The 72089-nt window shown below is 44.2% G+C and overlaps 1 long non-coding RNA gene across 1 annotated transcript; it reads right to left on the bottom strand.

Moving 5' to 3' along the window:
* Window positions 1-30475: 30475 nt before the first annotated feature.
* Window positions 30476-71849, bottom strand: LOC150006199 (uncharacterized). The gene is made up of 3 exons (XR_016511932.1): window positions 71744-71849; window positions 33115-33237; window positions 30476-32188 (listed from the first exon to the last, which is right to left on the bottom strand). It is a non-coding gene; the product is annotated as an uncharacterized LOC150006199 (long non-coding RNA).
* Between the last annotated feature and the right edge of the window lie 240 nt (window positions 71850-72089).

Here is a 72089-nt window from a genome sequence, read left to right as displayed (position 1 = left end):
ATCTGAATAGATTCAATGAAGGGATGTTCAAGGTTAATGCAAAATCTGATGCAGATTCATTGCTCTACTCGGTCATTTTGAATGCGACAGCCATACAGTACATGATGTGCTCACTCAATGTGTCTACACCTCCACTGACTAGTACAGTGAAGTTGTCATTGTTCATGAATGTGCATTCCAGTCCACTCTTCTTGGCTGCCAGGTTAGATCAATATTGCCCAAACTGTTCTCATTATATTAACAATGGCTGAACTTTTCCAGACAGACCTTGTATGTAGTGGTGTGTGTGTCTGTGTATATGTAATTAAAGGAATAAGGAATAGATAATGTCCTAATTTTTAAATATAAAGAAAATTGCTAAGCAAACTTGAGCAAATGGGAAAATAAAAAAAATATGTATAACAAAACATGAGGAGCAGAAGGCAGTATTATCATCTCAGATAAATCATTAAATATCCTGACTCTGGAGCCCCAAAACTAAAATGACACTAGGAACTCCATGTCAGGGACTGTCCCTGTCTCTCATTGCTGGGTCTACTTTATTTTCCCTATTTTCAGTAAGCCACTCTCTGTTTCCCAGCCTACCTGTATAGAAAGATATCCATGGCACAGCCAACAACCCAGGATATATCTCTTTAGATCCAGAGAGTGGCAAAACAGATTTAAAATCCTTTATCCCAGGTCCCAACATGAGGGGAGGATTCTGGTTGACCCAGCATGCACCAGATGCCAATCACCAGAGCAAACAAATGTGTCCCAGGGCAGGATCTTACAGAACTCCCTGTAAAGTGGACCGCCTTCCAGGAAAAGGATAGACAATCTACTAGGTGCCCAATACCCAAGGACAAACAAGCAAAAAAGTAACATTGATTGCAGGGAATGTAGAATTTGCAGCAAAAGAACACTAAAGGCAGGGGTGGAGGGTACGGTTCCTTATATTTGTAAATTGTAAAAACAAAATGAGAATATAAGAAGCATGAATCTGTATGCACTGAAGATAGTATCAAATATACAAAGACAAAAAGGTTAGAAAATAAGGAGAAATTGAACAAAATCATAGTCATAATAGAAGGTTTAATATGCCTCACCATTTCCGAGAGAGTAAGTAGATAGAAATTTAATAAGAACATAGAAGAGTTTAAAATTATTATTAAAATTTTACTTATTAGATCTATATCATACTGTGTTCCCTAAAAACAAAAAATACATATTCATTTCAAATGGCCAATAAATAGTTACAAATTTGATAATATCTTAGGCCACAAGGAAAACCTCATTAAAATTTCAAAAGCAAAAATAGTGCAGCACACAAACTCAAACCACAATTCAACAAAACTAGAAGTTAATAGCAAAAGGAAGAACAAAGAAACAAACAAAATGAAGGCACTCTGGAGAGACGGAAATCTTGTCTTAATAGCCCTAGAGTCAAAGAGAAAATCAAAACTACAATAATGATTGTTTAAGAAACAATGGGAAACTATAGCAAAGAGAAAACACAAAGCTCTAAAGAACAGAATACATATAGTTTTATATTTTTCTCATTAAACAGAAGAAAGAAATGAAATAGACCAAGTATTCAACTCGAAAGGCAAATAAAAGAACAAAAAAGTGCACCCATAAAAAGCTAGAGGAAGAATTTGAAGATAATGTTAGAAGACGATAAATGAATATAATAAAAACTATAGATCTGAGAAATCCAAGAGCTAGGTCTTTGAAAAGACTATAATTAGTATAATAATAGAGACCATTTATTGGGTATTTACCTAATGGTTGAGTGCCATGCTAAACACTTTTAACATCCACACATTCACCTGGCAATTACCACTATGAAGTAGGAAAGTGCAGATTTCCCCATTTCATAGATGAGAAAACTGAGGCCTTGGGAGTTAAGAGTTTTGTCCCAGATCTGTTCATCCCCAGAACTTGTACTCCTAGGCATCAGGCAACTGCCTCTAGCAGGACAAGTCAAGGAGTAAAGAAGTGGCCAGACACACAACACAGTGGAGAAAGGCATGCAGCCACTCAGAGGGGAATGAAAAAGTAGGAGAAAATGGTGCACACAACAAGATGACTAGGATAACCATTTTTTCTCTTTACTCTCTTTAAAATGATTGACAAGCTTATTTATTGCACATATTTGGGATCATACACTTCATCCAGTTCAGCCTTTTTCTCTTTTTTTTGTAGAAATAATTTCAGACTTAAAGAAAGCTTGTGATGACAGTACAAAAGTCTTTTTCCCTAAACCATTTGAGAATAATTTGCTGATAGGATGTTCCTTTACCCCCCAGTACTTGACTTTGTATTTCTTTAAAATTAGGACATCTTCCCACATAATCACAATACAATCATCAAAATCAGAACAACAATACTGATATTTTATTACCATTCAATCCACGGACCTCATTCAAGTTTTGTCAACTGTCTCAACAATATCAAGCAAGCGGACCCAATCCAGGATCATGTGCTACATGTAGTTGTCATTCATCTTTAGTCTCCTTCAATTTGGAACAATACTTCAATCTTTTCTTGACACTCTTGACCTTGATACTTTTGAGAATATAGACCAGCTATTTTGTTGAATGTTCCTCAGTTGGGTTTGTCTCATGTCTTCTCATCATGAGATACAAGTTATGCATTTTGAACAAGAACATCACATACTGTGTCTCCTCCTTAAGTACTATCAGAGATCACATGATTTCGATTTGATCTTGATCACTGAATTAAGGGAATGTCTTCCTTTTTCATCAGTAAGTACTGTGTGGGGAAGTACTTTGAGACTATGTAACTATCCAATTTGCCATCCACCATGATAACATCCACTGATATTCCTTGGTTGAATTGCTTTTTACTATAATGATTGTCAAATGATGATTTTCTAATTCGATCATCCCTTCTACATCAGTGACATTCTACTCTTAAAGAAAGGTTTTTCTCTCCTCTCCATTTACTTATTTATTTATATCAGTGTGGACTCCTGATTATATTCACTGGTAAAAATCTGTTACTATTTTCTTGTGTTTTGTCAAGTTACCCCAGATTTGGCTAGTGGAAGTTTCTTCAGTCTGGTTGCTATGTCCTTCTAACCTGTACCTGTCGTTCTCTGAGTACATCTTTACTTCCTGGCACAACAGGATATTCCAGGCTCAGCTTGTACATTTTCTGCCCCAGTTCTGAATCTACCACTTTATTTAAAAAAAAAAAAAAAAAAAAAACCTGGTTCTTTTTGGTAGAGAAAGGTACTTTAAAACGAAGATCTGGGCACTAGGTGTGTTCATTGCTATAAGAGTTGAAAAATCCATATCTATCTATCTATCTATTGTAGGCAGCCCTGTGAGTGCCCCCAATGATCTTCACTCCCTGGTATTCAAATCTTTATGTAATCCTCTCCCGTCAAGTGTGAACTGGACCTAGTGCCTCACTTCTAACAAACAGAATGTGGCAAAAGTGATGCTAAGTCATGTTCAAGAGCAGGTTTACAAAAAAGCCATGACTTCCATTTTTGAGCATTCTCTCTAGCTCTCTCACTCACTCACTCTGCGGTAAGGCAGCTGCCATGCTCTGAACTACCCAATGGAGAAGCCCACATGGCAAGGAATTGAGGGTGTCTCCAGCCAAAAGCCAGTGAAGAAGTAAATCCTGCAAAAAACCACATGAGTGAGCTTGGAAGCAGGTCTTTCTCTGATAGACCCTTGAGATGAATCTATAGTTTCATCTGACAGTTTGATGGCAGCCTTGTGAGACCTTGGGGCGGAGGCACTCAGCTAAGTTACTCTGGGATTCCTGATATACAGAAATTATGAGATAATAAATATGTCTTACTTTTTAAGCCACTAAGACTTGGGGTAATTTATTGTACGGCAATAGAAAACTAAATACACTTACAAGTACGTACATTTATTTCTATATTTATTTTTAAAATTGAAAACCATGAGTTCACATGCATACCTCTAAATCCAATTCAACTCCACAAAGTTAATTCTATTTTTCTTCCTTTCAATAATTGTAACTCCTTTCTCAGACAGCGAGAACCTGGCTCTTATTATTCTTACTATACTCATTTATTGGGTCTCCTCTCCCTCATTTATAACTGGCTTCCTCTCACTGTCACCACCACCCCACACAGTCTTCCTCCTCACCCTGCTCAGATGCTGACACCCCAACTTAGAGCCATGGACACACCACCACCCTGTATGGACCCCTACTGTCCAGACTCACCAAATGGCTTCCGGAAGATTATTCAAGAAGGGAGGAAGGGAAAGAGGTTAGGAGGCTGGAAAGAAGGCAATAGAGAATACCAAAATTGATCCCCCAAAAAGATAGAAAAAGAATAGAGAAATAAGCTAAAAAATAAGATGACAACATTAGAGACTTCTCCTCCAAAGGTGTAAGAGAAGTATTTCAGACTCTCAGGGGGATCATTCCTATGCTATGTAAACTATTCCAAGACCAGAGAAAAGATTAGGTAGTATCTCAAGTCATTTTACAAATCCAGCAAAACTCTGTTATCAAAACCTGACTAAAGAAACAAAAACTTCATATAAATAACAAGAAACTGAATTTAGCAATACATTTCAAATGTAATGCATGACCAAATCAATTTAATTTCAGGAATGCAGGAGTGGGTCAACATTAGGAAACCTCTTCTCTTTAAATTAATAAATAAAAGGAGATATGGAGATATTAGTGGATATCAAATGGATTTTTAAAAATTCAGACTATAAGTCAGGAGTCTTTTGGTTTCAAGTAACAGAATCCAAGTCATGTTTAGACACATAGGGATATCTCATGGATGTCAATAAACCAGAACTAAAAAAGAAGAAGAAGAAGAAGAAGAAGAAGAAGAAGAAGAAGAAGAATATTAGAAAGGAAAAAGTAAACCTGTTTTTCATATCTGCTCATTGAGAATAAATACTCTAAAATCAATAGTTTTCCCATAAATTAACAATAACCAGCTTGAAAATCAATGGGGAAGAATTCCACTTACAGTATCAACAAAGATCTATAAAGTACCTAAAAGATTAAGGCTAGAGGTGGGCATTTATTGGATAAATGTAGAATATTTTAACATGAGGACATAAAATAAAGACTGGAGTAAGAGGAGAGGCATGCACTGTTCCTGGGTAAGAAGATGCATATTGTAATAATGTTCATCTGCCTTAAATATCTAAGAATTCAATGCAATACCAATGAAACATTAAAAAAATTTTAACAATACAATTCTAAAATTGAGCTGGAGGACTTAATGGAACCCAGGAAAAACTTGAGCTGTTGCCTCCCAGATCCTAAAAATTTAATCTCTATCGAATGTTGATTTCATACTTAGCACTGAGTTGTGTTTCACATGCATTATGGATTCTATGTACTGCTCCCCAGAATGCCTCTCCAAAAACATTGAAGTGTAATTCAGTGCACCTTAGAGATGTTTTAAAAAGTTTTCCATTATCACAGAAGCACTAAATATCAGGAGTCTATATTTGAACCCAGGACTCATCACTTCACAGCTTAAAATTTAACTACTGTGCTAAATAAATATATTACAAGGCTAGAGAAATGAAAAACTAGCACTGAGAGAGGACTCAACTGAACAAGTTAATGAAAAAAAATATGTATACCTATCTTGTTCCTGACATAGAATAGAATTACAGGTTTGTTTTTTTCTTACACTTTATTTCTTCCATGATTTATTGTGATGAACAGTGTATGGGAGAATTTGTTTATTTTATTATTTTTTTAAAGAAAGAGTTATTGACTCTATTTATGAAGTTTACTATTTTTGTTGTTGTTGTTGTTGTAACTCATTGTTTTCTCTATTATTTTTCCCTCCTTATTTCTTTGGTGTGTTTTGTTCTTTTTTAAGTTTCTTGAGTTGGTTGCTTAATTTTTTATTTTATCTTTTTTATTTATTGTTTTTCCCCTGACAAGAAAATAAATGTAATTTTTAATGAATGTACATTTTTAAGAAGTTGAAACTGGTAAAATTTTATATTCACTTTTTTGACTGCTAAAGTTCACTCTCTGATGCATCTTCCAGCCTTCTCTGATACTGTCTTTCTGAGGCTTTTCTATGGTACACATCATCTGTACTGAACAAAAATTTTATTTAAATTTTTAAGAAACTGAGGAATTAAAAATACTCAGATTTGAGTAATTCAACCAGTAGTCTAGGTCAGTCACTAGATTTGAATCTCAATGTTAATGTTCAATTTGATGCCAAAATAAACAATTTAAAACATGAGTTAAATGAGGCTATGTTAATGGAGTTCTGGACTTCAATAGCAGGTAAGAGTCTTCAAAGACAGGATCATGTCATAGCATATCTCTTAGCAATGTTTTAATATTTTAAGACTTCCTTATCCCCTAAAATTTCTATTCTTTCTGAAGTCATCCTTAACTAAAACCTGGCCCCTCAAAGGCACTCTGATCTGTGGCTCTCTGCTGCACCCTGTCCCACACCCGGGACTCAGGGTGGGGAGCTGAGGTCAGTTTCCTTGTTCGCTGCTGCTGCTTTTCCAGGCTACTGATTTGCAGTGCCCCCCCCCAACCCCCTGTGTCATCTTCTCTGCACTGGCACTGCTCTCAATCACTCCCTTTCAATCACTGAAAACAGCATCTAGCCCACGCTCCTTGACCCTGCCCTGTGCCATCATCCCAGGCAACACCACCCTCCACAAGGATAAAGCGCTAGCACCCTTCCCCTCCCTGCCTTCTCCACACAACTTCTGCCACCCACTGGGGGTGTTCCTCTGAAATAACTCATTGTGCTCTGACCACTACCTCTACTATCTTTCTAGCCCTTCTGTCTTGGACCCTTATCAACTTCTTCCCCAGACCGTTGGACCTTGAGTACCCCCTTAGCCCCCTCTCCTCCCTTCCTGCCCAAACCACCTGAAATTCCCTCTGATCAATATCAATTCCTTGACATGCCTTCAAAATCCCAGATACAGATTAGTCCAACTTCCTTCTCCATGCCTTGCTGCTTTGCTTTGCACTGTGGAGCCAATGACATGTCTGACTGGGTCCAATGGGATGCCTGACAATCCTGTTTCTTCAGCCAGGACCCTGACCATTCTTCAGCCACCCCCAAATGGCCATGAACTCTTTCTCCCAGAGAAAAAAATCACCAGGAAAGAATTCTCCCAGCTAACTCCCAGGGGCTACTCCTACTGCCATGCTCTGATTCCATCCTCTTCCCCCTTCCCCAGGGCCAAGGTATCTCCAGTCTCTCTCCACCCTCTCTTTCTGGGTCAGATTTGCATATCTTCAAGTCTCTCCTGGTGGGGGAGAGGGGACTTACCTCCCATTTGCATAGTCTTCTGTGATAACAAACCCCCCTGGTTTCCCTGCTTGCCTCTCAATCACCCTTAAAATTTTGGGGTTTGACTCTGACTTTCAACACAGTCCATTTGTCAGTGACCTACAAACCCAAATCTATAACCTAGATCTGCCTGCTGAGCTTCAGATCTCTACAACCATCTCCACTTCAGCACATCCAAACGGAGCCCAGATCATCCCGCCTGTGTTCCCCCTGCCCCAGTCATCCTACCTAAGGCCTCCACTCTTCGTCTCCTGAGTCTGCTCAATCACCAAGCCCCATAAGGACTACCTCTTTGGTGTCTCTCAATTCCATCATTTCTTGGCATCCCTTCTGTCGCCACCAGAGACCAGGCCACCATCTCAAACCTGAGCAAGCACACAGCCCAAGTGTTCCTGCCCATCTCCTCTCCACAAGAAGCCATTCTCCACATGTGTTAATCCACTGCCACTTAATGCCCTTCAATCCTTCTGGATACATCCTCGGTTCTCCAGCTCTTTTTGGACCTACCCAGGCCCAAACTTTCCTAACCACTTCATCCCTCACTCACCTGTTTAAGTCCCTCACAAAGCAACTTGCACACCCACGCCCCCATGTCCACTCTTACCACTGGCATGAGGCACTTTCAACTTCATTAACAAACATTCCCCTCATCTGACTGACACCTGCTGAATGTTCAGGGCCTACCTGACATGGTAACTCCTGGAAGCCTTCCCTGAACCATCTAGTCCAATTGAAGTACCTCCCCCTAGACTCCCATGTCTCCCCCCATCCCTTTCTCCTCAGAGCACTGATCACACTTAATAGTAACTGTCTTCATGATCTGTCCCTGCTGTTAAGAGTTCTGGGGTGAGGGACTCTCTGCCCAGTTCATTATAACCTCTCATCAGTGTTCATTAAAAATTGATGAATGGTTGAACACAAGGAATAACTATCTTTAGAAATTGCTATGGTAACATTTTTTCTGTTTTTTTTTGTTTGTTTGTTTGTTTGTTTGTTTTTTTAATTAAAGTTGGTAATTCACAAATGATACAGTGTTTCTGGAGGGGCAAAGGCAGAAAGGGTCTAGGGGTTGGGGAAGTCTTCCCAGAAGACAAACTAGCCGGTCCAGACCTAGAGTTCAGCAAAGCAATGCCAGGCATTCTGTCCACAGTGCTGGGCCCTGGGGCCGATGACCCTTGCCCGTAAAGAGAGTGGTAATTAGCTAAGCCCGGCCAACCTACTCCCCCTGGGTGCGGACTGAAGAGTGCAGCGAGAGGACCGGCCAGTTAACTGAAATTTCCATGAATCCTCAGGATCCTACCTGCTTCTACCATGAGCAAGTCTGTTCCTTAGGCCTAAACAATGTCCCTGGCAGGCTAGAGAGGAGGCTGTCCTGAGTGGAGTCACTTGTCCTCCCCTCAACGGATAGGCAAGTTCTCAATGTTAGACACCGAAGTGCCTTTGTTGCCCCACTTACAGGAGAGCCCGAGCAGGTCTCAAGGGCCCAGTGAACAGACCCCCACTCGCGCTGCTGACATCAAAGCAGTTCAGTGCTCTGAGTGAATGAGCTGTCTGCATCTAGGAAGGAGTATCTCACAGCAGAATAGATCCTATGCCACCTCCTGCCATCCTGCAATGAAATGAGGCTGCTGCATCCCCACTTACGGAAGGTCTCCTGGCCCATGCGCACTTTGCTCATGATCTACGCCACCGCTGCACCTGCTGCAGAACCCGCCTCACCTGACCCGGGAAAACATGCCCAGCTGAGGTCGTGGAGAGGAGTACGGTGGAACCAGGAGCAATGCGATTGCCTCAGCTCCTGGACTGACATGCCGGGGCAACACCGCCCTGCCTGTCCTTGCCCAGCCTGGCAGCCAATCAATGCTTAATTTTTTAATTTAATAATGAGGCACTTCTTGCCCAAAATGAACTTTGTATATTCTCATTGCTTTGAAAAACGCTTATGGGGACATTCCTCAGAATTTTATTAAAGGTATAAAGTAATTTGTGGTGAAATGACATTTTTACATATTGAATCTTCCCAAGAGGAAGCAAGTCCCCATTTTTCAAGTCCTTTTTTACGTCTTTCAGTAATGTTTTATAGTTTTTAGTTTTGTTTTGTTTTTTATTTTATTTTTTAGGTATATTTTATTGATTACATTGTCACAATAGTTCCATTTTTTCCCCTTTGCTCCCCTCTACCCAGCACCCCCCTCCACTAGCAATCCCACCCCCACCCCCAGTCCATGACCATGGGTCACACATACAAGCTCTCCAGTTTCTCCCTTTCTTATATTTACTATTTTAAAATTAATTAATTAATTAATTAATTAATTTTTTATAACAACCCACCCCCCCAGACCTGAGACCCTTTATAATCTTATAGAGGACAATGGGCGATGGTCTCATGCTCTTATAGCTGCTTCAAGCTGGGCATGGTCGTCGTCCTACCTACCCTTGGGTCCAGAAATCCCTAATAAGAGTGGGGGTGTGGAGGGGAGGGTGGCCTTCCCACATGGGGAAGGATCGTGCAGACTCCAGGTCAGTTGACTGTCCCCAGACAATGGTGTGCTTGATTTAACAGGCTGGCATCCTTGTTGTATTCTGGGGGCAACAGATTTGGCAACAGGGTTAAAAGACATTATTCAATCTATAACCACTATATGACAAAAGGCAGGTATTAATTTTTCAATGTACCCCATTAGGGAAAAAAGAAGGGCTTCTTTGGAGGAAGGTGTGCCAGGCATGTCATACCTGTCCAAAACCCTTTTGCCCACTATACTTAGCTTGGGCTCATGGAAATATTTTCGGTTTCCCCCTCTCAGACCTCTGGGCCCTTTCTGTCCAAGCCATTAGGACAGAAAAGAGAAACCAGTTTTAAAATGAAGCCCACAGACCACCCCATACTTCACCAACCTAGCCACTTAGTTCAGCCAAACCATTGAGTCTCAGGAGGCAGCGATGCAGACAGGATTAAGTGAGGCCTATATGTACAATCACTCAGGTAATGAGATCCTAGGCTTATGTCCTTTGAAAACAGAAAACACATGTTAATTTATGCAACATAAGCCATAAACCAGTCTCTAAATCTGTAAGACTGTCTTATTGGAAAGACATCCAGTTGCAAGGCATTTGACATTCTTCTTGCCTGTAAATTAAGCATCTTTGATGATGCCATAGACCTAATTTAACTTGCAAATGAAAGGAAACTTTAAGTGAAAAGAAACTTTAAAGATGGTTAGCTGCACTACTTTGTAGTCTACCACTGAGCATTGTGATTTTCCTTGGATCGCAATTTTTTTCCTTAAGATTACCCTCCTTGTCATTAAAGGGACTGCATTAGGTCCATTCTTAATTTATCCTGTCCATTTGCATAAACACAACAAGAGCAGCAAATGATCACTTTGATCTTTAAGTCTGCTTTGCTGGAACTTACACAAGGAACATTTAGGGTGACCTTCAGTCTGCCCTTCAGGGCACAGAAGCTGAGCCACATACCTGCCATTCCACCTTGCCTGTAAACATCTGTCTTTTCCAAGTCCTTCAGGTTTTCCATTGTGCCTTAAGGTCGCTTCTAGCCATCTTTCAGGAAAGCAACCTTCATTCCTTCCCTGGAAAGATTGCCATGTACCACACATCCAACGTGGGTATCAGACCTTTTTTTCTCATGGACTTTTATTACCTTCTAAGGTCAACCTTAGTTCCTCAGGGCTTTTTGGTAACAACCAGAGCCCAAGTATGTCTCCTTTAGGCATGACATTCCAGTCAAACTCATGGTCAACAAAACCTCTATTAACAATTGGTTTTATTAGTTTCATGCAAAGAACCTTATGTCATTACTACTTCTTCAGGATGCCAAATTCTGGAGGGATCAGGTAGGGAGAAAAATATACAGGGTGAAAGAAAATCCTGTTCTTCTAATATTCACTGGAATTGCATTTCCATTTTTTATATTTTTTTCTTTTCTTTTTCACCCCACCAAAAAAAATTATTTTGTTTGTTTTTCTATTACATTGTCCCACTTTTTTTTTCTATTGCTTCCCTGCACCCTGCCCACCCTTTCTCCCACAGTCAGTCCCCACCCAGTTGTCCATGGGTCATTTATACATGTTCTTTAACTAGATCCTTCCTCTTCTTTCCTTTCTCTCCCTCCCCCCTCCCCCCTTGTCACTGTTAGTCTACACCTTGTTTACATACCTCGTTCTATTTTGCTCATTTGTTTGTGTTGTTCATTAGTCTCCTGTAATAGGTGATAGCATAAGGTATTTTTCTTCTGTTGCCTGGCTTATTTCACTAAGCACAATTCTCTCTAGTTCCAACCATGTTGTTGCAAATGGTAGAAGTTCCTTCTTTCCTTCTGCTACACAGGACTCCATTGTATAAATGTACCACGGTTCTTTGATCTACTCATCGACAGATGGGCACTTAGGTTGTTTCCAGCACTTGGCTATTGTAAATAGTGCTGCTATGAACATAGGAGAGCATAGGTTCTTTTGAATTGGTGTTTCAGGATTCTTCAGATATAGTCCTAGCATCGGAATTGTTGGTTCAAAAGGCAATTCCAGGAGAAAAAAATTGAAACTATTGTAACAATATAATCAATAAAATATACTTAAAAAAAAAAAAAAGGCAATTCCATTTTTAGTTTTTTGAGGAAATTCCAAACTGTTTTCCTTAGTGGCTGCACCAGTCTGCATTCCCACTAACAGTGCGCCAGGGATCCCGTTTCTCCACATCCTCGCCAGCACTTGTTATTTGTTGATTTGTTGATGATGGCCATTCTGACTGGTGTGAGGTGGTATCTCATTGTGGTTTTTATTTGCATCTCTCTGATGGCTAGTGATGTTGAGCATTCTTTCATATGTCTGTGGACCCTCTGTATGTCCTCTTTGGAGAAGTGTTTGTTTAGGTCCTTTGCCCATTTTTTAATTGGGTTGTCTGTCTTCTTGGTGTTGAGTCAAATAAGTTCTTTGTATATTTTGGAGATCAATCCTTTGTCTGAGGTATCATTGGCAAATATGTTTTTCCATATGGTTGGGTAACTTTTCATCTTGCTGATGCTTTCTTTTGTTGAGCAGAAACTCTGTAGTTTGATGTAGTCCTGTTTGTTTATTCTTCCCTTTATTTTCCTTGCCTTAGGAGATATATCAGTGAAAATGTTGCTACGCGGGATATCTGAAATTTTCCTACCTATATTTTCTTCTAGAACTTTTATGGTGCCACGGCTTACATTTAAGTCTTTGATTTATCTTGAGTTTATTCTGGTATATGGTGTAAGTTGGTGGTCTAGTTTCATTTTTTTGCATGTCCCTGTCCAGTTCTCCCAACACCATTTGTTGAAGAGGCTCTTCTCACTTCATGTTATGTTCCTTCCCCTTTTGTCAAATATTAGTTGACCTTATAGACCTGGGTTTATTTCTGGGCTCTCTATTCTGTTCCATTGGTCTATATATCTGTTCTTATGCCAGTACCAGACTGTTTTGATTACGGTGGCCTTGTAGTATAGTTTGATATCAGGTATTGTGATTCCTCCTAATGTGTTCTTCGTCAAGATTGTTGTTGCTGTTTGGAGTCTTTTTTAGTTCCATATAAATTTTTGAAATATTTGTTCTAGGTCTGTGAAATATGTCATTGGTATTTTAATAGGGATTACATTGAATCTATAAATTGCTTTGGGTAGTATGGACATTTTAATGATGTTGGTTCTTCCCATTCATGAACATGGTATATATTTCCACTTATTTGTTTCTTCCTTAATTTCTTTCTTCAGTGTTATGTAGTTTTCTGAGTACAGGTCTTTTATCTCCTTGGTTAAGTTTATTCCTAGGTACTTTATTTTTCTTGTGTCTATGGTAAATGGGATTTTTCTTTTAGTTTCTATCTCTGATATTTTATTGTTGGTGTACAAAAATGCCTTCAATTTCTGAATATTGACTTTGTACCCTGCTATTTGCCTAAATTCACTTATTACATGGAGTAGTTTTCTCATGGCATCTATAGGGTTTTCTATGTACACTATCATGTCTTCTGCAAATAATGACAGTTTTACTCCTCTTTTCCAATTTGGATGCCTTTTATTTCTCTTCCTTGTCTGATTGCTGTGGCTAGAACTTCCAAGACTATGTTGAATAGGAGTGGAGAGAGTGGACATCCTGGTCTTGTTCCTGACCTCAGGGGGAATGCTTTCAGTTTTTGCCCATTGAGTATGATGTTGGCTTCAGGTTTCTCATATATGGCCTTTATTATTGAGGTATGCTCCCTCTATTCCCATTTTGCTGAGAGTTTTCATCATAAATGGGTGTTGTATTTTATCAAATGTTTTTTCAGCATCTATTGATATGATCATGTGGTTTTTTTTCTTTCACTTTGTTTATGTGGTGTATTACGTTTATTGATTTGTGAATGTTAAACCATCCTTGCATCCCTGGGATGAATCCCACTTGATTGTGGTGTATAATCTTTCTAATGTGTTGTTGGATCTGGTTTGCCAATATTTTGTTGAGGATTTTAGCATCTATGTTCATCAGCAATATTGGCCGGTAGTTTTATTTCTTTGTTGTTTCTTGACCTAGTTTTGGAATTAGCATAATACTGTCTTCATAGAATGAGTTTGGGAGTCTTCCCTCTTCTTAGGTTTTTGGGGATAGTCTGAGAAGGATAGGAGTTAGTTTTTTCCTAAATGTTTTGTTAAGTTCACCTGTGAAGTCATCCAGTCCAGGGCTTTTGTGTGCTGGAAGTTTTTTGATTACTGCTTCAATTTTGCTGGTTGGTATTGGTCTATTCAGGCTTTCTGCTTCTTCTTGATTCAGTTTTGGAAGATGATATGTTTCCAGAAATTTGTCCATTTCATCTGGGTTGTCACATTTCTTGTGCTACAGTTGTTCGTAATAATTTCTTACAATCCTTTGTTTTTCTGTGGTATCATTTGTGTTTTCTCCTCTTTCACTTCTGATTTTATTTATTTGGGTCCTCTCTCTTTTTTTCTTGATGAGCCTGGTTAAAGGCTTGTCAATTTTGTTTATATTTTCAAAAGAACCAGCTCTTACTTTTGTTGATCTTTGAATTGTTTGTTTGGTCTCTATGTCATTTAATTCTGCTCTGATCTTGATGAGTTCCTTCCTTCTGCTTGCTCTGGACTTTGCTTGTTGTTCTTCCTCTAGTTCTTGTAGCTGTAGGGTTAAATTTTTTATTTGAGATTCTTCTATCCCTTTTAGGTAGGCCTGTATTGCTATGAACTTTTCTCTCAGGACTGCTTTCGCTGTATCCCATAGGTTTTGGGTTGTTGTATGTTCATTATCATTTGTTTCCAGAAACTTTTTGATTTCTTCCTTGATGTCATTGTTAACCATTTTGTTATTAAATAGCATGTTATTCATTCTCCATGAGTTTGAATGTTTTTGAGTTTTTTCCTTGAAGTTGATTTCAATTTTAAGCCATTGTAATCTGAGAAGATGCTTGATATAGTTTCAATTTTCTTGAATTTGTTGAGGCTTGTTTTGTGTCCTACCATGTGGTCTATCTTTGAAAATGTTCCATGTGTACTTGAAAAGAATGTATATTTTGTTTCTTTGAGGTAAAAAGTTCTATATATATCAATTAAGTCCATTTGATCTAGAGTTTTGTTCAATGCCTCAATATCTTTAGTGTTTATTTGCTTTGAAGATTTGTCCATTGTTGACAGTGGGGTGTTAAAGTCCCCTACTATGAGTGTGTTGTTGTCTATATCCTTTCTGAAATCTTTCAAAATTGTCCTTACATATTTGGGTGCTCCTATGTTGGATGCATATATGTTTATAAGGGTTTTATCTTGTTGTATTTTTCCCTTAAGTATTATGTAATGTCTTTCTTTGTCTCTTTTTATGGCCTTTGCTGTGAAATCTGTTTTGTCTGATATTAGTATTGCTATCCTAGCTTTTTTTTTCATGTCCATTTGTTTGATATACTTTTTTCCATCCCTTCACTTTCAGTCTGTGTGAGTCTTTTGTTTTGAGGTGTTTCTTGTAGACAGCATATATGTGGGTCATATTTTTGTATCCATTCCCCTACCCTATGTCTTTTAATTGGAGCATTTAATCCATTTACATTTAAGGTTATTATTGACATGTGTTTTTCATTTCCCTTGTACCTGTGTTCCTCTACTTCTCTTTTTTTCTTCTTTTTCCTAAAGCATTCCCTTTAGCATCTCTTGCAATGCTGGTTTGGTGGAGATGTATTCTTTTAGTCTTCCTTTGTCTAAGAAACTCCTTATTTCACCTTCCATTTTGAATGAGAGCTTTGTTGGGTAGAGTAGTCTTGGTTGTAGGCCTTTGTTTTTCATTGCTTGAAATATTTTTTGCCATTCCCTTCTGGCTTTTAGTGTTCCTGTTGAGAAGTCAGTTGATAGCCTTATCAGAGATCCCTTTTATGTTATTTGCTGTTTTTCTCTTGCTGCTTTTAGGATTCTTGCTTTGTCTTTGAATGTTGCCATTTTAATTATGATGTGCCTTGGACTGGGCCTTTTGGGGTTCATCTTCATTGGGACCCTCTGTGCTTCCTGGATTTGTATGACTTTTTCTCTCACCAGGTTAGGAAAATTTTCTGTCATTACTTTTTCAATCAGGTTTTTTATCCCTTTTTCCTCCTCTTCTCCTTCTTGTATCCCTATGATTCTAATGTTGATTAGTCTCATGTTGTCCTGCAATTCTCTTAAACTCTCTTCATTATTTTTAAATTTTTTTCATTTTGTTGTATTGTCTGGGAATTTTTTTCTACATTGTCCTCTAACTCAGTGATCTGATCTTCTGCTTCATTCAGCCTACTTTTGATTGATTCTACTGTGTTCTTCAAATCAGAAATTGTATTCTTCATTTCTTCCTGGTTCTTATTAATAGTTTCTATGTTCTTTTTTATGCTGGTATAGTTCTCTGTAAGTTCCTTGTAGCTTCCCTGCAATTCTTTGTAGTTTCCTTGGAGTTGTTGGTAATTTCCCTGTAGTTTGTCATAGTTTTCTTCGAGGTTGTCAAGGACATTGAGCTACTTTATAACCATTTTTTTGAATTCCATGTCTGATAGTTGGCTTATGTCTATTCCATTTATCTCTCTTTCTGAGGATTCCTCTTTTCCTTTCATTGGAAGGTTGTTTCTGTGTCTCCCCATGTTGAATTCTTCTTGTTTGTTTTTGTTTATTAAATTTGTCTGCTTTGATTTCCCGCTTTCATGATATGAGATTTTTTATAGGAGACCTGGGGGATTCAGTGGTGCAGTCTCTTTGATCTTCTGAGCCTAATGCTCTTGTGTTGCCCTTTATGCAATTTGTTTATGCTGTCTGGTGTATTTCAGTTACTCTTTGGTGGGTCCTTTCTTCTGGCTAATTGACTGAGAGTCACTCTGTCCACCTTGTCTTGAGTTCTTTTGTAGAAGTGCTATTAAAACATAAGCACACAACCCAGGCAAGAAACCCACACCCTCAAAAATATCCCCCAACCACAATCCCACTATTGGCAGCAAACAAGCCAGTATTAATACAATTGAAGAGAGATTAAGACTCTTATATTGTAGGAGAAACAGATAGTAGTTGTTTTAAATGAAAGAAAGATGATTTTTGAGAGGGAATGTGATAGAATAATAATGTTAGCAAATATGGTCAAGGCTATGCAAGACAGCAAGTAATATTTACACTGTATGTTTAAAAAGTAAGGAAGAATGCAGAATGAAGTGAGAAAGTGGAAGTGTATATCATTAGGTTTATATAGCAGTTATATGCTATATGTCTAGTGTGAGAAGGGGGATAATCAAAACAGACAAACAAACATACAAACAAACAAAAATTAAAGCAGAAGGATATGAGGGATAGAAGGTAGGAAACAGATTAAAGAAAGAGTTTTTTTTTTATTTTAAATAGAGAGAAAGAAAGAGAGAGAGAGATAAAGCAAAGAAGGGAAAGGGAAGAAAAAAAGAAAGGAAGGGGAAGGAAAATAGACAGGGGGAAAAAGAAAAAAGAAGAAGAAATTTTAAAAAATAGAAAGAAAGAAAGAAAGGGAAAAGAAAGAGAGAAAGAAAGAAAAGAAGTGGAAGGGAAGAAAAAAGAAAGGGAGGCAAAGGAAAAGAGAGAGGGGAAAATGAAAGAAAAAGAAAGAAAGAAAGAAAGAAAGAAAGGAAGGAAGAAAGAAAAAGAAAGAAAGAAAGAAAGAAAGAAAGAAAGAAAGAAAGAAAGAAAGAAAGAAAGAAAGAAAGGAAGGAAGGAAGGAAGGAAGGAAGGAAGGAAGAAAGAAAGAAAGAAAGAAGAAGAAAGAAAGAAAGAAAGAAAGAAAGAAAGAAAGAAAGAAAGAAAGAAAGAAAGAAAGAAAGAAAGTAAGTTTTTACTCAATTCAACTTTTAGGTGCAGTGTCTTTTATTTTTCTAGATCTGTCCCTGGTCAAAATTCCATGGGTTTCAAGTCTTTTCTAGTTGGCTGGCTGTGGGGAGATCCAGCTTGATTCTGGGGTTGCTAGTCTCTTACTCGTGGGCCTGCCGCAGCTCTGCTGTGAGCCGCATTTAGTTGTCCCCTCCTGCGGCACCCTCAGCCCTCCTCAGGCTTCTCTAGTAACATTTTTCTGCTGTTGGGTCAGCGTGCACATGCCAGTAGTCTCTGATCTACCTCCAGTTGGGTCTCTATTCCCGGGCTACAGCATCTGCTTGTGTCCCAGCCTATATGCCTGCGCACACCACCTACCAGTCTGGATTCCCCACCGAGACCCACTGCCCCTTTGTTCAGTAGGGCCCTGGTGCGAGCGCTGAGAGAGCACAAAGCTTTCAGTCCCGAGTTGCAGACAAGGAGGTCCCCACCTAGACTCAGTTCATACAGTTTCTCCCAGTCTGGGTTGTTCACTGTCCTCCCACGCCTCTGGCCTTTTCAGCCATACTCTCTCCCTGACTCGCTTCAAGACTTCACTGGTCAGTGCACCCCCAGCAGGGGGAAGCCTCCAAGCAGCTCCTCACTAACAAGCCGGTCAGCAGCTGCCCCCCTCGGGTGCAGTACAGCAGACATGCCAGTCCCAGAGGCCCAGCAACTCAGCCTGGAGTGCGCAGCCAAACTTTCTGCCCTCCTTCCCGCTGCTCCCACACTCCCTTCCCTGTTCGCACTGTCTGAAATCCGCACTCATTCATTCCTCTCCATGTTCGCACCTGAAGTCCTTCCGTGGTGGGAGCTAGCAGATAACACTGCTACCTTCTCCGCCACCATCTTCCCCCTCATGTTTTATAGTTTTATTGCTATGGGTCCTGTACAGTTTTCAATAGTCATGCCAGGGAAATTTTTTTTTTTTTTTTGTCTTAACCAGCTATTGTTATTTTATAAGCTGTTGATTTTGGTAACTGAATTTATTCTGTCATTGATTATCTTATAACCTCTTTTCTGCAGCTTCCCTAGGCTTTTCAAGGTAAAAAAATTAAATATCGTCGGCAGCCGTCCGTCTCGAGAGACGATAGCGTAGCTTCCTGAGAGTCTATCTGCACCGCCGAGAATGGCTGTGCAGTCCGACTCGGGAGTGACAATCCCTGCCGCACTTGTTACAGGTGAAGGCAGATGGCTGTTGTTGCTGCTGTTGACGCTGCTTCCGCCTCGATCTTTTCTGGGCCGCCTCCTCGTTGCGCGCAGCCTCCGCACGTGACGTACCTTGCCTGACCGCGAGCCTCCAGGCTAGGCGGTCGTCTGCTTGAACTTCCCATGTGTTGAGATTGATGGAGCATTGTGTCATGTCCTTTTTGCAGATGTCTTTGAACCGCAGTTTTGGGCGCCCTGTCATCCTCTTGCCTTCTGCTAGCTCGCCGTAGAGGAGGTCTTTGGGGATACGGCCTGCATCCATTCTTTTGACATGGCCGAGCCACCTGAGGCGTCTCTCACTAAGAACTGCATGCAAACTGCTCATATTGGCTCGCTTCAGCACCTCGGTGTTGGGAACCTTATCCTGCCAGGTGACATGCAGGACGCGTCGCAGGCACCTCATGTGGAAGCTGTTGAGTTTCCTTTCGTGCCTTGCGTAGGTGGTCCACGTCTCGCTGCCATAGAGGAGAGTGCTGAGTACGCAGGCTTGGTAGATGCGCAGTCTGGTTTTCTCAGTGAGGCTGGAATTGTTCCACGCTCGCCGGTTCAGTCTGGCCATAACTGTGGCTGCCCTGGCGATTCTCCGGTTGACCTCCAAGTCGACTGACAGAGAGCTCGAGATGGTGGACCCGAGGTAAGTGAAGTCGTTGACAACCTCCAGGGTGTATCCATCGATGGTGATGCATGGGGGAGTCCCCGTGCCTTGAGCCATAACATTCGTCTTCGTCAGGCTGATGACTAGTCCGAACTCCTTGCATGCGTGGGAAAGGCAAGTGACTAGCTGCTGGAGTCCCTCTTCGGAGTGTGATGTCAAAGCTGCGTCGTCGGCGAAGAGCATCTCACGGATGAGCACCTCTTTGACTTTGGTCTTGGCTCGTAGACGGGCCAGGTTGTAGAGCTTGCCATCGGATCTGGTGTGAATGAAGACACCCTCGCTGCAGTCCTTAAAGGCGTATTGGAGGAGCATGGAGAAGAAGATTCCGAACAGCGTAGGCGCGAGGACGCAGCCCTGCTTTACTCCGCTGCTGACTGGGAAGGCCTCAGAGATTGCGCCGTTGTAGGACACAGTGCTGTGCATGTTGTCGTGAAAGGACATGACCACAGCAAGCAGATGTGGTGGACAGCCAATCTTCCGTAGCAAGCTGAAGAGTCCGCTTCGACTGACCAGATCAAACGCCTTCGTGAGGTCGATAAAGGCGAGGTAGAGTGGTTTATGCTGCTCGTGACACTTCTCCTGCAGCTGGCGTAGGGAGAAGATCATGTCCACTGTTGATCGGCCAGCTCTGAAGCCACACTGGGACTCTGGGTAGACGCGGGAAGCAAGGGTCTGCAGGCGGGCAAGAGCGACCCGGGCGAATACTTTGCCGACGACGCTGAGGAGAGAGATGCCCCGGTAGTTGTTGCAGTCGCTGCGGTCTCCTTTGTTCTTGTACATGGTGATAATGTTGGCGTCTCTCATATCCTGGGGGATGTAACCCTCCTTCCAGCAGCGACAGAGTAGATGGTGGAGCGGCTGTAGCAGGACTGGTTTCCCGCTCTTTAGGATTTCTGGAGGGATTCCGTCGCTTCCTGGTGCTTTCCCGCAAGCGAGGCGGTCGATGGCTTTGCCGAGCTCTGCCGCAGTAGGTGGGGTGTCTAGCTCCTCCATGACTGGTAGGTCTGGGATGGCGTTAAGAGCAGTGTCTGTTACGGTGTTCTTCATTGCGTACAGCTCGAGGTAGTGCTCGGTCCACCGCCGCATTTGCTGTTCCTGGTCAGTGATGACCTCACCTGTCTTGGACTTAAGGGGGGCGATCTTGGAGGGGATTGGGCCTGTTGCCTTCTTGATACCCTCATACATTCCTCGTGCGTTGCCTATATCGGCGGCTTCCTGAATGCTTCTGCACAGGTTTAGCCAATAGGTATTGGCACAGTGGCGGGCGGTCTTCTGGACTTTGTTCCTGGCAGCCCGTAGAGCTTGAAGTGTACTGGGAGTGGGCGTGACCTTGTAAGCCAGTAGGGCCTTCCTCTTAGCCTCGATCACAGGTTCCATTTCTTCCCAGTGAGCCTCGTACCAGTCAGCGTTCTTCCGCTCTTTCTTCCTGTAAGCAATAATGGCGGAGTTGTATATGGCGTCGCGGAGACGTGACCAATTGGATTCGATAATGTCGTCTGCCGCCATTCCCTCGCCGAGTGCATCTTCCATCTTGTTGATGAATTGCTGGGTCTTAACTGGGTTGCTGGCACAACTGGTGTTGATGCGTGGGCGACCCTTCATCTTGGAGTGGTGCAACCTCTTCGGCATTATGCGCACCTTGCTTACCACGAGGGCATGGTCCGTGTCGCAGTCTGCACTGTGGTAGCTGCGGGTGAGGAGGGTGCTGCCAATATCCGTTCTTCTGGTGATGACGAGGTCAAGCTGGTGCCAGTGGCGGGAGCGGGGGTGCCTCCATGACACCTGGTGGATCTCTTTGCACTTGAAGAATGTGTTTGTCACGCACAGGCCGTGGTGACACGAAAGCTCAAGCAGTCGCTGACCATTCTCATTGATCTTTCCTCTCCCAAAGTTTCCGAGGCAGGTGGGCCAGGCCATGTGGTCGGCTCCTACTCTTGCATTGAAGTCTCCAAGGAGATAGAGAGCGTTACTTCTGGGGATCTTGGATAACGCTTCGTCCCGTGCATGGTAGAACTGTTCTTTCTCTTCGATGGTGGCGCAGAGGGTTGGGGCGTACGCGCTAAGAATGCTGACTGGGCCGAAAGTTGTTGACAATCGGAGGGTAAGTAATCTCTCTGTGCCTCCTGTGGGTGGCTCTATGGAGTTAACAAGCGTGTTCTTCACAGCGAACCCAACACCGTGCTGTCTTGGTTGGTCCGGAGACTTCCCTTGCCAGTAGAAGGTGTAGTTGGTTTCTCTGATAGTTCCGTTGTCGGCCAACCGGGTCTCCTGTAGAGCCGCAATGTCGATGTTTAGTCGTGCCAGTTCCCTATCGATGACAGCGGTTTTCCTGGCACCATTGATCCACGGAAGGTCTGCAGTAAGTCCGGGGCACATGGTCCTGATGTTCCAGCTAGCGAGGCGAAGAGCCAGAGGCTTCTTTCTTGTTGTTTGCTTGGAATTAACTGGTGCGGGTGTTTTGTGGCCCACTTTTCGAGAGGCGCCTCTCTGATCCCCACGCACCCAGTGGGGCAGGCGAGCCATGGCGAGACGGCATCTAATTGGCTGGGGCTGCCCAGCTTGAGGCGGGCAGTAGCTGTCCTGTGAGGTGCGATGACCTCTCCCACCGTCAGAGGAGACCCCTGGCGCTTGTTTCCTTCGCCAATCGGATGAGCTTATAACCGGTATCTGTCTCCTCCCGTGTTGAGTCGACATCTTGCGATGACGCTGGAGTGTCCTCTCCAGTGAAGCTGAAGCTACAGAGCCTGGGCAGGGTGATATGGAGGGTCTGCTGTTGCCCATGCAGCAGACCCCCCCTCTCTTCGCAGCTGAAGGGTCCAAGGGAAAGACAAAGTCAATACAGCTTGGCTTCAGGTGCGCCGCAGGAGTTGCCGGTGTTGACTACAATGTCAAACCGCCTTAGGGACTCCGGCTCCAGATTTTCTGTCGGGGTTTACTCCCTTAGCCCTTCCCCTGAAGAGGTATGCCGCAAGGCAGCAGAGGTTTTTTGGAGTCAGAGTTTTCCTTCTCTGATTTTAGAGATGTCCTTCCTCTTTCCTCCTTTACAGGAGTAGAATAGCACACTGATGGAAAATCGCTGGTCTAGAGTCTAGAGAGGCTGTAGGTCTAGAACAGGGCTGGCTGTGGAACACAGGTCCCAGGAGTAGAGTAGTCAGTAAATAAACCTGAGAGCTCTTGGAATCCAGTCCATTTGGGTTTGATGGAGGCTTTATTACAAAGGCAGGATTGATTAAATCATTGGCCATTGATGACTGATTCAACCTCCAGGCCCTCTCCCCTTCTGGGAGGCACCATGTGTAGCAATTATGCAATTAGGGAAAATCGCAAAAGATCAAGCCAGGCACTTTCCGCCGTGACATTTATCCTGTACTTTTGCAAAGACTTAGTTCCAGGATGAGGCTGGGAGAGGGTAGGGGCTGGGAGGGTGGCGAAGGATGGGGAACTAAGAACAGAAGCGGGGTGGAAGACGGGCAGGGAGGGAAGAGGCAGAAGGGGGGGGTGGATGGGAAGGAGGGGGGAGGGGTGGAAAGGGCGAGAAACCGGGGCAGGAGGCTCGAGGGAGGGGGCACAGGGAATGGGGCACGTGGGGGAGCAGGGAGGGAAGGAACTAGGGCGCGAGCGGTGTAAGCGGAGATCTGCGACGTGGAGGGGATATAGGGGGGGGTGCCTGCAAGAGAGCACGCCTGAGGGTAGGGTGGGGGCACCAACGTGGCTGGGGAGAATACCTGAAGGAGAGGCGTCCGCACAGGTCGTGGGCTCTCGCCCGAGCCTGGAAGAGAGGACTGTCCTCTCTTCCAGTATACTGAATAATAATATATTAAGTATACAAACAGTATATCCAGACCAAACAAAACATAATTCTATTAGGTTACATGTGTGTGCAAAATGCATTTTAAAAATTCTAGAGGAATACACAAATAACTGGTAATAGAAGTCGACTCTGGGTGGGAGACTGGGTGTGATTGGGGTGGCTACAGGGAATTGAGTTTATTTGTAATGTTGCAATGTTATAAAACAAAACCATATCGATGTATCACTCCTGTAGTTAAAAATAACAGCAATAAAGTGGATTGTTACTGAGCAGTTACAATGCAGATCAGTAAATTAACACATCTGTAGAGGAACTCTATTATAGATAAGTATTTGCATTCAAAAAGGCAGCCCAACATAATCATAAGAGGATTCATTTCAGAGTCAAGCAGATTTTGTTTCAAATCCAGCCTGTGGAACCTCAGGCTAATTACATAAGTCTCATGTTTCATATCTACTCAATGAGAATATAAATATTGCCTTCATAGGATTATGGTGAAGCTTAAATATCCCTAATTTCATGGAGTTCACTGTCAGTTGCTGGGCGACCCTATGGTAGAACTATAAAGTAATCATTGGAGGAGAAATTATCCCATACATTTCTGGGCAAACAGCATCTGAGTTACAGACACATAAGCATCAGTGAACAGCTAATGCCATCTCAATCCCATCACCTTGCTAGTAAAGCCACCAAAAGGCACCAGGGAAGATGGAGGGGTTGCTCTGTGTAATCAGAGTTCACTTCCAGCAGGTAGCCACACTGGCAAATTAAAGTCTAGGGAAAACGGACTCAACTTTTTTTCACTAAGTTTTCCTTGGCATGAAAGCATTATAAAAATGTGTGAGATCTTAACTGTATCTTCACACCAGACTTCTGTGATGAAGGACTCCACCAGACTTTTGTGACGAAGGACTTCTTCATACTTTTAAAAATTATTGAGGACCCTCCAAAGTGAACTCTCAGTCACGCTCCCCAGGTTGAAGTCGTACAGCTTCGTCAGGATAAGTATAACCTGGAAGGAAGCTGGAGCTGTCAGAGAGCTGGAGCTGCCTATTCGCAGTTTTATTTCATGTTTCTTAGTTTCTTCTTTCAGTTTCTTAAATAATTGTATTAGCTAAAACTTCTAGAACAATGTCAACTAATAATGGTTATGATAGACACCTTTGTTCTGCTTCTGATTTTAATGTAAATGTTTCTAATATTTCATTTTTTAATTACAATTTTTATTTTGAGATCATTGTAGATTCACAGGCAGATGTAAGGCACAAAGAGACCTCATGTGTCTTTTACCCAGTTTCCCCCAAAGTTGTTTCTTGCAAAACTATAATCACAACCAGAATATTAACATTGATCCAATTTACCCATCTTATTTAGATTTTCCCAATTTTACTCATATTTGTATATACGTAGGTGTGTGAAATTCTATCATGTATAAGTTCTTATATCTACTGCCACAATACAGATATAAGACAGTAGTATCCGCTTGTCCATAGCTACACCTGTCTCCAACCCCTGCCCTTTACACCCCATCCCTGACACCTGGCAACCACTAATCTGTTCTCCATTCTTATAATTTTGTCATTTAAATAAAGTTATACAAGTAGAATCACATACTATGTAACCTTTTAAGATTGACTTTTTTCACCTTAATTTCACCATGATTTTCTGACAATTCACCCAAGTTGTTGTGTGTATCGATAGTTGGTTTCTTTTTATTGCTGAGTAGTATTAGACCATTCACCCATTCACCCATTAAAGAACATCTGAGTTGTTTCCAGTTTGGGGCTACTATGAGTAAAGAAGCTAATAATGTTAAATATCTTTTCATGTGTTTAGTTTATTTGCCATCTGTATATTCCATATGTAAAATTTCTGTTAATGTCTTTTCACCATTTTTCCAACTGGATTTTTGTTTGTTTGTTTTACTTAGAGTTTTAAGAGTTTTTTACATATTTGACAATGACTAGTTTCTAAATATGTGACTTGCAAATATTTTCTCCAAGCCTGTGGCTTGTCTTATCTCTTCTATAGAGGCCCTTGCTTTTCATTTTGATGAAGTCCAATTTATCTTTTTTTGCCTAGCCCCAAATCCCAAGATTTTCTTTTTTTCTAAAAGTTGTATAATTTTATGTTTTATATTTAAGTCCATAATAAAGCATTTGACAAAATCCAACTCCTACTCATGATGAAAACCCTCAGCATATTAGGAATAGAGGAGGATTACCCCAACTTGATAAAGAGCATCTATACAAAACCTACAGCTAACATCATACTTAATGGTGAAAACCTGAAGCTCTTTTCCTAGGATCAGCAGCAAGGCAAGAATGTCTGCCCTTACTGCTTTTGTTCAGTGTAGTATTAGAAGTCCTATTCCTGCCGTAAGGCAAGAAAAAGGAATAAAAGACATATAGTTTAGAAATAAACCTATCTTTATCTACAGATGATACAACTATCTGTACAGAAAATCGCGTGTAATCTACAAAAAACTATAATATGTAAGTTTATTAAGAATACAAGATACACAAGATAAAAGATCAACACAGAGAAACCAATTGCATGTCTATATGTTAACAAACATATACAAACTGAAATTAAAAACATTATACCATTTATAGTCACTCCAAAAAAAGAAAGAAAGAAAGGAAGAAAGAAAGAAATACTTATGTATACATTTACCACAACATGTACAGGGTTGGCATGCTAAAAATTACAAAATGCTGATGAAATAAACCAAAGAAAATCTAAATAAATATGAAGACATACTGTGTTTACAAATTAGATGACTCAGCATAATAAATATGTCAGTTCTATTCAAACTGATTTATAGATTTAATGCAATTCCTATCAAAATTCCAGCAAAAATTCTTGTAGACATAAACAAGCTTATTCTAAAATTTGTGAGGATGGCACAGGCCCTAGAATAGTTAAAACAATTTGAGAAAGAAGAATGAAGTGTGAGTACCATACATTCAGTTTCAAGCTAAACATCTTCATGTAATTCTTTTTATAGAAAGAATATGGATCACAGACTCTTATCCACAAAATGAAAAAATGTAAATATTTCTAGGTTTTCCTTTGATAATTAGTATTGCAGATGAGAAGTTTGAAGACATCCTACCTTGCAGATTATCTTTTTTCACACCTTGATTACTAGGTATTTTTCTTTCTTTTTTTATTCTTTTTTATTCTATTACAGTTGCCCCAATTTTCCCCCTTCTGCTCTCCTCTGCCCAGCCTACCCCCTGCAACCACAGTCAATCCCCACACCATTGTCCATGTCCATGGGTCATTCATACACATTCTTTGAGTAATCCCTCCTCTTCTTTCCACCATTATCCCTATCCCCTACACCCTCCTCTCTGGCAGTTGTTAGTCTGTTCCATGTTTCCATGTCTCTGATCCTGTTTTGTTCATTAGTTTATTTTGTTCACTAGATTCTTCTTATAAATGAGATCATATGATATTTGACTTTCACCAACTGAGTAATTTCACTTAGCACGATAGTCTCCAGTTTCATCCATGCTATTGCAAAGGTAGAAATTTCTTCTTCTTTCTTTCTGCTGTGTAGTATTCCATTGTGCAAATGTAACACAGTTTTTTAATCTATTCATTTACTGATAGGCATTTAGGCCGTTTCCAACACTTGGCTATTGTAACTAGTGCTGCTATGAACATAGGGGTGCATAAAGGGGGCAGGGACATACAATGGAGTATAAATATCTTCTTCAATTAGTGGTGTGGGGAGAACTGGAGTGGTACATGCAAAAAAAAAAAAATGACACTAGACCACCATACACCAGAATAAAGTCAAAATGAATAAAAGACTAAAATACAACTCATGACACCATAAAAGACCTCGTGGAAAACATAGGCAGTAAAATTTCAGATATCCCATGTAACAATATTTTTGCCAATATATCTCCTAGGGCAAGGGAAATAAAGGGAAAAAATAAACAAATGGGACTACATCAAATTAAAAACATCTTCATGCCTAAAGAAACCATCATCAAAATGAAAAGGGAACTGATTGTATGGGAGAACACATTTGCAAATGATACATCAGACAAGGGTTTGATCTACAAAATATATAAAGAACTCATATGACTTAACACCAGGAAGACAAACAATCCAATTTAAAAATGGGCAAAGGACCTATAAAGATATTTCTCCAAGGAGGACATACAGAGGGCCCATAGACATATGCAAAAATGCTCAACATCACTAGCCATCAGAAATGCAAATTAAAGCCACAATGAGTTATCACCTCACACCCATCAGAATGGCCATCATTAACAAACCAACAAACAAGTGTTGGCAAGGATGTGGAGAAAAGGGAACCCTAGTGCACTGTTGGTGGGAATGAAGACTGATGCAGTCACTGTGAGAAACAGTATGGAATTTCCTCAAAAAATTAAAAATGAATCTGCCTTTTGACCCAGCAATTCCATTGTTAGGAACATAGCTTAAGAAACCTGAAACACGAATTCAAAAGAACTTATGATTACTATGTATTTTTCTTGATAAAATATGATTATTTCCATCATATGTCTAGATGAACTCTCTTTTTATCACCTTGCCTAAAATACAGTAAAACACTTCTGGACACACACATGAATTCCCTTTTGTCTTCTAAGAAGAAAAAAAAATTTTGTTTTGACTGATCATTGTTTCTTCCAGTTATCCTGGTTTTCCTCCCATAGAAACACCTATTATTCTTTGTTCGTATCCTTTTTACAAGTCAGGAACCTGAATCCCAAGCAATGCAAACTAACTCTTGCTGTCTTAGTAGTGAAAAAATTCATTTAAGAAGACATTGGGAATCTTACAAAAATATCAAAAAGACTGAGACCCAGGCTCAGAAATGGGCAGCAGATCCCTGGCTGGTGTGGCTCAGTGGATTGAGTGCCAACCTGTGAACCAAAGGGTCACCAGTTTGATTCCCGGTCAGGGTACATGCCTGGGCTGTGGCTGGCCCCTGGTTGGGTGCATACAAGAGGCAACCAATTGATTTTTCTCACACACATCAATGTTTCTCCCTCCCTTGCCTTCTCTCTAAAAATAATTCTTTTAGGGACTCCTACGGGCCCACAAGGAGGTCCAGGAGTTTCCAGTCCCCAGTCCCCATTCTCCAGTCCCCATTCCCCGTTCCCCGTTTCCTTTCTCCCCATTCCCCTTGCTTCTACGAGCCCTTGAGTTGGTCCAGGAGCTGCCTCTCCCCTCCCTTCTTCCCCCCTTTTCCCTCAATAAACCCATTGCCTAATAATAATAATAATAATAATTTTTTAAAGATTTTTAAAATTAAAAAAAATAGGCAGCAGAGAAGGAGGCTCCACACCAGCCAGAATGAGAGCCAAGTTACCCCAGAGCACAAACCAGGGAGGACTCTGGGATGCTCATGCTGAACCCTTGGGGCTGCACACAGCATCTTCATTCTAGCACGGGCCCTGGACACTGCGGGGTTCTGAGGCTTCTGCTCTCCTGGACCCAGCGCTGCCATCCTCCAGGTGAATTCTCCTCAATTCCTTCATTTCTGTGCTGCTTCTTTTCAAAACCCCAGATACATGTGCCTGACTGGCTGATATAGGTCACATGCTGGTATGCTAGCAATCATCCTGAGAAAGCAGGATTCTGGCCTTTTCAGCATGCCCTATGTGTGAAGCAGTTCTGTCACGAAGACACCTAACATGGAGAATTCTGCAAGTTTAGAAAGGGAATTCCCCAAGGACCTTGTTTCTCCGTCCTTCATCTTCCCACCCATTAGTTTCACCTCTATATCCATTCATACTTCCTGGGAGAACTACTTCAGGTTTTGTTCCACATCATGGTTCCAATTCTCCATTGAGTCAGTTCTCCTCCTCACCTCCTTTGGTGTGGATATTAACCTTTTTGCAGTTTCTTTCTCATTCTTCCTTTGAAGCTACAATTCCTGGGTAGGGTGACTACAAATAAGGCTGTGAAGAATTCCTGCTGAACCTGTATGTACATGCATGCCCTCTCATCAAGAGTTGAAGACAATTTCCCTCCTCTTCACTCTGAGCTGGTCTTATGACTTGATTTAACCAAGAAATGCAGCAGGAGTGATATTATGGGACTTCCAGTCCTTAGTCTTAAGAAGGTTGACAGCTTTGTCACTTCGGGGATCCAGCCGTATAAAGAAACTCAAGCCACAGACGAGACAAAGGGGTCTCACAACTCTAGCCACCAGGTGCCAGATGTGTGAAGTAAAGCCATCTAGAACATTCTAGCTCCAGCTCAGTTCTCAACTGAATGCTACTACCTCATAGAGCAGACTCACATCACACAGAGCAGAAAATTTGCCCAACTTTCTCCCCACAGAATTTTGAGCAAATAAATGTGTGACTTAAGACACTAAGTCTTAAGGTAGTTCATTTTGTGGCACTAGGTAACTTGACACACTCCCCACATTTACCTAGTTCCTGTTTCATCTAACTTTATCATCTTTTTTTCTTTAAATCCTCACCCAAGGATATGCTTATTGACTTGAGAGAGAGAGAGAGAGAGAGAGAGAGAGAGAGAGAGAGAGAGAGAAACACTGATGTGAGAGAGAAACACCAATTGGCTGCCTCCTGTACCCACCTCCGTCAGGGAGGGGGATGTCGAACCTGCAACCTAGGTATATGCTCTGACCAGAATCAAACCACAACCTTCAGTGTATGGGTGATGTTCCAACCAACTGAGCCACCCAGCAAGGACCTCACTTTGTCATCTTTTCATTTCATTTCATTTTGGTCTTCTCTCTCCTTATGATTTTCTTCAGCTGGTTATAGAGGCCACCACATTTTGTAACTTAGTGAGGGCGCCAAACAATTTTCTAAAATTTAATTCTAGTTACTCTCTGCATTTGTGAGTCAACAAGATGAACTTACCTTTCTCATATTCTACAGTCATCTTTTTAAATAGATCAAGGCGAGTGTTTTCCCTTTTCTGTTAATTTTAAAAGTAAAAGAGATATATCAAAATTCTGTCATAGCAGCAAACAAAATATGTAGATTTTTCTTGGTCCCCCACCATTCATTTGGAATCCATTGCACCCGCTTCTCATATGTACTGTTACAGGGCATTAGAGGGTTCTATATTCTCTAGTAATCTCAGCCCAAATCCCAGGGTCTTGTTTCCAGGCTTTTTTTTTTTTTTTATTTGGTGCTACTGTGCTATGGTAAGATCTTGTTCCATTCCTCCTATGTGACTTCCTGAAACTTTGAACCTGTGATTCCCAGCAAGCCTTGCTACCAGGTTTGATAAGTCTCAGTCCCTGCCACAGGTATGGAGCTACACATGGGAGTAGTACACCTGCTTAAATGCAAACACCACCATTGAGGTCACCCTGTATTGCCCTGTTATTCTGCAGCAGTTTTCTAGTTTCCTAGCTGTAAAAAACAGCTTCCTAGTTTTTTAATTAGTTTGGTTGCAGAGTGTCTTTAGGCAACCAGAGGAGGAGAAAAGACATATTCTGCTTCATGTTAAGAGGAACACAAATGTGCCACTTATTTCTGGTTTTGTGGTACAGCTTTATCAGTATTGTGTTTAGTAAGAATTCCTCCTATAATCTCTTAATATGTTGTTTATCAGCCTTGGTTTTCAATGATGTTACATATTTTCATCTCTAAGTCATCATGGGTTTTTACAGGGAAACTCATGGAGGCCACATTAGGGACTGCAAACCCTGCCTCCATTAAAATCATTAGCAGTGAGTAATGAGTGTCTGATAGAGGTCCATATTCTATCTGCTGGAGGAACTGCATGAGTGGGAATAATTCTAGGAAGACATTGTGTGGGGGGCTTTTAATTCCATTTTCTCAAAAGAGGCAGGTGCACTGTGGAGAAAAGGATTGGAGGGAAAATGTCTTAGGTTAGGGAAAGAAGCATGTTTGATGAAAGAAGCTTTTTAGCTACAGTCAGGATATTAGATCAAGAAATTATGAATCATAGTAGTGTCAAATTTTAGGCTTTAAATATCTGTATCATGGTAGATATAGCTATAGATTGAAAGCTACATTGTAAGGTTGAGGTCAATATCAATAGTTACATTTGTTCCAATAAATTTCTAAACTATATCTAAGTGCAGAGAGAACAGAGATAAGGAGCCAGCTAACATAAGGCATTGAGTAAAAAATCCATACATTGAATCATGCAATACAGTCTCCTCATCCACTGCTCTGGTTTTCTGTTGCTGCATAATAATCATCCTAGAATTTGGTGCATAAGACAATGATCTTATTGCTTACAATTCTGTAGGTTATCTGCTCCCTACTAGATAAGCTTCCATATCATAGGATGTCAGTTGTGCGCTAAAATCATCTGAGAGTTCAAGTGGGCTAGAACATTAAAGACAGCTAACTCATGTGTCTGGTGCCTTGGTTGGTCACATTGAAAGCCTGGGCTCAGCATAGGTGCTGGGATGGCTGGGTCTCTCTCTCTACATATCATCTCAAGGCTGATTCCTCTCTACTTGGTCTCTCTCCATGTAGTCTCTTTGCATGGCCTCTCCAGAAAGGTTAGTTAGAATTCTTTTGGTATCTAAGTCTCTTAAATGGGCTAAAGTAGAAGCTTTCAAGCCTTCTTAAAGCTTAGCAATAGAACTCTCACAGCACCACTTCCTTCATATTCTACTGGTTGAAACAATTACAAAGCACCCCAGATTTAAAAGGAGAAAAAATAACTATCAAACCAAGGGAGTAAAGCAAGAAAAAGAAAGATATGGCATGGGATCAAAACAACATGGAATAAACAAACAGGGGCAAAGGAAATGCCAGAGTGTTAGTGAGGTAATGAAGTGTGCAGCAGCCACAGACAGAAATGATTCCAGCTGGATCAGCAGATCTCAGAGCAGAAGAAGACATGACCCTAGAGGGTAGAAAAAAAAAAACGGTTAATTATCTAGTAGGTTTGACCAATCAGAAAGTTGTATTGAGAGGTATTTTACAGAGCTATGGAAGGGTGCAAAATTACTTAGATGTTCAACAGAAATGAAATAAATAAAAAATGAGGCAATTATTAACTCTAGAAAAAACTAAAAGTTGTACAAGAATGAAGATGTAATCAGACTACACCATTGGTGTCAACAGGAAGCAAAATTTATATTCATCATAATAAAAACTTTGAAAATGATTTTAACTGAGAATTTAGATATAATGATATTAGGAGAATAGAGGATGTAAAAGAGAGTGTGTGAATTTATATTTTCACCTATTGAAATAGAAAGTCATTAATGTCTGAAGTTAATGGGTAAAGAGGAAGTAATACATTTCTGTTAGAACAATGGATAAAAATACCAAAAGAAACACTCAAAGTCTTCTAAATATTTTCTACTGGCAAGTAAGATGGGAGGGGGTTGATAGGTGCTATTTTGAGTGATCTGCTCCTTACCTCATACCCACTTTCCTGTGACAGAGTAGAAGTGGATTATAATTTCTTACAATCCATTTCCATGGTTACAAATCCCTTTCCTTATTAATTCTCCTCTCCCCAATTTCCCAAAACTCAAACACTGCCCAGACGACCTTACTCTTTACTTCATTTGCACTTGGGACTAAGTCTTTGAAATCAGCATGTTTGTTGTCTGCATATCCAAGAAGAAAATGCAAATGGAAATTATAAAAAACTGAAGATATAGGACCAATAAGGTCAGGGGAAAGGTTTTTAAGCCTAAAACTCAGAAAGCAGGTGGATAGTCACATTTGATTTTAAGTTTGGAAAAAATTGTTAGCCTAGCATGGATGGTCATGTTTACTAGTCCCCCCTCCTTTTCAAATTCAACCTTCAAGTCTTACCTTCTCCATGAAATCTTCCTACCCTCCCGACCTGAAGGGCCCTCTTCTTTTCAGGACAGTAGTACCTTCGGACTTGACAACAGCCAGCCCATCAGCTCTCTGGGTCCTCCTCTAGACAGTCAGCTTTGGAAGAGAAAGCATCATGTGACTATGCCTTCTCCATTTATTTAGATCACAGCCTTGAGCAGTGAGGGTATTTATAGGACCCCATCAGGGGTTGAATTTGTTGAATTGTTTGATTCAACTCTCAGCAAATGCCTGGAGACAGCTCACATGTCCTCTTCCCACCTGAACTGTCAGCTCCTGCAGAGGCTAGTGCCTAGCTCTTTGTATCTGTGCTTTTAGTAATAAATAAACAAATGTTTATTGAATGAATGAATGAATGATTGAATGAATGAATACAATGATTGCTTGTTTCATTGATAGTCCCTGCCCTCATTATGTGATGTGAGCACAACAAAGCTGGGTTAAAATTACAGCAAGGTAGTTGTTCTCAAGGCATGATCCTTGGGCCAGCAGCATTAGCATTACCTGAAAACTTGTCAGAAATGCAGGTTCTGAGGCCCCACCTGGAACCTCCTGAATTAGAAACATTGGAGTGGGGCCTAGCAATCTGTGTTTTGACAGCTTCTCCAAGTGATTCAGATGCAAGTTCAAGTTTGAGAAACATTGTACTAATGGTTCCTCTCATGCTCAAGGCTGGCTATACCTTGCCTTGCATTTGCACACACAGAGATATTTGTGAGTGAGGTAAAGTAACTGCTGCCAGAAGTAAGACTAGCTGAGGCTCGATCCGGATTTTGCTGATGGAGGCCCACACTGCCTAATTGCAGGACTTTAGGCAGATAATTTGCTTTTAAAAAATGTGATCTGATATTTTAAGTCCTGCTAAGAATCACCTCAGGTAGGAACTCTGGGCTTCAGCTCCAGTAAAAGGTATCCAGGTTACAAAAGAGGAGGGCTGCTGGGCCAGAGTAACCAATGGAAGACAAAGAATATCAGCATTGAAATGCAAGGCAGTGGGACAAGATGACTTCCAGGGGTCATTGATTACACCCCCGACCTAACCAACAAGCAGGGATCAGATTCCTGTTCAGAACTGCCCCCAGCTCTGAGCATCTCACCTCTCCTCCCCCACTACCCTTTCCTCAGTCCTCATCCTCCAGAGCAGAGCTGAAGCCAGCTCTGGGGACAGATTTATGGCTCACCACCATGAATAATGCAGCAGCCCAGCCCTCCAGGCAGAAGCTTCTGGGTAGCCCATAAATTACTGCAAGACACTGTGCCAGCCTGCTTAATCAGCTGTCCCCAGGGCACCTCAGCAGAGGAGGGCACCATGACCACATTCAGTATAACAAGGCCCCAGGCTAAAGCAGCCACCCCCCTCTGCTAGCCCCACATCATGGGCCCCATAGAGGAAAGAACCTTCCCAAAAGGGACAGCAGAAGGACATAGGGGAGAGAGGAAACCAAGGAAGCTCCGGCACATGTACATGCACAGGTACTTCTGCTCCAGGGCTCCAGGGCTCCAGGCCGCAGTGCAAGGTTATGCACATCATGCAGTCATTGCATAAGGGCAGGAGGGACACACCTGGGGCTGAAATCCAGCCCAGCCATTGCTCACTGAGCCTTACACTCTGGCTCTTTCAGAGGTGGTGTCTTTACTCACAGCTTTGGTGTTGGGCACACATCTGGGTTCCTACTAACTTCCTAGCCCCATGATTTCTGGTTCACAACACTGGCCCTGCCTCCTTCTAGAACCTGAGTATCCCCAGCAGTTTTCTTTACCCCTTGCCCATAGGCAGAGGCCCTACCCCACTTTTCCCAGATGCTATCTGCCCCACATTCCCCATCTCTGTGCTTTAGGAATTGAAAGCCTATAGCTGACATGTGCTGACACATTACTGTGATCTACAGATGAATGGAGCTATGACGTGACTTTCTGAGTCAGGGTCATTCCCAAGTTCCCCAGTGGACAGCTTAGGGCAGCCCCATATTTTGAGTAACCAGCAGAATAATTGAGTTTCCCCCAGTTTATTTGCATTCCAAACACTGTACATTTCCCACTAGGACACTCAGGCAAGCCTAAACCATAATCTAGTAGAAAGACCTTCTCAAATTAAGGATGATTCATGAATCTACTAATGATTCTTCTCCACTGGAAAGGAGACTATTGCTCACAATGAAAGGGTATGTTTGGGGAGGGGTATGCACAGGGGAGCAGAAATCTGAAAATAGGGTTAGGAATTTTAGAAATGTACAAAGTTCCTGAACCATGTCGCCTATCACATGGCCTGTTTGGTGTCTCCAGAAATCCCACACGGAAAATTGGACCAAAGCAGGGAGACACAGCTTCCCCAGGGAGGCGGGAAGGCTGGAAGTCTGCAAGCCGAACCTCCCTGGGAATGGCAGTGTCCCTGGACTTGAGGTTTAATGAATGAACCAGGTCGCCTGCTCTGGGAATAGCCTCTGAGGCCCTGCAGGTCATGGGGGCAGCCTACCCCGGCCACAGCAGCCCACTTCCTGCCTTTGCCGCTCTCCCTCCCACAACCACCACAGACTCCAAGCTTTACATGACTCAGCACCCAGAGCCAGCACCACTGAGTTCATCGGCAACCCTGGAAAGCTGCAGGCAACCAGAAGTCCCCAAGACCACCAACACCAATAGGTTCCACATGAAATAAGCCCCCGTCCTAGTGGAGAAAATGCAGCACCTGCCCGTTAGAGAGTAGTCACGCCTTGTTCTGTGGTCACGCCCTTGGCCACCGCAGCCAGGCACTCATGGCATAACCACAGTGGACTAGGACTCGATAGGGGAACTAGGTCTATGGCTCCTTCTCTAGCTACGAGTCAAACAGTTGTGTAGTAATTCAACATACAGCTGATGCCTACTGTGTACCAGGCCCTGGTAGTGCCTGGCATGCAAAGATAAATAATAAGGGATACCATTTGGAGTACATTGCTGGGTCCTAGGCACTCTTCTAAACACTATATCTGTCAGCCCTTTGTAAACCTGACATCAACCTTTCATATCATCCTTATTTTACTGGAAACTGAGTCACACAGAGGTTAAGTAGTTTGCACAAGACCACACAGCAAAGTGACAGAATAGATTTTAAACCCAGACCACCTGGTCTGGAGCTTTAATTCTGGGTAGCTGCCTACATTCGTCGGCAGCCGTCCGTCTCGAGAGACGATGGTGTAGCTTCTTAAGAGTCTATCTGCACCGCCGAGAATGGCTGTGCAGTCCAACTCGGGAGTGACACGGTATCTGTCTCCTCCCGTGTTAAATCGACATCTTGTGATGACGCTGGAGTGTCCTCTCCAGCATTATACCTCCACTAACAGGTCTCCTCTCTCAAGAGCTCACCATCTAGGAGACAGCCAGGCAAGAAACCAAATAATTAGAATACTGGGCCCCCTGGGCTAAAAATACTAACTCTGCAGGTCCCTGGTACCTGAACTGTTATCAAAGTAGGATTTTACCAGAGTAGTAGGATCACCCCCAGAAAGGGAAGAGTCAACAGAAAATCTCAGAGGATTAAGAGCTTGGCATTTCCGGGAAACAGCACGACACACTCCATGGCTGCAATTTATGAAAAGGTGAGCATGAGGCTGCGGGTTGGGGGCAGTCTGAGGCCAGAGTCTGAGGGGTCTTCCATGCCATACTGGGCATGTGGGTTGCATTTTGTGGTCAGTGGGGAGCCACCTGAGGGTTTCAAGCAGGATGGTAACATACCCCTTCATCCAGCCAGAGGCCCTGGCACAAGGGGTAGGGAAGCCATCTATGGCCTGCCTGTGGCTTAGGACCTAGTGGCTGGCTCCCCCAGGGCCTGGCCTGGCCTCTGCCTGCCCTGGGCCAGGGGCGTGGCCAGGGGAGCAGGCCGGCTGTCTCCAGATGATTAAGAAGCTGGCAGCAGCTCCTTGGTCCACAGAGGCTCCAGCCAGCAAAGCACAGTCTTCCCTCTTTTCCTTTTGGCACCAGGAAGGCCTATTGATGTTTATCAGCCCATGTTTATTATTCTTAACGCTGTTCAGGATGTTCCTCCCGGCTGGGGAGGGTGAGGCAAGCCAGCAGGGAGAGCTTGGGGCCGGGACCTTGGCTTCACTGCCACCCAGGGTGTGTGTCAGCTCAGCCAGCTCAGCCTCCTCATTGACAGATAAAGAAGTTGAGGCCAGAGATGAGGAGAGATTTGCCCAAGATCTCAATCAAATTTGATGCAGAGGATTTTTTGCAAAGAGAATTGAGAAGAGTTCAGCTTTCTGAGCCCCTACAGCCTTTGGATCAGGGCTTGGTGTTTTGTTAAACAAACATTTTTCATGTGCCCTGGAAGACTGAGTGGGCGTTATCCGGGGCATGACAGTTGAGATGGGGTTAGGAAGTTGGTAGGCAGGGTGCACTGAGCAGAGAAAAGAGCTTGGGCAGGGACCTGGTCTGTGCAGATGATTCCAGAGCTGGATGTGCCCAGAACACAGAGTGAGGGTGGGCAAAGGCAGAAAATGAAGCTGAAGACACCAGCAGTGCTGACTTCTCTCCAGGCCAGAGAGGTTCCGTGTCCTGGCACTGTAACCACGCTGCCTTTATTCCTCTAAATAACACTCAAGCTCATCCCTGCTGCTTCCAGTCCCACCACTAGAACTGCATCTCTCAGACTCCCATTCCCCCCACAAATGCAGCTGATCCCAACTGGGGTAGGGAAGATGGGGATGCAGTTCTCTCTAGAGAATAAGTATGATGGGCAGAGGCAGCAGCTTAGAATGAGAGCTGGCTCTTGAGGGCCACAGCTGAAGACTACTTGTAGGAAGGTAATGTCTCTGCAGAACTAAGGAAGGCAAGGCTGGGGGCTCCAGCCCAGGGTGTCAATCAGAATGGCCCCTCTAGGCTGAGTCTGACTGCCCCCGTCCACCTCCTTCCCACCTGAGAGCTCCAGGAGCAAGGTGCTCAGCCCAGCATTGTGCTACTCCAGCACTATGCTAATGAGGTCCCTTGAGGAGAGGGCATCCTCCAGCCTCTGTTGCTTCTCACTTCCCAGAACACCTCCACCTTGAACCTTCCCAGAGTTTATCCCCCTCCAGAGAGCCCTCCCCAAGTACCCCCCAACTCCAAGAACACTTACATGGTGAGAATGCTAGACTGAACCCCAGGGTTGCCTGTGTTTAGTCACACTTGTTTCTCTTGTTGGTGGCCTGTTGCTACATACATGCTGCCCGATCTCCACCAGGCCTGCTGAGATGGACAGGCCTGTAGTATCTCCATACCAGGCTCTTCCTGGCCCTTTCTGTGCCAACCAGAAGTGGGGAACAGAACCAGGGAGGTACTTAGATGGCCTTGAGGTTCTGGACCCAAATCTGTTGCCCTCAATGCTGAGGCTTTGTTGTCCCCCCAGTATACCCTAAGCATCAGGTGCTTAAAGGGAGGCAGAGGAGAAGCAGGCAGAAGTGGAAACTGTGTGGAAACCTCAGATTAGAGGGAGTTGAACCAACCCAGGGTTCTCTGGGCACAAGAAAGAGGACTATGGCAAGATGTGGCTGCTGAGGCAACTGTCCAGGGAAGATGGCTTATCAATGAGCCCTGTGGTTCCAGGATTGCCTCTCCTATAAGCACTGGGGACTGGGGACTAAGCCCTGGTCTCCCAGGGCCTCATCCATACAGTAAAGGCATCAGTTGGTCCAGAAGTTTTCTACAAGGTTTCCCAGGTCTGACAGTTTGGGTTGTTTCAATACTCATTCTCTATGATTGCAGTGCACACAGCAATACAACAGGGGAATGCATGTCTAGCTTCAATACTTCAAATTCAGTGCCATAGAAACCCACATTAATAAATACTCAGGGCCCTTATGAAGAGTATGAAATGTCTGGTGTAGCTGAGGTTAGAACAGTGAAGTCTCAGACCTAATAGCCAAGGTAGCAAAGATCAAATAGCCAACACACGTGTGGAGCTTCAGTTAGTCATCTGCGCTCAAGGCCAGTTGCTAGTTCAGGCCATCAGCTTTGGAGGCCAGAAGAAGGCAGGGAAAATAGGGCACAGTTCAGAGTGGGGAAGTAGACGCAGCATGCATTCCTGCATGTGCCAAGTGCTGTCAGAAAGGCAGGATTGATTCATCACTCCATTCATGTCCTCAACCATTCATCACTCACTCCTTGAGTTTTCTGGCTGCAGTTATATGCCAGGGTCTGTGCAGCTAGGGAGGATTAGGTGAATAAGACAGTCTCCACCCAGAGGAGTGCACAGCCAGGCTGGGGACATGGATGGATAGCAGCAATTAAGGGCCATCGTGCTTCAAGGGGCTTAGGGTGGTGTCTGCACGGGCTAGGGTGTCTCTGAGGAAGCAGCATGCAGAAGCAGGGACTGGCACTGGGCCGTGGTGAGTGAGCAGGTGTCAAGTATGTGAAGAAGAGTGAAGTCAGGTAGCCTCAGTGGTGCAGCATCACCAGAGACCTGCAATCCCAGCGGGCTAGAAGCCATGCTGAAGGGAATGGCCTTTAGCCAATGCAACTTGCTTAGGACAGTTCTATCAAGTGGGGGATGGCAGTGGCCTTAGCAGGCATAGGCAGGAAAAAAGAGATGTTAGAGAGGACTTATACAGGCCTTAGTCACTGGTACAGGGAGAAAGAAAGTGGGGTATCATACTAGACACCCAGTTTTCTGGTCTGGGCAACTAGTAGTGTTAAAAACACAGGAGTGTGTTTAGGGGAAGATGACAAGGTCAGCTTTCCCTGAATCACACACAGCTGTTTTCTTCAAGCATAAAAGGTTTCATCAACAGTCTGCAATGACTGATTGTTTCTCCCTGTGTGCATCTGTTACCCTCGGAATTCTTGGTTTTATATACCCAGAGTCAGAGACAGAGAGAAAGACCCAGAAAGAGCACAGGAGGTGCAAATCTTTCCTCCTCTTTCTTTTCACCCTGAACCTCACCTCTCGCAAGTGCAAGCTGGTCTGGGTCCTGCACAGCACCTGCATCTACTCTCCCACCTCACTCTGACAGCAGCCCTGGAAGCTTGTGAAATGGGGACCCCAGGAGGGGCTATAGCTTGCTAGAGGTCACACTTACAGGCAGTAAATGTCTGCTGATGTTCACAGCAAGGTGGTCACCAAGGCATGCTGGTCTGCCTTCCCTCTTGGTTGTCAGAAGCAACAGGAGGTGGAGGGGGGACCTGGGAGGGCCTGGGACATGGCCAGATCTCATCTGGGTCCATGGAACTGGGTGGCTGGGGAAGACCTCTAGTGGATGCATCAAGGATCTTTACCGCAGATGAAAGGTTCAGAATATGAAAAAAATGTCAGGTCTGAATTCCTGTGCAAGTGCCTCCTAACCTTCTCTAACATGGTGTGGTTTGAGTTTTCCGGAAATCAAGCCCCTCGACTAATGATTCCACTCTCTTTTCTAATAAATACATGGCCCTGGGCCCGACTCCCTTCTCTGCTTTGTCATAAGGGACCCGTTATTTATGACTTGGGGATGAGTCACAGGCCTTGGCAAGGAGCTCGCGGCTCTGGGCCCAGTGTATTTTTCCACTCAGTAGCAAGCGAAGGAGGACGCTCGTAAATTCTCCCGTCAAATTGACTGTGTAGGTATCTTTACAGTGATGCTCCTCCTGGCTCAGCCATAAATCTTCTCCCTGTTGCACGTTCCTGGTGGTCTTTGCTGCTTCTGGAGAGAGGGAGTGGGGGCCCATAAGGACTCTGGACTCAACCCCCACCCCAGCTCCTGGGCCATACAAACAACCCCATATCCCACTGAACTGCCACATATGCTATGGGGATTTCTCCAAAGCATCTTGGGACACAGTGAGTTGAGGAAGATGAAGGGGTCAGAACAGAGAGTCCCAAAGAAGGTGGAGAGTGAAAGAAATGGGCAACAGGATGTAGTAGCTTTGGGGATTCCCTGCAACCACAGAGCCCAGTCTACAGTCCTCAGCTGGGCATTTCTCTGCAATGGGGCTGACCCTCACCTATCCCAGGACTGCCCTGGACACCCTGCATTCACTCCCAGCACTGCTGCTTTGTTCCAGCTCTTCTCCCTCCCTCCAACCCCCCACTATCACCTTCTGCCCTACCCAAGCACTATGCAGTTAGTGACCAGACCATCTTGTGGATCACTTCTTACCTCCTATTCATTTGTCTTCTTGGTCCAAATAGATTTTGAGCTCCTGAGCAGGATGTCTCATGTCACTTTTCATCACTTACATGATGACCAGGCACCTGATTTGGGAGCCAGGCAGGCAAGGTGTCAAGGACTATAGGAAGAGCTGATATTTTTACCCTACTTGCAAGATAACAAGTTAGCCTGCCACTGTTTCATAGGTACCAGCAGAAGGAATAAGACTCCTGAATCAGAGACAAACGACAGTTTACTACTGACAGCAATAGCAGTAACCAGAGCATCAGCATTTGCTCCAGTTCCAGGAAGCCTGACTCCTACTCAGTAAGGCAAAAGGGGCCAGGGGATGCCTGCACATACCGTTGGCTGCATTGCAGGAGAGGACCTGTGAGCCTGGGGAGCCTGATCTTTTCTAACAGGCTGTAAGCATGCCTAAACTTTGACCCTGAGGAAGACATTCTCTTATCGGGCTAGGTTGTCCAAAGCTGCTCCTGATGGAGACATCTTCTCTGTTCTTAGACTGTTAATCATACAAACGATCTTGAAAGGGCAGTCAGGAACAAAGGGAGCCTGTGTCTGCATTGGCAAGGTGTGCAGAAACATGAGAGACCCATGTTCCAATGGGGGACCAATCAACTTTTTTATTCATCTTACAATAACTGTCTCTGCCATGGTTCAAAGCCTTGTCATAATGCACTGACCCAGTGATCCCAAACTCAGAATTGCACATCAGGGCCCTGGTGAGGTTAAGGGCAAGAGTAGTGTCCCCAACACCCCATCCAGCCAGGACCTCATTTATAAAAGCACATTGCAGCAGTGCCCTGCCATAGTCCTCAGCAGTCCCCTCTGCTGACTGCTGTGTACACCCTGCCTGTGCACAGGACAGGCCAAAGGTGCTGGAGGCTTAGTGCTCTGGAGGCAGTCCTCGACCAGAGAAATATGGAAGATGGTGGATGGACACCCCAGCCTCCTTCCCCTTGTTTGGGACAACTGTCTCCCAAGTTTCCAGTGAGATTGAGCCCCAGCTGCCTACACTGAGAGCTACTCAATAGCACTCTTTTATCTGCGTCCTCCCTCCATTTTTCATGTTGGCGCTCCCCTAGTTGTTTCTGCGGGTCACTACCTACTTGCACTCAAATGTTTGTCTCAGAACCATTTCTAGGGGATCCTACCTGAAGACCCTTAATTAACATCATAATATCCTATATTTGAAAAATAAAACATGTATTGTCCTCACAACACAAGGTAAATCTTACCACACTCAGCTTGACTCCTAGAGATATGCAAAAGATAGCAATGATTCCTTTCAAGACAGGGGTGGATTGGAGGGCAGGAAGAGGAAAGTGGGGTTAGAGAAACCAAGATTCCGTAATCCAGACCCTGTTCTGGTTCCTGCGAACACAGCAACTGAAACTCAGCCAATACAAAAGGGAGACGGGATAGGACCACTGGTCAAGGGGGCATTCATCCATAGTCTGTCCTTCTTGAGCTCTCTCCTTAAGATCCAGGTCTAACCCTTCTTAGCCCAGACTCTTCTTCCCTTAAAGGAACTTCAAGCATACACAGGCCTGAGTATCTGAGAATAGCTGTGAATAGAATCCCTGGGGCCCTGACTTTACAACAAAACTCAAAGCCTTAAGCTAAAGTGAGGAATATTCAAGAAGGGGATGGTAGTCGAGGAGCAGAGAGCATCAGAACTACTTGTAAAACTTGTCCAAAGCACACACCTAATGATTTGGAGACATCCCAAGAGTGGGCTGGATGTCTCCAGTTCAGCCATAACCCTGCATAATTTACATTCTTCCCAGGACCACTCTGCCTGTCTTTCTCACTAGCACATACACTGGAAATGCTCCTCTCTAACCCTTTCACAGGCAGGTGGAAGCAAATTAGGAAACTACTAATTAGCACTTACCATTATTGTTTGTTATAATTATTATTCCTTGAATTAGAATCACTCTTTATGCTTTTCAAGCTTTATCATGTTGATCATAGGTCATATAAACCTTGTCCTTTACCCCCATAAAATAATTAAGAAAATAATACATAATATTCTTCTTTTACAGATAATAAAACTTCAGCTTAAAAAGGGAAACTTGGGACTTCTGGCCAAGATGGAGGCTTAGACAGAAATGCTCGGTCTCCCTCTACAACTAGAAAGGAATACAACTACCTCAAAACAAAAGATAACCAGAAATTCCAGGAAATAAAACTACATGGAAGCCCAACGTATGAAGTTATAAACCAGCAGTGCTTGTCTGGACGGGTAGAAAGGGCAAAATTGGAACTGGAATGGAAAGGCCAGGCGGAGCTGTTTGTGGTAGCAGTGGGGAGAGCGGCAGGGGGAACAATCCCGGCTGCAGTTGAGTTCCAGCAGCTCCCGACCCCAAGGCTGGGAAAGGCAGCCCCCTCGTTGCCTCAGACGGAGAGGCCCAGAGGGCAGGGGGATGGATCCTGGTCTCCCAGTGGAGAATAATGGCAGGAATGCATCTTGGACCCCCACCCCACACAAAGCACCACAGCACAGCAAAAAAGGTTGCAGACCTCCGACGGTCGCCAGGTAGTGATGAGTACACAGGGCTCCGCCCCCTACAGCCTGCCCAGAGTAAGTAGGCAACGAGAGGGGAAAAAGAACTATAGGTATGAGGAATATACTGGCGGGAGGTCAGCAGGGAGGGGGAAGGGGGAGAGGGAAGGAGATGGTACAGGAATTAAGAAGCATAGTAGGAGGGAATGGAATAGACAGGGAGAGGTTGAGAAGAACTATATGTACAACTAATGGACATGGACTAAAAGGGGGGACAACTGGAGGGAGGGGGGCCACCGGGTGGAGGGGAGCAAAGGGAAAAGAAATTGGGACAACTGTAACAGCAAAATCAATAAAACATTTAAAAAATAAAAAATGAAAATAAAAAAAGGGAAACTTGACAGAAATGGTCTCATTTTACAGATGAAAAAACTAAGGCTCAGAGGGAATGTCCCACCCAAGGTCACACAGCAAATTAATGTCACAGAGAGTAAGAAGAGCATCTTGTTATATAATACTAGTAGTAATTCTACTAGCTGAGTTTACAATTTAGCTCACAATCTTTGTCAATTCTTGACAACCCTTCCAGGTAGGTGCCATTATTATCCCATTTAACATATGAGAACATCAAGGCTCAATGGGGTTAGTTCTCTGCTCCCAGGAAGGAGGCAATGTCTGTGAGTGATCCTGGCTAGATGGACATGGATACATGTGTAGTTAGGCTTCCTGGCCTGCCAGCTTCCTCTAAGCATGAGCTCAATCAGACCTGACAGCCAGATGTCTGGGCTGGTGACGTCAGGGCTTAGGGCAAGGGGCTGGGGGGCAGCCAAGCTCTGGTTGGTTGCCCCCACCCAGACAGCTCCCCATGTGCTGAGCCACATGGACACCAGAGAGAAAGAGTGTGCCTGTTCCTCCCTGCTGAGGACACCCAGCTGATGGGCCTGGGGCTGGTCTTTGTACAGCAAACACAGCCCAGTATTTATGGGTTCTGGCTAGAGGGGGCCCTTGGGAAGTGTTAGACTCTATCCCTGTAGCTCCATTCCAGTGCAGGCAGCCCCCCACCCAAGGCCCCGAGTGACTGCCCATCCCAAGGCTCCCAGCTGAGTAAAGAACGGTGCTTCCCTCTCTCCCATCAAAGCCCCCTCTGTTCAGCCCACAGCCCTTTGGCCATTCCCTTCTACAGCTCTGCTCAGTGATTTCCTCCCAAGGAGACACCTTACTTCCCTCCCAGGCCTGGCCGTGGCTCACAATGTACACCCAGGCTGACCTCACCACTTGGCTTCGGGAATGATTAGGCTTGAGGGCCAGGCAGTTTTGGGTCACTGGCAATGAAGTCTGCTGTAGCATCCCTTTCCCCAAGCCCTGACACTTGCCCTCAGCAGCAGCCCTTGAAGCCACCTCGGGATCCAGATGTTTGGTGTCCATCAGCCTGGCTAATGTCCAGGAACACCATGGTCGGCAGCATTAATGAACCATGTAGGCAGAGAGGCTTCTGCTGGGAAAGATGGGGGTCAGTTTACTTAACTCAATTACAAACAAAAACCATAATTAGCCTGGGCGAGAGAGGGAAGGAAAAAGGAATGAATCAAGCCCAGGCTGCAGAAACACCTGTGAAAAGGATGCCTCAGCCCAGGGGACAGTGGCTGCAATAAACAAACCAAGAGTGACCTTGGCTCACAGACTATTTATTTGCTGATTGTTGATGGGTATACACAGCCTAAAATGGGAAGAAAGCCATGGCCAGGCAGCAGCTCAACTGCCCTGTGTGGGAACATTTAGTTACTGAGTTAGCAAAGGTGGACCAGCCTGTTCTAGGGGTGGCCCTGAGTGGAGACCCTGCCATAATGGGGGAAATAATAGGTACTGTAGCTTCTACAGATACTGGGACAGATGGGGAAGGGGTCAAATTCACACTTAGATAACTACAGTGTTATGCAGAATCAGATGGGTGTACGTATTAAGTCTGGGCTCTTGGTTGCAACTTGAACCACATTAAGAAAAAAGATGGATATTATTCCCTCAAAGAATCCAGCCAAGTCATGGCAAGAGCAAGATCCAGCTGGGCTTTAGGAAACCTTCAAGCACCTCCAGGTCTATCTCTATCTCTGTCTCTGCCTCTGTCTCTGTCTGTATCTCTATCTCTATCTCTCTTACATCCCTGCCTCTCTCCATGTTACCTTCCTTCTCTTACTGAACAGAGGCTTCCTCCACACAAAGGAAATATGCCCTTCCACACCCTTGAAGTTTACATCATACTACCTCTACCTCATTTTCTTTTGCAATTTCTGTTTTAAAAGACATATCAGGGAATGACTCTGAGTAGCCTGGACTGGGTGAAGCAGTTGATCTTGAACCAATAATTAGAACCAGAAGGGTAAGGAACTATGACTGACCCAGCTTAGGCAATGGTGATCATAAAGGCAGGGCTGTCAAAGGCCAGGGCGGTTCTGTCTGTTCAGCCATGTGGGTGGTGGGGACATCAGAGAAGGGTGAAAACTGCGGATGGAAGGAAGAATGCTGGATGTTAATACCACAACTAGACACTGCACACTATTGACGGCAACAATGAAGAACTACTACGCAGCATGAGCAGCAGGGGTGCAGAGTGAAGAATAGGTGACTGAGTGGGGTGAATCAACAGAGCTGGATTGAAAAGGATGAGTAGGTGTTCAACAAGTAAAGAAGGGGAAAAGCACTCTAGGCTGACAGAAGCAAAGGACAAAAGATACTGAAGCCTAAGGGTATGCGGGTATGATAAGAAATGTGATTTCCAGTCCGGGAGCATCATCTTGTACACCAAAGTGTTGCAGGCTCAATTCCCAGTCAAGGAACATACCTAGGTTGCAGGTTCTATCCCCAGTTGGGGCGTGTATAAGAAGCAACTGATTGATGTCTCCCTCTCTCTCTCTTTCTCTCTCACTTCCTCTCGCTCTAAAATCAATAAACACATCGTCAGGTAAGCATTAAAAAAAATAAAGAAATGTGATTTCTGGGTGCTAGAGTGAGAGTTGAGCCTGAAAATCCTGATGGTTCCACCACAAAGGAATTTGATTGTCTTGGAAAAGGGCTTGGACTGTATTATACAGTCAATGGGGAGCCACTGAAGTTTTCTGAGTCAGGGTGACATGGACATTCATTCATTCAACCCACACTTCCTGGATGCTTGTTGCTTCCCAGGCCTCGTGCCTGGTGCTGAGGACAGGGAGAAAGAAAGTGCATGGACCTGCCCTCAGAGAGCTCCTGGGCAAGTGAGAGAGAGACATGCAGAAATGGGTTGTTACAGTTTTTGTTCTGGGACAGAGGCTGTGCCACAGAGGCCAGGGGCTGGAGTTAAATCGCAGCACCCACAAAAGGCATGGGAAAAAGTGAGAAGGGGCTTCCCAGAGGGGTAGACACTTAGTCTAAGTCCTGAAGGCTGAGCAGGTGTCTGCCACAAGGCTGGGCAGATGAAAAGAATACGATGGGTGGGAAACCCAGGCCAAGGAATAGGCTGTGCAGTTTTCAGAGCTCACAGGATCATTTGGAATGACACAGCAGGGGTGGGAAGAAGCAGAGCATGGCCGGAGGAGGAGCAACAGCAAGCTGGGGTGTGCGCTGTGGGCACTGGGAGCCATGGAAGGTATACAAGTAGAGGATGCACAGCTTAGAAAGAGTCTGGCTGTGCTGTAGACCTGACGAGCCAAGTGCCAGCAGGAGGCAAGGAAGAGCTAGCAGGCGGCTGCAAAGCCAGTAGAGAAGTAAAGAGACCTGAACTGAGGCAGGGGTGGAAAGGGAGGGGTGCTCTGAGAGTCGATTATACAGGGACTGGTGGGGAGAGCCTGGCAGAGAAGGGGTGGTGCCAACACAGGAGCAATGGCCCTGAGGGAAAGCAGGTTTGGAAAGAAAATAGTGAGTTAGGTTTGGGGGCATACTGATTTTGAGGTGCTAGAAAGACCTCCAAAAGGAATTACCCACTAGTGAGTTGGAAATGTGAGTGTTGCGTCAGGAGGTACTTCTGCGCTGAAGATACAGCCTTGGGAGCCCTTATTCCGGGGAGGTGGGATTAGAATCCATGGGTCGCTTTGAGTCTCTGTGGAGAACACGGAGAGAGACAGGTGAGTAGGCCTGAAAAGGACACATCACCATTTAAGTGGCAGATACAGGAAAACTGCCCATAAAAAATACAAACAGGACCCATCAAAGAAGTTAGCCCCCACTATCTGTTCTCTCCTCCTGACATGGCAGTGGGATTTCTGCCTGGCTAGAGATCACAGTCCCCAGCTAGTGTGGCCATTTGGTAGGTTCTGGCTGGTGGGACATGAGCTGAAATGATATTGCAGCTTCTGAGTCCTACCTCTAAAGGGCAGCTACCTGGCTTCTGTGTCCTCAGCACCCCTTCCCACTCACAGCAGGATCTGGAGTGGCTTGCAGGACCACAGAGTGGCAGTGGCACATGGAAGATGGTAGAAAAAAAACAGAAGAACCTGGGTCCTGACATCATCACGCTGCCACCCCACCAGCCTTTTCCTGGAGAGATAAGCAGGTTTTCATCTTGCATAAGTCACTGTGTTTTCAGGCCATTTGGCTCAGAGGGTAGCACAGAGGTAAAGGAGGAGGGTTATCAGCGTAATTGGCTACTGTGGAGGTCAAAGGAAAGAGGTCGGAGAAGGATTTGGTGAGGAGGCCATGGTGACTACAGTGAGCACAGACTCAGGGGGTGGGGGGCCTGAGTCTGAATGGAGCGGGTCAAGCTGTGAATGGCAAGCTGAGCAGGGAAGCAGGTGTAGACAAGAAGTTTAAGAAGGCTGGATGTGTAGGCAAGGATGAGAGGCTTGCAGTGCTGTAAGTGAGGAGCAGTGAGGGAAACTGTGCAAGGGAGCCCCATAGTTGCGAGAATGCTCTCGAGAAAAAATAAGCCCCAGGCTAGAGCATGGTGGCTGGGCTATGCAGGCTGGGCTATGCAGGCAGCAATGGATATGAGAGGCACTGCCAATGGGTAGGGACATCCTGGCAATAGGGCCCACAAAACACCCCCAAATCATGAAGGAGACCAAGAAAGAAAAAAGTTGCCAAGGTAATGTGGGGTGGAAGAATTAATGGCTGCTTAGGGCTGCCCAGGACAGAGATGTGGACAAGGGCTGAAGTAGCATGTTTCATGGTGGGTTTGGGAAAAAGAAAGGGAGGCCAAGTTCCCACAAAGTGCTATCATCAGGACGATTGGGCAGATCTACAGTCAGCCTAGAACTGCCTCTTGTAGGTCACAGCTTTCATGAGCCATCCATGTCCAATGTCTGAGCTGATGGCTGCTGGGCAGCAAGGCTAAGGGCTCAGGGGCAGATCAGGGCTGATGGACAAGGGAAAAAGGCAGAAGACGAAGATAGGTCAAGATTCAAAAGGAGGAGGAACCATCTTTTGGTCTTAGGCTTTCCATCCCTGAAACAGGAAGAGTGGGGACTGGAAAGGTCTGGGTCATGAGGAGGTGCCCAGTAGACGCCAGGGACATGCTGGGCCTGAGGCTCCCCTGGAGAGTAGCTGGGAGACAGAGGATCACAGGCTCTGGTTCTCACGTCGCCAGGGCTGAGGGAGCATAGCTGGAATGTGCCACAAGCCAACATCCCTCCCCCGGGGCAGCCAGTGGGGAATCTCCAGCCCTGAAGTCATCGCCACTGGAGAAGCCTGGACCCCGCTGTGGAAAAAGGGTCCCACAGGGGACCCTGGCGCCGGTCGGCAAAGATGAGTTCATAGCTACTTGCTGCTTCTTCCCCTCTTTTTCAAGCAGCTCAGATTTCTGGATGTTAGGAGCATCTGACAGACGGGAGCAGAGTACAAGAGGGGGCTGGGATACAGACCCAAGGTGAAATGTGGAGGGCAAGCAGTGTCCCTTCCACCATGCAGACCCAATGCTATGGCTGCAAAAATAGCTGTCCAGAAGGTTCCCTGACTGGGGAGTGGGCTACCCTGGTCACCTGACCATTGGATGGCTCACTGGAAAGACAAGAACAGACAAACTGCAGTTAATGAGAATGCCAAAGAGACAGAGACACCCCAGCCAGGTGGCACCTGGGAGACTGGATCAGACATCCCTAAAGCACTTTACCTAGATCCCCTGTGAGTTTATCAACTATAAAGACTGGATATCCTATCAGCACAGAGCACATCAGCCTGTCAGGGTTATTGCCATTGTCAGTCACAGACATCATAGGCCTCAAAGGTTGCAACACTCAGTTCTTAACCCTCTCTAGGTCATTGTCTACACTGTGGGAGCTTGAGGGACAGGGGATCCTACACGCAGGGGCAGCCAATCCCACAGCTGGACAGATCTCCCTGGCATCCAGAATTAGAGATCTTGTGTTGGTGTCATTTTACTGACAGGGAGAATTTTCCATTCAAAGACAATGAGCTACCAGTTATTGAATCCTTGATCCATGCAAGGCACGTTACCTGCTATGTACCCAACATACAGTAGAAACTCAATAAATAAGGCGATGTATGGATGGATGGATGGATGGATGGATGATGAATAGATGAACAGGAAACCAAAATGATCTAACTCCCTGACTAACTGCAGTGATTCTGCCTCCTAAGGGAATGAAATAGTGCTTCTTCTAAGTAGATACCTTAGTGTGAAATAAAGTGCCTTGAAGAGCTATGTAGTTTTGCAAAGCAGGTCTCAGAGAAGAGAGATGGGAAGCAAAGGGAAATAATTTGCTCAGCATAGGAAAACAAAAACTTGACAGTTTCAGAAGAGAACCTAAGCGTGCCTGGGAATTGGAGAAAGGGTTGGAGCTGGGCAGATGGTAGCAGGACTGGGCCTTCAGAGAAATATTGATACAACAAGTGAGAATGAGCAGCACAGGTGCTGGATAGAATACTCAGGACAGTTAGGGGAGGAGGTCCTTCTTTAAGCTACCTAGGCAGCACTTGCAGGGATCCAACCTCTAAAATACTATCCCCAGACCATAAGTAAAAGCTGCCACATATGTGGCCCCAGTACTCAGGGTTATGGAAGAGTGTGTGGGGGTGAAGTATCCATTAAACAAAACTAAGGACCAAAAAGTTTTTGAGAAAGGTATAGAGACATAGATTAACACAAGGCATAAAAATACATCTCTTTGCTAATGTGTTCCTGTTCACAGCTCCATGTGAGTTCGGGTGGTCGATATTTGTAGCCATCAGAAATCTAGAAATGGAGCAGCAGGCTGTGTCCTACATGGAGAGTGCTCTGTTAATCCTTGAAACAGGCTTCTCCTTTGTCCCTCTCCTTGTTTGTTCCCATCCTGCCGACCAGAATGTTGACACCCAGAGTGACTGGAAGCCATGTGTTGAGGATGGCAGAGTTACCATCAGTGGGTTTCCTGGTGTGAAGAGAGTTAATGTACAAGAGGGGGACAGAGCATGTAGCATTTCCCCAGCTTATTTAGCTGTGTAGCATTTTGTCTTTGGTTATATTGCAAAATATCTCAGCATGGCATTCAAAGGCCTCCATGCTCTGGCTTTAGCCGATCTTCCCATCCTTATCTTCTGCTGCTTCTCTTAGTGAATCTTGTGCTCCACATAAACTTTCCCAGAATCTGTTAGATTTCTGGGAAGCCAGAAATACCAAGGGAACTGAGGAGCAATGGCACACAGGTTTGTGGACTTTGCCATACTTGTCCTGCCTCTAGCTCCTGGTTTTTCCTCCCTCTAAATGGTCTTCCCCTCATCCCTGAGCACCTCCACATTGACCAAGGCCTTCCTCCATGACAATGCCAGCTTTCCATGATGCCTCCACTGCCCTTACCTCCAGTACTCTATGAGCAAACAGTACCTATCACAGTCATTAGAGAAGTCACACATATTCCAGTTCTCCTCTCTCGAGGCACCTGAGAATACCGTATCTCCCTGACTATTTTAAAATTAGTCTTGCTTTGGCCAGTAAAATGTAGGCAGAAATAACATGTGTCACTTCTGAGCAGAAGCTTGAAACAGAGACTATGTTTCACCATATTCTCTTTCCCTCTGACACAAAAACTTGAAAGTTACAGATGACTCCATCAACCTGGGTCCCAGAATGAAAATGATGTGGAGCAAAGCCACAGCTGGTCTGCAATGTACATAAAGTGTCAGTGAAAATTCTGTTTTTGACAGCCATAGAAATTTTGAAGTTTCTTATTACCACCCCATCACATAGTCTTAGGTGACCAATACAGAAACAAAGCATTCATCATTCTCTTCTTACTGCCACGGTGACCCTAAACGCACATAGAATTGAATCCTCCATTAGCAGTCCATGGCTGACTATGAGAGCAGAACCATCTTCTAATAGTCTTAGAATTAAACTTTTGCTATGCAAACTCCCTAAGATGTGAAGGCTGTTTTTTTTGATACAGCATAACCTAGTCTAAACAGACTGTTGTCTTTAGATGTCTACATATGTGTCTGTCTTATGATCTTGATTAATATTCCCATACTGATAACATTGTGTCTGTTGTTGCTCCATTTAGCATCACTGTCTCTAGCATCATCTTCATTATGAAAACTGTCTTCTTGGCCATAATCACTCCAACATCCCCAGATTATAAAATCAACATTCCCACCACTACCACCTCCAGCATCAATGCTACAATCACTCCCATTATCCCCACCATTACCACCACCATCATTGCCATAATTATCAATGCCATCCACATTACCATCACTTCTCCTTGTATCACTCCCATCACTGCCTTCATTTCTACTATAGCCTCATTTCTCACAACATCATTATCACCACCATATCACCTCTACTACCATTACTAATATTCCCTCTTCTAACCTCTCTATCTTCACTGCCACTATTACCTCTATAATTACTAATGCAATCACTTTTATCATCCCACTATAATTATTTTCACCATTACTTCCTATGTCATTGTCAATATCACCTTCACTATTACTAGCATCTTCACTGCTTCTGGAACTTCTGCCATCACTTTCTCTGTTACACTCATTATAAAACTCCCTCTGTTATTGCCATATCTTCTACCTCTATTGGTTTCATCATTAAACTATCACCTCCAGCTTCACTGCCACCACCACTGTTGGATTGTAGGAGTTATTCACAGCACTCTCTTCCCTCCCTGCTTTACCCTTGAGGAGAAACATTAATCGGGTCTAAGAATATCTTATGGGCACTATGCTAGTTAAGGAGATAGTGTGCCAGACTAAATGTCTAGCTCACCTGGGTGCAATAGGAGGCCTAGGGCCTGCTCTCCCAGTAAGAAGGCCCAATCATCTCTCCTTTTTGGTGCTAACCTTTTCTCCCCACTCTTCTCTCTCTTTCCCCCCATGTGGCAGCCACATGGTCCTGGAAAGGGCTGAGCAATAAAGCAATTGCAAGATGTTTCTGTGTTTCTTGAGCTCCTTTATGTGGCTTTCTGGTGAGTGTGGACACATCCAAGACTTGGGTTTGGACCTAGAGGCGGTAGATGGAGCAGGTCTTTCAGCTGATTTTGGTTCTGAGCCATTTGGACTGGCTTATTTGGTCAGGAAGTTCTCCACATAATCTAGCATGGCTCACTAGAGTTCTCATTTTTATATTCTACTTAAATCTTTATTTTTTTATCAAATTAATAGATGTACATACTTTTGAAAGTAAAATGTTCTACAAGGTTTATAATGAAAACCATAAAACTTCTACTCCCATCCTGCTAACTTCTGGGTTCTCCTTTTCAGAGGCAAGCACTTTGAATTGTTTTAACTCTTTCTCCTAGTATTTATGTCCTTATTTCTAAATGATAAGGAATGCTAATATTTCTTGCATTTTTCAGTTCTGGGTTTTATCTATTGACCTTGAACTATGGAAGATGAGGACTCAGCTCTCTTATACCACTACACACACACACACACACACACACACAAATATTGATGTTAATCACGGCTGTATTCAGGCTTTGCATTACTATTACTATCATTCACAATTGACCCACTTGACCTTTCTTGTACAGCCTCTTGGTTCTCTTGGAATTCGTAATTATCTTGTTTTGCCTTTTGCTTAATTTTCCATATATCATTCACTAATTCATACCTAACTCTCCAATGGAACAAAATATTTCCTTTGAATGTACATTACTGTCAGTTTCATTTTTAGCTTGGAGACCTACCTCCTGGAGTCCTCAATCCTCATGGCCAATATGGACTGACTATTCTCTATATATTTTGCATGACAGTCATCCTAACACTTTCCTTCACCATCATTCCTAGACTTGCCTTTACCTATATCCTGATTGCTAGATCTTTTGTCTCCTTTCTCATTCTTAAATTACTTCCTATTTAAAGTGGATAACATTCCCCAATATCCTTCTGGAAAAAATACTGCTTGTTAAGTAATTTTAAAAGATTATTCATGTCCAAAATATTTTTATTTTTATTGTATATTCAGTTGCTAGTTTAGTTGGGTATAGAACTCTAGTGTGGAAATTATTTCCCTCAGAATTTAGAAGCATTATTCATTTTTTCTACCTTATATGATAGCCGTTGAGATATCTGATACAATTCAGAATCCCAATAATTTATAAATAAACTTTTTCCCCATTCTGGAAACACAGTTTTCATTTCCAGTGTTTTGAGATTTTGCTGCAATGTGTCTTGGGGTGAGTTGTTTCTCTTTTTCAGTTTGCAATATACTCATAGAAAAAAATTCAGTCTGTAAATTCATAGTCTGCAACTCTAGGAAACTTTCTTATATTGTTTCTCTGGTAATTTCACCCTCTTTCTTTATTTTATTTCTCTCTGGAGCTTTTATTTTTAGACATTTAGCCTAGACTTATCATCTGATTTTTTCTGTCAATTGCCATTTCTTTTTTGTTCCATTTTTGGGAATTTGTTCTGACTTTACCTTCTAACCCTTCCTTTGATTTTTGATCAAATTTGGATGTTACATTTGTATTTCCAAGAACTTTCTTTTTTCTTCTCCCTTTTCAAAAATCAACTCCAGTTCTCATTTAAAGAGAGGCATCGCCTTTTTTGATCTGAATGTGTTCCTCAAAATTACTTCTTCATTGTTTCCTCTATATTCCTTTTATTAGTTTGTTTTGATCTCTGCCTTTCATATAGAAGGCTTTCCTGAAATATCAAGTATTTCTTAGCTGTCCATTCATATAGAAGTATAAGGAACTAAAATTCTGATTGAAAGCGGTGGAAGGAGAAGAAAGTTGTAAACACATAGGCTTCACTGTGGGGTAATTGAGGGGAACTTGTAGTTTCAATGAGAGACCAAATATTAAAACTCATAGGTCTTTTCTCTTGGGAAAGTCACTTTCCCCAAGAAAGTCTTCTCCAATATCTTGCTGTGTGATATTAACCTGGCTTCCAGTGTCCTGGACACTGATGAAAAAGAGAGCTGAGAGAGACCCACCTTTCAGGAAACAAGCTTATCTTTCATCTCTCATTTTCATATTGGTTCCTTACCCCTTCTCCAGTTGCACCTGGTGTCTCTATGTTCAGAACTTTTCAGGTTCAACATCTTATAGCATAAACCTTCTGCATTATGCCAGCATGGGAGGGGATGATTACCTGACTGCATAGGGTAGAAAATAAATCTAGAATAGGGAGGATCTTACTGTTTTCTTTAAAAAAACATGTAACCAATCCTCAATTCTCTACCCTCATTCTGAACCTCTGTCTTCAGAATTAGGTGGTGCCTCCAACTCCTAGACTTCTCTGGGGTTTTGTGGTTAGAAATGTTTTGCTATCCAGTGGCTCCTGACATCTACCCACAATCTTCCAGGTTTGCATTTCAGTTTTCTGTGGTCCACTAAGTCAGGTACTTCTCATCTACCCACTTTCTAAGTTCCAAATTCTTGACTTCTTTTGTCTGCTACTATTTTCTATTCCATTCTCTTTTTCCTTGTGGGTTTATGCCTTTTTTTAAATTCCATTAACAGAATTTTAGTTGAACTTCTGGAAGTAGCCAAGATAAACATATGTGTTCAATCAGCAATGATTAAAATGTCTAAAGTTCTCTACTGCAGTTGGGGACCAAAGTAACGGTAAATCATAAAGCATTCTTCCACCTTGCTTTTCCTGAGTCCTCTGCACCTTTATCTCCTGAAGTAAATAACTGGTTGAAGATAGTACTGATCACAGATCACCATACCTCACCATGACCGCAAATCAAGTTCAACACAAAAATCCCACCACACAAACACTATCACGTCTAACTTAGACTCTAACACCATCACCACCACTGATGTCCTCATCAACACTACCCTTGCCTTCACTTCATGGTAGCCTCCATTTCCATCTTCACCACTGCTCCGATCATCATCTTAACTACCTTCTTCATCATCTACTCCAAAGTGTCTATCAGTACCATTACTTCTGCCATCACCACCACTTCTTCCACCATCATTATCTCATCTTTATGAATACTATCAATGCCATTGTCACCACTTTCATAATTTTCACAAAGACTTCCACCATCTAATCCAATATTATGACCTCCAGAAAGTTTTTTAAAACTATATATTGAATATATTCTTCTCCATATGAGTTGCAATAATGATTTTTTAGTAACATGGAGGAGTGACTTCTATCTTTGAACACACAGCATTCTTCTTTTGGAAAAGAGATGGGCGGAAAAGAACCTACTGGTTTCTCCAGCTCAAACCACATACATAGGAAGGGGCAGGGGGTTAGGGAATATTCATTGAGCCCTTACTAGGCACATTAGTTGGAATATTTTCCCTAGTAAGAATTATCGCCTCAGTTTCACAAGGAGGAAACTGAGATTCCCAGATGCTAAATAGCGTATTCAAGGCCACACAATTAATGAGTGGTGGAGCCAAGATTCCAACCCTGTGTGACTTCAAAGTCCATATTCTTTCCATTACACTATGCTGCAAGAAATCTCAGGAGCTCAGTTTAAGCACAATGGGTTATGACTCTAAGCAAAGAAAGCCGTAATCATGGTCCCTGATCTCAGGGAGATCTAATCTAGTGAGACAGGAAGAAGCCCCTTTCTCAAAAAGACTGTTATCCAATGAAGAAGACTGAATCCCAGACTCACAGAGCCTGTGCTCTGCCCGAAGGCCTCACTCAAGCCACTGTCCACAGTGCCCAGGCCCTGCCACCTCTCCCTGACCTTGGGTTCCCAGAGGGAGGGGGAGGGAGTGTGGACATTCAGTCCTGGGAATGCCTGGGGTTGGGAGAGTTGAGTTATTTTGGGATTGTTTACATTTGGAGTCTTCCTGATCTTTGGTCCCAGAAAAACACCCACATGTTGGAAACTCTTCCGAGTTATTCATTGTTGGGGTTTTTCTTCATCTCCTTCAGCTTTTTCTTCTTCTTGCATGGAAAAGAAATCTGCTAGTGATTAGTCACAACCTGTGAGGCTCAGCTTTTGACAGCCCCACTGAGGAGAGAGAGACAAAGAGGCTCAAAGAGGGGCCTACAGGCAGATGTTGCCGGGAAAGAAATATGGTTCACAACATTGACCTCCAGGGTGAGGAATGGTCTATTCACCTTTATCTGCCAAGGGACAATCACTCCCTAGACCAGGGCTTTTCCATTCCAAGCCTTCATTCTAACTTTACTTGGGAGCACAGGCCAGAGCATGCATTAGAAAGAGACCTAGGGGGAAAAACAGCCCCCAAAAAGGGGGGGAGCAGAGAGGAGCAGGTGCAAACAGCAAAGGATGACTGCCCTGTGGGGTCCCTTTGGACACTGTCTCCACTGTCAATTCAGAGTGCCCCATTTCAGGGTAGAAGAATAAGCTGTGACACTCCCACACCTCCCAGACAGCCATATGATCTCTGGCAGGTTTTATTACATCTTTGGGCTCCTGTAAATCCAAGGGTGTGAGCAGGCCTCCTGCTTTTTTGAGAGAAGGCCAAGGGTCGGGTGGGGCTGAGCACTGTCCAGAGGCCCAGGACAAAGAGAAATTGTTTGAGCTGAAAAACCAGGGCCTAGAAAAGAGATCTGGATCCAATTTTAAAATCTAAGAATTGTGAAACATGGTGGGGAGGGGGTAATAAAGGGAATTTGGGACATCCCCCTTGGTGTAGGTTTTTTAAAAGAGGTTTCAAGGCAACAAAGAAAAAAAACCAATTAATACAATAAGCAACAACACAACAGGATGGCTTGATATCAGGGGAATTGTAGAGCCACCCCTGGGGTGTGTGGGACCCCAGGAAAAAAAATTTTTTTTTAACTAGGCTCCTGTCTATATAAACAATTTGAGTCATTTAAAATCAGCATGTCAGCAGCAGTCTGAAAGCCCAGATCTCACGTGATCCCACATAAAAAACACACACCATGAGCCAGAGGAGCAATCTGCTCATCAGACCGCCTGCCTGGAACTGAATGTGGCTATAAGACCCAGGGTGACTGCAGAGGCATGGGTCTCACTGCTTACTGGGGAAACTGGTCAACCTCACATGTGGGATAGAGGGCTTAAGGGAAGCACTCCAAGGCTGGGGCCCTTTTTTCCAGGTCTAATGATGGTACTGAGAATGGAGGCAGTCACCTCTCAGCAGGACACCTCAAATCTCTACAGTGTGTGGGAGAGTGCAGAAGGACAGGCAGCAAAACTGGGGTTTTAGTCCTGGCTCTGTCGTCCTTCACTGGCTATGTGACCTCAGGCCACCCTCTGCTGCTCTCCTAATCTCAGGCTCCTCATCCAGAGACCGGTGAAAGCTGTTGTGAGGAACCATAGCCCGGTGTCCTGGTCCTGGTCCTGCATCTGCCTATAACACATAGATTTGCCCATAGCCATGTGGTCCAGGTCTACAGTCTTGGCCCAGCCTTCCAGAGTCTCCAGGGTGAGACTGTGCTGGCCAAGGCCACTTCTGCTTGCCCCAGTGCCAGCCTAGGGGCCAGAGCCCTGTTTTTCTTGAGAAGAGGAGTTGCTAGGCCAGCCCCAGTGGTGGAAGGTCAAAGGCCTGTTATCCAAAACAAGCACTTGAAGACAGCAATGTTTCAAGCTGCAGACCTTATAAGATGGGGAGGAGGTGCCAAGGCTGGGTCATCCAAGTGAGGTTCTTGAGGATGTTATATGGACAGAAACACTACCCTCTTGGACTGAAGGTGACAGAGAGGATGAAATAAGAGAAGGCGGTACAACAATGAAAACAAAAATTGGAGTGATACAGCCATAAGCCAAGGAATGAAGAAAGTATCCAATCTGAAAAAGGCCAAGAATGGGTTCTCCTCATGGGGCCACAGGGTCAGGGGCAGAAAAAAAATCTGTGCTGAGAGTTATCTTGGCCTTGTTGTCGAAAAAAGAGGTGGTAGCTAAGCCCTCAGAGAAAAATATTCGAGCCACCCTGTTGTTTCGATCCCATACATAACTGAATCCTGATGGCTACCTAGCACAAGTCCACATTCTAGTCTCCAAAGTTGCCCCATGAGCCATCTGGGGAGTAGCCAGGGTCTAAGGACCAGGTGAGTAATGGGAATCAGGACTTGAATAAGCTAAGCATGGCCTCTCGCCTTTCTTTTTCTTTCCTATTACCCACCCCTACTAGTACACTTAGGGGCCTCTTGGCACCTGCTCTTGCTTGTGGAACTTGACTGAGGTCCCCTGTGACCCTGAGCATGGTCAAACCAAGCTAGAATCCCCAGAGAGAACGGTAAATAAAGCCCTAGGCCATGGCCCAGCAAGGGCTCCACAAGAGCCTGTGAAGACACCTCATGAGCTTTTCATCCTCAGGGTTCTGGCCTGCCAGGTGGTTAGCCTGGCTGTCACCACTCTCCTTGCACTGCAGAGCCCTATGAATCCTCCACTTGGGAGGAAGTCCCCTACTTAACCCTCACATCCATTTGGGAGTGCCTCACTCTTCCATCTATGGCTACTTGTTTTAAACTGAAATGTAGTCTGCCAAAGGGTTTTTTTTCTTCCTTGCAAAGTTAAATGAAAAGTCTGACAAATATATAAAAATCGACTCCACTTAATTACAGTGAACATTTAATACACTAACATTATCCAAAAGAAGAGACTCGTGTACCAGTGCAAGGACTGAAACTGCAGGTGCAATAACATTCATGGCAATGCAGCCCCTTCCGGGTGATATAATGTGGGACAGGTATGGGCACCACCTGAAGAGGAGAAAGAGCTAAGTGCCCGCAGGTCCAGAGACCACTAAGAAAGCAGGACAGATGAAAGAGGCTCAAAGTATGAGGATTATGGCCACAGGGACTGGTGGGCATTGACCTCAGTTGGTGACCCCAGGATCAACCAATGCTTTTCTGCTCAGAACATCATTATCATTTATTGTAACAATATCCTTCCCAATCACTTTCAAAACTATTGACTCCAGAGAGGGAGGCTGCGCATTATTTCTGCAGATGGAAAAGTTGAAGTAAAGTGATGACATTTGTGTTCTTTGTCCTTGTTGACACTCTTCTTCATAACAGAAACATGAGGAGGAGACCAGAGGAGCAATAGCAAGCCCCCAGGGGCTACTACAAGCTTTGCATTTTGATGCAGCCCTATCCTTGTCCCTTGAGTGGGGTAAACAGGAGCCAGGGCTGCCCAAGTCAGGTCACAGAGGATGGTTCTCACTGGGATAGGAGGGGACACTGGTCACCAGGAAGAAGCCCAACCCTGTTAGCCAGGTGTCCTCATCCACAGTCACCAGCCGAACTTCCTAGGCCAGAGCCCAGGCCTGCACCTAATGTCCAAGACTACTGGCACCTTGGGAACCAGCCTTCACTTTGTCAGAGAAAGACTAGCGCATTTGAGTACCTGTGCCCAACTATGCCATCTCCATTCTGCTTAGACCACATGGCTGGAATCAAACCTGGGTCCAGCCTCTGCCAACAGACTGGAAGCTCCCTACAGACAAACTCTGGATCTCTCTTCCCTCCACTTTACATGTTTATTCCCAAGACTGTTTCTTGCTTATTCTTTTCTTTTTAATATCCTGCCATCTTCCAGCCCCCCTACCCCCCAAAAACCCTGACATTCAATAGCTGTTACTTCCTCCTTCCAGATATCCACCTGTCTAACTTGAATTCTTCTCCATAAACCAACAGAGAGCCACCATGTGTTTGCCATTTGATGAATGGGTATGGGTCCCCCCATTTCCCAGGTGTAGAAAGCAAGTCTCAGAAAGGTTGGGTGACTTGTCTGTCAGGAGGTACTCAGTCCTGGACCTCTGGCCTTCCAGCCTGTGGTCCTTATTCCCAGACAACCTCGCCATGGCCCCCTGGTGTTCCCCCCAAGTAAAACCTAGGAGCAGGGACAGGAACTGGGACAAAAAGGAGGAGGACACTGGGGCCTAGGCCTTGACCCTATGTTCCTATTTATAATCTTTGTTCCGGAGACGGCCACTTAAACACACATTCCTGATAACTGAATAATCTTTGGCACCAAGCAAAAAATAGCCTGTGGCCCAGACCACAATTGCACAGCTGGAGCAGGGTGAGCAGGGGCAACACGGGCTCAGCAGTGCAGAACGGCTGCTGAGGGGGGAGAGGGGTGACAGGCGGGTCCAGAGCTGGGACAAGTAAGTGGGACTACAAATATAGCCAGTTAAATATAACTTTGCCGACCTGGACACCGTGCCAGCCTCCTCTGCAGAGAGCTTTTCCCCCATGGCTTGGATCTCCTTTTCCCAAAGGAAATGAAAGCCAGAGGCCTGGAGGAGAGGAACTGAAGGAACCCTGATGAACCAACTGGGACCAAGAACAGTGGCTCTGCTGGGATCCTCTAGAAGTACCAGTATGATGGAGGAGATGCGACCATGCCTTGAGGCAGATAATAGAGGATATCTCATTCCCCAAACCAGCTGGTCAAGACCCTAAACACCTTTCGGTTCCAGAAGGACTGATGCTGGGACCTCTTCTTTCAGAAGGCTCAGACCAGGACAGAAAGTCCTGGAGTCCAGAGCCCCAACTGATTTTTGAACCAAGTTGGAGGCCTGACCCAGGGGCCTCAGAGGAAGCAGCCACGGCCCCTCCTTCCTCAGGGCTCATCTATAGCAGGACCCTGGACCAGCAGGTCCCAGGATGATGCCAAGGTGCTGTCTGGCTGACGCTCTTGGCAAAGCTTTCTCTGCTCCTAACAATTCTCTCTAAGGACCCTTCACTTACTCTGTTTGGCAGGAGCTTGGTTTTGAGTACTGAATGTCAGAGAGTGAGTGTACCCCCCTCCAGAGTTCCTAGACAATAGTAAACAGGGTAGACAACTCCAGGTCTCAGGCCCTCCTACCTGTGTGGAGGCATCACCTACATTTCCAGGAGGTCCCAGGCATGTCATACTCATGGTTGAGGAAGAGCTTCCTCATTTGTCTGCTCACCATAAGCCACCTGAAGGAGTCATGCACATCAACCAGTCAGAAGGGGAGGAATAAGGGGGGACGCACCTTTCCCATTAAAGACATAGCCAGGAATGACTTATATCGCTTCCACTCATACATCATTGGCATCTAAGTGTGAGAGAGCCCCTGCTGACACTGTCCCCCGAGAACCCCCTCCATGCCCAGGTGTCCCCACCCTCCCAGGTTACCAAGCCTGCAGAATGCTAAACTGTACTGCTTTCCTTTCAATCCTCCCTGGGATTGAGTCATGGGGACCCCATGGAGAAGTGAAAACATCCCTGTCCCCACTGCTGTGCTGTCGGTCCTGAAGCATCACTGCCTGAACCCCAAATCCTACAAAGTCCAGCAGCTGCTCTCTATCAAGGGGATGATCCACACTTAGCACACTGCTTGCCCTCCCTCAATATCCTTCCAATATCCTTCCCCTAGGTGTGTGATTTTGTGGGAAGCAATGCTCCCTCCCTACTTCAGAAGGTGAGAATGCCAAATCCTCACCTCACTGTCCCTGACAGCCAGGGCCAAGCACCCTGCACAGTTCAGCAAGGAACATGCTAAGAAGAACTCTCAGCCCCCTGAGGCCACAGCTGTCAGGGGTCTTGCCACTCTTGGGGGGAAGGGGCTGGCCCTTGCACACGTGGCACAGCCAACTCTGGGGTCCCAGTGTGGGGCCCTGGCTCTTCATTTCACAAAGATGTCCCAAGAGCCCACCCTCTGCCACATGGTATGCTAGTTACTGTGGGTACCAGAGAGCAGAACTGCCCCAGCCACTGCTCCCGGTCAGGTAAGCTGAGACGGGTGATGGAGGCCAGCAGGAAGCCCCAGCAATGGAGACTAGGGCCCAGGAAGGCCCCCGGAAGACATGGAGGAAGAGGGGAGAGAGATTCCAGGAAGGGGCCTTGTGTGTAAAAGGTTCAGAGTGAAAGGAAGGGAGGGAGTCTGCTTCAGGGTGTGGAAAAAGAGAACTGTGGCTGGTGCTCAGGATGAGAGGGTAGAGAGACCGGAGATGCAGGGTGAGGTTAGATGAAGGAATGAAAGCCAGATCAAGCCTAAGGGGACTCCTACTGAGGGTAATAGGAGTCATTTCCATGATATGAATCAGGGGTAACCTGATCTATTTATATGTTAGAAGGGTCCTTCAGCCACAGTATGGAGAGTAGATGAGAGGGTACCTAGACAGGATATTGACAGACCAGCTAGGAGGCACTTGCCAATGTCCAAATGAGCAATGGTGATAGCCTGAACTCTAGCAATGGAAGGAGGATGTAGAGAGAGGTGGGCAGTCCTGAAACAAAGTTAAGAAATAGAATCTGTAAGACAAGGTGTTTACCTGGATGTTGGAAGGATACAGAGAAAAGTAAAACACTCACTCATTCATTCATTTATACACTCATTTATCAGCAATGCAATGAATGCCTAAGAGACATGAAGTTCTTTGCCCAGCACTGGGGCTATAGTAGTGCACAAGACAATAAGTCTCTGTTCCTGGGAGTTTACATCCTAGTAGCATAGCGGAGATGTACAATAAACACAAAAACAAATATAAAATCATTTTACATAGTGATAAATGCTATAATGGCAATAAAATAGGGTAAGTAATAAATAGTAGTTTAGAGAAGGGACCGCCTTTAGACAGGCTGTTCTTTGAAGGTGTTTCTAGAGGAGAGAATCAAAATGCAGAAGTGAATGGGGGTGGGGAGCAGCAGTCTTTGAGGAACAGAAGGAAGACCAGTGTAACTGGGGTGCAGTGAGGAGAAGCAACTTGGAGAAAATTATGTTGGAAGATTAGGTAGCAGCCAGATCTTGCAGGCTATGGTGAGTCATTTCAATTTTGTTCTAAATGAAATGAGGAGTCACTGCGGGGACTTGATCTGATTTATGCTTTTAAAAAATATTGTAGCTGCTTTATGAAAAAGGGATCGTGGCTATTTTAGTTTGCTAGGGCTGATATAGCAATGCACCACAGACTGAGTGGCTTAAACAACAGAAATGTGTTGTCTCACAGTTGTGTTGGCTACAAGTCTGAGATCAAGATGTCAGCAGGTTGGTTCCTTCTGAGGGCTGTCAGGAAGAATCTGTTTCATCCTCTCCTCTAAATTTTGGAGGTTGCTGCAAATCTCTGTCTTTCCTTGGCTTATAGAAGCATCACCCCAATCTCTGCCTCATCTTCACATGACATTCCTCCTGTGTTTGTGTCTTTGCCCAAATTTCCCCTTTTTATATGGATACCAGTCATATTGCATTAGGACTCACCCTAACGACAATCTTAATTAATTTTATCTGCAAAGACCCTGTTTCCAAATAAGGTCACATGCTGAGGTACTGGGGTTAGGATTTCAACATACAATGTTGGAAGGGGATGCACAATCCAAGCCATGACAATTGCATTTACTTTTACGCTTTGTAAGTATAATTTGATACTGGAAGTCTTAGGTAGTTACACTGTCGAGTATCCAGTGACAAACTAGTGGGTGGTGATGGTCTTTATTGAGGTGGAGATACTGTGGAGGAGCCAGCGTGGAAGGAAATGATGAGTTCAGTTTTGAACGTGATTTTGAGATGCCCGCAAAAGATTCAACAGAAATATCCAGTAAGCAACTTCACATATGTTGTGGACCACAGGAGAGAAGTTAGGGCTAAGGATGTTGATTTGGGAGCCAGGAGCATCCCAAGCAGTAATTAAAGTCAAGGAAATAGGTGAGGTCATTGGGAAACACGTAGAGAAAAAGGAAAACCAAAACATGGAGCTGAGCCTTAAGAAACACTGACATTTGAGGCCTAGGCCAAGGGGACTCCAAAGTAGACTGTGAAGGGGCACAGAGATTGGTGGAAAATCAGGAGAACGATGCCTCATGAGCCAGGGGAAGGCAAAGTTTCAAAAAGGAGCAAACTGACTTCTACTTCTGGTACAGGGCGGGGCTAAGTTATTTGGATCAATCCTCCTACTAAAAACTGAAAGTGATGGGGGATTACTTTCAAAAACATAGTCTTAAGAGCATAGAAGAGCTCATAAGAAAGTGGGAATTACTAGGTCAAATCTAGAAGAAAGAGAAAGGTTAGGGAGTATCCCAACTCTGAAGGCACTTGCCCATCTATAAGATAAAACTTCAAAACCAGTCTGTGGTTTTTCACACCTCTCATGACAAGGGGGAGAGAAGAGAAAGCCCAGGGCTTTCCCAGACTCTACAGACCACAGCCACCCTAGGCTGGAGTTCTGAGAACTGCACCCTCAGGGAAGGGTGTACTGAAAGTATAATGTCTACTCAACCTCTCTCCCTTGCCACTGCGGGGATGTGTGCATGCATGCAAAGGTTTCACAGGCTTAAGCAGAGTTGCCTTGATGTGTAGTACAGATCTGGGAGGAAGAAAAAAAGGAATGGAAGAAATAAGGGAGGGAAAGAAGAAGGGAGAAGAAAGAAAGGGCAAGAAAATCCCTCTCTGAGTTTATAAGACAAACACAGGTCTCCGCTGGAATCACCGACCAAATTTGTATCACTAGGGGAGTTCAAGGAATCTCAAGCTGTGAAATTTTATTTAATTGAGATCATACTTTTAGTCAGTTTTTCACTATTATAGGATTAAAAGATGGCACTTTTAATTCTATTAATTATGATTCATTGAGATAACAAAAACCTAAGGATATATGCTATGGATACGTTTAGCAAAGAAAAGCTGAAGCTCTGTTAATTTCAGACAAAGATAGACTTTTAGGAAAAGGTCTTACCAGGATAAGGCAAACCATTCACAATCATAAAAGATTTAGTTCATCAGAAAAGTACACAAATTTAAATGATATGCACCTAATAACTTAGCTTCTCAAGGGTATTCAGTAAAAATATCAGAACTTCAGAAAACTGACAAGTCCATAACCATGGTGGGAGAGTTTAACATATTCTGTTAATGACTGATAAAACCCAAACAGAAAAATCAGTAGAGATACAGAAATTTTGAAAAATGGGATTAACAAACTTTACCTAATGGACACATAGAAAACAGCACTCAAAACCTATGGAAGATTTTTTTTCAACCACCCTTGGAAAATTTATATATATTGATCATATACTGGATTCCAAAGCAAACCTTAACAAATGTAAAAGAATGAAATCATAAAGAACATGCTCTTTAGTCCCAATGCAATTAAATGAGAAATTTACTTTTAAAAAGACAACAGAAAAATTCTCTTATGTTTGAAAATTAAGAAACACATATATAAATAATGTGAGTGTCGAAGAAAAAATCATATGGAAACTAGAACATATTTTGAACTGTACGTTAATGAAAATATTATGTATGAAAATTTGTGATGCAACCAAAGCAGAAAGAGGAAAATTTACTACTTTGATATATTAGAAAAGGAAAGAGGCTGAAAAATAATGAGCTAAGCATCAATTTCAACGAGTTAGAAGAACATCAAAACAAACCCCAAAATGAAAAAAGGATATACTAAAAATGAGAACAGAAAGTGATGAAATGGAAAACAGGTGTATATACAGAGGTTCAACAAAGCCAGAAAGAGTCTTTGAGAGGACTAATAAAATTAACAAACCACTAATGGGAATGATCAAGGAAGAGAGAGAGAGAATGAAGAAGACGTGAATAACCAATAATAGGATGAGAAAGTAGACATCTCTGAAGATTATACTATAAAGATGTAGAAAGATAAAAGAATGCTCTGAAAAAAATTTATGTGACTAAAATTGTATTCTACTGAGAGGTCAAGTGAAATGAGCAGTAAAATGACCCATAAGGACACTGACCATGGTGCCAGTCATCTAACTGCCTGTTTGACCCCCCTGCCAGATGTCCTCCCTGCCCTAGGCAAGGCCTCAGGGCCTCTGACTTTCCAGGTGGAGGCCTCTGCCTTTCAAGTCCTAATTCAAGGGCTGAAAGGTCTCAATGTATCTCGGACACTGACTTGCATTAATTCAATGCACAAAAACCAGAATACCAATCAGACACCAATTTGTTCTTCAGTAACAGGAACCATCCCTTCTTCAGGCTTAGAATGCACTCTCCACTCCAGGGCACACTTTCCCAGGATCAGGGTGGGGAACAGAATAGCAGAGTAGTTAAGTTCATGGGATCAGGAGCTAAACTGCCTGGGTCCAAATCCTAGCCCTCCATTTTAACGTAAGCTCTCTGAGTTTCAATTTCCACATTTGAAAATTTGGAATAATAATAGATTATTGTGAAGATGTAATGACTTAATAGTCATAAAGAGCTTAGAACAGTGCCTGGCACACACTAAGCACCCAATAACTGTTAACAGTAACAGACGCTACTACCTGAAAAGACAAATTTTTACTCAAAAGGTTGCTTAGTGAATGTGGAACTAGAAAAGAGGTGTGAAATGAGTTGGAGGGAAATTTTACTTTGCTCTAGGGAAGCTAATAAAATATCTCAACTCCACAAGAAAGACCAGGCCCCTCCCCCATTTCTGGAGCTTCTCTTCCCTGAAGATGGCTAAGAAAGCAACAAACGGCTCTTGTTTCTCTGATCTTTTTAATTATAATCTCACTATTGCAACCCATCTGCCCACTTGTAAATGAGCTAAGCATCAATGAGCTAAGTTCACAATTTCTGTAGCTGTGAACTGGAAGAAGTTTCTTAATGCCCCATACCTCAATTTCACATAAATTTCCAAAATCATCTATATGGCTGGGCTGTTCCAGTTATCTATTGCTGCATTACAGACCACCTCAGTCCTAATGGCTTAAAGCAGAGGTTGGCAAACTATGGCCCACTCCGTGTTCTTGTAGAGCCCACAAGCTGAGAATGGTTTCTTATGTTTTTAAAGAGTTGGAAAAATATCAAAATAAGAGTACAGGTGAAATTTATATGAAATTCTGATTTCAGTGTATGTAAAGTTTTGTTGGAACACAGCCACACCCCTGCATTACCTGTGGCTGCTTTTGCAGGGCAACAGAGGCCTAAAGGCTCACACAGCCTGAAATATTTACTACCATGTTCTTTATGGAGAAATTTGCCAACCCCTGGTTTAAAACATGAACTGCCATTTATTTTGCTCACAAATGTGCAGTTGGAGCAGTGCTCAGTGGGGACTGGTTATCTCTGCTTCTTCCAGTGTCATGTGGGGTGACTTGAGACTGCGAGTGACTCGTCATTGGGGTAGGAACAGTCTGAAGTCCTGCTTACTCACCTGCCTGACAGTTGGGGGCGGGGGGAGGGGGGCGCTGTCCACTGGGACTTCAGCTGGAAACTTTGGTCAGATCACCTACAAATGACCTTTCTGTGTGGCTGCTTGGCTTCTTCACAACATGGTGGCTGAGTTCCAAAAGCCCATGTGGCAAAATAAAGGAAATTGAAGCTGCCAGTTTCTTAAGACCCAGTCCCAGAAACTGGCACTGGGTCACTTTCACCATATTCTTTTGGTCAAGCTGTCATAGAGCCCAGATTCAAGGGGACTGTGTATAGACTCACTCCCACCTCTCATTGGAAAGGGTGCCAAAGAATTTGGCAGTCATGTTTTAAACCCACCACAGTTGTAAGATTTGGGGGTACAGGGACTCTATAAGGAGTAGATGTTATTTTTACTATTAATCAACATCAGTATCACCATTATTTCTTATTATGGGGGCCTAGGAGGCATCCCATCTCCTCCCTAGTTGCTGATTCACACACATTCAGATTACAACCAGTCTGGAGTAGAGGGAAGACATCCCTATTTTTCAGAAGCTCCTTGGGTGATTCTAATATGCAGCCTGGGTAGGACCACTGAGCATAGAAGCAATTCTAGCATTTGCTGTCGGCCCACATACAGTAAATGGATCCATTTCTCTAGCCCTCTATGTAAAGACTTGAGGATGAGAATCTGGTTCAGCTCTAAATTCCATATAGAGCCCAGGCAAGGGCCTAGAGCATAGCAGGGTCTCAAGGGATACCAGTGGGGTGACATGCATCTAAGGATCCCAGAGTTCCGGCACTCCAGTCAGGCTACCCTAGTCCCTACAAGCTTGTTCTGACACTGAGCTGACCCAGAGCAGAGGTTCCTGGCCTTTTTCCAACCTTCCCAATCTCTTCCTCTCCCTGCCTTTCCTTCTGAAACAGGCAGTTTCTGAGACAATACATTTTAAGAGGCATAAGCTCAGGGCAAAGAAACAATTCAGTTGTCACTTTCCTTGAGCAGAGGTGCAGCACTGAATGGGTCTGGATGGGATGACAGTTGTCACCCAGCCTTGCTGAAGGCCCACACACAGCTCATGACCAACCATGACACATCTGAACAGCCCTAGCCATGAGCTTCATTCCACGTCAAAGCCTAGCTGCCAGATGCTAAGCTCCAGAGTCAGGGCCATCATCTGCCATGGTCCCCATATGACCACCCAGACTGAAGCCATGTACGTGCAGGAGGAGTCCTGTCAGAGGGGAGCCAGGGCCTTTCAGGTGTGGAGCACATGGACTGCCAGATCTGCTTCCACCCACTCCAGGCCTCACCAAGGAGTTTGGAATTCAGAGTTACTACTGTCAAGATATTGCATGCGTCTCCACTGGAAGAGGGGCCAGGAAATCTTTCCTCAGCTGGGGCTTTGTGAGGTCACAGTCCTCACTGCAAGTCTCATCCACATCAGTTACACTGAAGACAAACCACTTCCCAGTCACTCTCAGCCCTAATTCTGGTCACATCAATGTGACCTCAGACTGACCACAATCATGGTCATAGACTGACCCTGACACTGACTCAGGCTGATTTCATCTCTGGCCAAGACCAGCCTCTGACACTGGCCACAAAACTGAGCCTGTTTAAAGACTAACCCAGACCCTGGCTGCAAAACCGACCCTGACTCTTACCAGACTGACCTCCAACCTCTGAATAGGGTTAGTGGAATGGACCAAACCATAGCACAGCTTCATGAACCCACAGGTACACCAATCTGGCTACACTTTGAGTGACAGCCATGGGCAGGAGAAGGAGGGTCTATCCTGTGCAAACCCAGGGCTACCTTCAGCAAGCACGTCCTGAGTGACTGCTCCTAGTCAAAATGACTCAGAAGCATCTTCTGGAACACCAAAAAGAGCCAAGTAGTTTGCCAAGCATACCAGCTTGCTTGACCTCTGAACCCTTGCCCTGGAGTTTTCCACCAGGCGTGCCTTCTTCTCTTTTCTGCTTACTCTAAACCTGCCATGTCCAGTCCTGCCTGCCTGAAGAGGCCGGTCTGACAGCCCCACTTAGATTTCAAAGAGCTTTGACCCCTATGATCCTCCCAGGAAGTGTCCTCTAAGAGGATGACCAGGAAACTTCTCTCCCCAACCTTCCAACCAAAGAGTAGACATAGGATCTGTCCCTTGCTTTCCCTAACAAAATTAAGTGGAGACCAGTATGGAGTTATTTAAATAAAAGTTCTCTGTCTTTTTGCATATATTGTTGCTGGGAAGAAGTCTGGGATCAATATGATTTTAGTTTCTCTTTGTAGGTAATCCGTTCTTACTTTTCCAGTGAAGCGGGAGGAGAGGGGGTATAGGCAAAAGGGCAAGGAGAAGTCCATCCCTTGGGGCACTGTGTGGACAGTGGGGTGGGGGCCCGATTGAGGGTGCTTTGGCCATGCTATCTCCCCACCCCATCTACTGCTCTTATGCTCCAAACACCACCCACCTTTCCCTCTCCAGGATTCCTGAGCCTCAAGTCCCTGAGAATCAAGATGCTCTCCATACACACAGCCCTTATTCTCAGAGCTCTAGACCTCTCCTCTTTCATGGCAATGGGCTATTCCTCATTCCTGCATGGCTGGCCAGGGGACATATATGAGTAACAGCTATGCAGGGTGTGTGCATACATGTACTCATACATGTATGTGTGCCTGCATGTGTGCCAGTTTGTGATTGGGTGTGCATGTGCACATGTGTGTACATGTACATATAGATGAGTATGTGTAAGGTGTCTAGAAATGAGTGTGTATGTTTGATATGTGTGTGGGTGTGCAAGGGTTATGAGAATATTGTGAATGTTACATATGGGGTGGTTCTACATGTGTGCTTTTGTGTGTGTGCATGTTTTGAGAATATGTTGCTCTTCCACCCCCAACCTGTGTGCTTTCGGGAGCAGGCACCCTGCAGTGCCCTCTCACCTGTCTTTTCTGCAGAGTCCTTAGACTGGATGTAGCAGATTCCCAGCAAAGATTCAGGGCTTGGGTCCAGTGGGACAATATCCCAGATCTCCTGAATCTGTGGCCAGTAGCCTCCACAGAGCCAGAAACCTGTCATCAGTTCAGTGCCCATGGGTGGCCTTGAGCAACAAGGATACCAGGAGCCTTTGGGGTGGCCTTCTGCCTCAAAGTTATTACCCCAACACCAAGTCCAAGTTCATGGGGCAGCTACTGCCAGCACACACCACCTGAAACTAATGCCATCCTTCTATTCCAAAATCCTGCACCACAGGTCCCAGGCCCCTCAGCATGCAAGGCACTAACCCCTGCCCCCCTAGCCCACCACTAATACCCAGGTCCACCTTCCCACTCCACTCTCCACACACCCCTTTGCAGAGAAGTGGAAATCTATGTCTCTTCTACCCTCAACAAGTTCATGCTTTCCACAGCCGAGATTCTGAGCAACCCTGAGGGGGAAACCAAAGAACACCCTAAGAAAAGATTCCATACCCCTGGATAATACAGTACTTCACCTTTCATCTCATCCCTGCCTACCACAAAGTGAAATCTGAGGCTTCAGAAACTTCTTTGGGTTCTGCTGCATCCTGGAGCTGTTAGATGGTCAACTGAGCTTCTCACCTTCCTCACGAGGCCTGTAAAGAGTCTAGGATGCCAGCTCATAGGCTCACACACAATCCCCATTACCTTCTGCACCAGGTAGAGGGAGAAGCAGAAAGTGAGGCATTCTGGGAGAGGCATACAGCATTCTGGGAAGGGCATGAGGCATCCTGGGAAAAGCACAAGGCATTCTGGGATGGTGCGAGGTATCCTGGGGGAAGTGTAGAATTTAGGTCAAGTCCCAGATGTTCAGCTTACTAGCTTTATGGCCTTTGGCAAAGTTTTCTTTAGTTTTTTTTATATAGGGTGACAAGATCATTTAAAACCCAAATTGGAACACTCTTAAGGGTGAAACCAGGCCCTATTA

Source organism: Furipterus horrens, unplaced genomic scaffold (genome assembly GCF_987537825.1).
Source record: "Furipterus horrens unplaced genomic scaffold, mFurHor1.1.pri manual_scaffold_6, whole genome shotgun sequence".
NCBI lineage: Eukaryota > Metazoa > Chordata > Mammalia > Chiroptera > Furipteridae > Furipterus > Furipterus horrens.
The sequence above is the reverse complement of the archived record's forward strand: the minus strand, read 5'-3'. Positions and strand labels throughout refer to the sequence as shown.